This window comes from Anticarsia gemmatalis, chromosome 15 (genome assembly GCF_050436995.1).
Source record: "Anticarsia gemmatalis isolate Benzon Research Colony breed Stoneville strain chromosome 15, ilAntGemm2 primary, whole genome shotgun sequence".
In the NCBI taxonomy this organism is placed as follows: domain Eukaryota; kingdom Metazoa; phylum Arthropoda; class Insecta; order Lepidoptera; family Erebidae; genus Anticarsia; species Anticarsia gemmatalis.
In genome coordinates, this window is record NC_134759.1 from 396,754 (window position 1) to 468,842 (window position 72,089).

The following is a 72,089-nucleotide window of genomic DNA, read 5'->3' on the forward strand; positions in this document are numbered from 1 at the left end:
ATCTTATTTTTTCTTACTTGCTAATTTTCTTTGTGCGATGTGTACGAATTCGGTAATTAAATGCTATTCAAGTCTTATCGATGTTCGAAAGATTAACAGTTAGTGCTCTAGCAGTATTCGATCGAAAAAAATACATTGTACGGGTGCTTAAAAAAGGTGTATAGTATAAATAGTAAAACAATAATCCCGTGTACGGCCATTTTGATATTTTGTCAGGATCATTTCAGTCCACGCAGCTGAGCCTTTATTTATTTTATTATACAACAACAGTAACTTTTTAGTGCGACGAACAAACACAGATTGGAATTTAATATTTTGATTCCACAATAGGCAATCAGTTACGCTGGCCGTTTTTATTTTGTATAACATTTCGATAGTGAAATTTGATTATTGATACTTAGTTATTCGCTATTCGGATTTGCTTTTTGTATTGAATTTGCTATTGTTGTATGCATAATTTATCATATTTCTAGTTTTGAAATTTATTGTTATTTAGAGTACTAATGAAAAAATATACTTCTGATTGAAAACATGATTATATTTCAACAAAATACCCGTATGTGTGTTTGTTTGTTAAAGAGCATAGGTAAAGTATGAGTGGTTTTATTTATCATATTGTTTATGCAACATTTTATTCATTAGCAAGGATTATCTATACATACCTAATATCACGGCTTTTTCCCACTGGAGTAAGCAGAGACCAAAGAAAGGATAAACTATTTTGACTAATCTTCAATTATAAAAAAAATGCTCCTATAACTTTCAATTATTTAGCTAATAAACTGATTGCTAAATTGTTTCAGTTATGTGTGAAAACGCGTCTACAATAAATGCCCCCTCAACTAGTCTTTGTTCTAAAACTTGATCTACATTAAAGTGTAGGACAGAATTATTTCATTAGCGGCACATGCCACGAATGATATTCAGAAAGAGATCCGAGCGTAATGACGAAACTCGCAACTTACATGCAGATTACGCACTGAATGTGTTTGCTGTTCTACTGTATGCATATTCATGCCGCAATGTAAGGCGAACAGGTATTAATATTCTGATTAGTTTGGAATTTGATGTGTTATTATATGTAGATATGTTGTGATTTATGTAGTAATTGATGTTGTGAGTGTTACGGAAAGAACTAATTATTTCTTAAAAAAACATGGACTTTTACCCAAATGGTTATAATTATTTGCGTTATTTTTTGTCATTGGGTTATTATGGTAAAGATTTGCTGAATAATAGTGTAAAGTACAGCTTTGTGTATAATATACTAGCTGACCCGCGCAACTTCGCTTGCGTCATTTAAGATAATCATAATTTTCCCCGTTTTTGTAACATTTTTCACTGTTACTCTGCTCCTATTGGTCGTAGCGTAATGATAGATAGCCTATAGCCTTCCTCAATAAATGGGCTATCTAACACTGAAAGAATTTTTCAAATCGGACCAGTAGTTCCCGAGATTAGCGCGTTCAAACAAACAAACAAACAAACAATCAAACAAACAAACAAACAAACTCTTCAGCTTTATAATATTATATATAGTAAGTATAGATGACCAAATGCCGCAAAACCATGCCCGGTACATGGCTATAGGCATTTGAAATAATAGTAGAAAATGACTAAAGCCAAAACGTTTTCATACATCATTACAACGTGTTAAAATTGAATAACATTTGATGTTTCTATAAAAACGAAATAAAACGCCATGATTGTCGGAATATTCAAAAAAAAAATCTAGAAGTATGTACAAAAAAGTTAAATTAAATAACAGCATTTAATCGTAGGCTTCATACAGTCGGGTGATCGACCCAAAAACACATCAATTTCAAACCAGATATCTCTCGAAATTGGAACTACGGGAATTTCTCATTCGGCGACTGACAACAAATCAGTTTTTTCTGGGAATTTTATTTGAATACCACGTTGTTTATTAAATTGGTTCGCACGACTCGAACGAACAATACCAGTCTCGTTCACCGAGGTAACTGATCTGTTGGGAACATTTTTTGGCTGTGATCGGAGAATTTTTATATCAAACTCTTTGAATATTTCGCAGAAGAAGAAATAACGGGCGGGATGTCAAGCGCTGGATGGGTTTGGAATTTTATGACCATACATTTTTTATTCCGGGCACTCACTGTGTAATTTTAATAGTTAATTAACTAAGCTTTCTGTAAGATTCGGGCACGACACCGCCTAAAAGAATTAGATAAATATTGTAAAAAATATAGGTAAAAATATCGCAGCAGCATTTAGAGAAAAACAATCATGAAATAAATAATTAGTAAAGATTGTCTTATCTCGGTTTCTGAGGTAAATTTAACGGTAGTGTGTCTAATAGCGTTGATTATTATATAAAAATGACAGTTTGAATAAATAAACTACCACTAAATGTGCCTCAGAAACCGGGCAATAGATAAACTTTACTCAAAGATTAATCCGATGCTTAGCCTACTTGGGCAATACAAAAGAAAGAAACACTGACTAACTTGTTGACAAGATTTTCCATAATTTGCCAAAAAATATGATGAAAATTTTAATACAGTTTCCAAACCAAATAGTTTCAAGGCCCAAGGTTTATTGTTCGTATAATTTGTGAGAGCAGGCGGCGACAGTTCGACAACACCCTGTAGCACCTAGGCCTTCACTGTTACTCAATTTATTACTTAACTTGATATTCTAAGTAATAAGCCCTGTAATTTCAGGGATAGATTTTCTTGAAGTATTTTGATGAAGGGATTATTAATTGTTGTGATTGACGTAAACTGAATACTAAAGTATTATCAATCCTTAGATGGAATGGCTTTCTGTTGCCCATGTCGTTTAGTCATGCAGAGAAAAATTATGTCGGAAATTATGACACCTATTAGTAATAATGAAAACATGCACTTTGAATTACTTGACGTTTCTTGGCGGAAGTTACCGTGGTGGAAAGTCGAGTTTAGCAGAATTCGGCTATTTTTTTATTCGTACGAACCGAATATTTCGGACTAAACGTTCTTTATTCAAAAAACATACTATTATGGTGTACTTTTCTAAGTTTCATAAAATAGGCCTATTTAGGAGTCTAATTCCTATGAAACCAATCTTCAGATTTATTTCCAGACAATCAATTTATTCGTCATTGTAATTGGATTTTGTCATGATCTTTAATTTAATACAGAACAGCTTTAAAGGTTTATGTAAAGGTGTCAGTTCATAACACTTAGTAAGCCAGTTTCTCGTTCACCGAACCGTCCCAAAAAATCGTAGCAGCTAAACTCCTAAATACCTATCAGAAAAGGTCATACGCACTCAACACACAATAGCCTGGGACATAATTAAGTTAATGAAGACCACAGTTACTGAAGAGGCGCGGGAACAAAGGTTGGGACAAAGATGATTCCCTAACAATTTATACGGATAATAGCGAGAGCTTGTTGGCCATTTGTGAGCGGTACGAATACAACGGCTATTGTGTTCGGTCGGTTTTTTGTTAAGAGCGGATTAATTGTTGGGACGACCTTGCTATATGTTGAGGGTAAACTTCATTGTACTGTGTTGTGATTTAGGATGGGTGGCTCGCGGTCTGGATGTGTGGAAAGTGTGGTGTGAATAGTTTGTGCTAGAGGGTGTTAACACCATTGCATGTATATTTTTGATGGCTTGCAGTTGATTGTCTGGATGTGAAAGAGGTGAGGAAAGTTTGTAAAAATCGTACCAAGTTGCGTTCTTTTGTCTCTGCCTACCCTTATAGAAAAAAGGAGCGATATTATTAATGTATGTTTGTATGTGTGCAGTTGATCTTTTCATTATTTTACCTACGTGTTTAACTGAAAGTGGCATTGATGCTGACTATTATTTGTGACCATTGTCAGCAAGTCCGTGTCATTGTTGTTTTATTAATACGTCAGGTAACACACAATTTAGTTAAGGGTGAATTTTGTAGAAATCTAGCTTAGAAATCATAATATTCTTGCTTATCATGGTGTAAACTGAGGTACCTATATCTACGCTGGAAGCCTACTAAAATAAGACCGGAATCAAAAACAAAAAACCTGCGAGTAAGCCAACACTTGACATAAATTACGAGTAACTACGGCATTCAAAATCTCAATCACATAATAGCAATATCAATACATACATTAATGGTCTATTGAGTTCACAATATCGATATTGCGTGGCAGATTCATTACACTGATTAAGTGCGATACTAAATTACATAACTCGATTCAAACGTAGACATATAGAGTAAAGGGTTTATGATTTGATTGTTTTTGTTAGAAATATGACTTTTGATCGAAATGCTATTTCAAAATGCTTGGCCTAGTGAAAATAATATCGTCCATTTCTAAAATATATTTGTCACCAACTATTTAGAGAATTTTGTCTGTCAAGACTTCTGGATAAATTACCTGAAACAGAAACGGATGTTTTATGTTTACCAAAAAGCTTGGAACCTAAAATATCTAAATTTGCGGTCCTTGAGGTCAATTGTATAGGACAACTGTAGGGTACAACTTGTAGGGTCAGTAATAACATTATATAATTTATAGACCAGCAGCGGTCTGATGACGTATTTCAAGTGAGAACCAGTCTATGTTAAACTGATGGTCACTCTTCAGTACATTACTCCTTTGATGAAACGTGTTAATTATTAAAATTTAAGGGAGAAAACAATGTACAGCATACTGGCATTCAAATAGCCGTCAACGGAGATACACGATAATTCTCTAGTCAAACAGGCTTGGCTACCTATATAACATTGGTTTCCATTACAAATATTTTTCTTCTTCATAGCAAGTCCGAAAATCCGGTATGCCAGGAGTGATCACCACTTAATGTGTTCTGAACAAAATGGCGTCAGGGACGTACAATGCATCGCCATCAATCAATCACAACCTTTGTCTGCGCTAGATATGACCAAGTGCGTATAAATAATAGATGACGCGACGTGGACTGAATAGAAAAATACTGCGGGAAATGTTATTGAGATTGTTTTATAAGAAGATTATTATTATTGTTTCAGTTTAAGTAAATGTTGAGGTAGAATAAACAATTTTAAAATATCAAGAAATATAACATAGAATTTTTCGAGTTTTAATTATTTTTAATTTTACGAATGCCTAAAAGACTACTGGAATACGCAAAAAGACTATTAAGTTCATAAAATAATGATATTCTATGTGCCTAAATGACTATGGAAGCAAATCATTTAAATAGATATAATATTTAATATGCCAAGTATTTTTAGTCTAACCAACAAAAAATAATTAAATTGATTGAAACCAAGCAGTAAAAGAAAACGTCATTATAGTCTAGTATATTTCCAATATTGTAACGACTTTGTATCCTTAATTTTAATCAGGTCTTCGCCCAGAAAAAAAGAATGAAAAAATCTTGACCACTTGGTTTTTCAAGCTAAAAATAAATACTTAACTATAATATAATTTTGTTCTTAAAAATCATAAAGTTTTTATTTCTACAAATAAAATAATATGTGTCAGTACCCATCGTATACGGTCACGTGGCCGCCAGGTAAGCCGCTTTAGCCAGCAGCTGTCGTGATGCACCGCCGGCTTGAACAAACACACCTTGTTTTGAATATCAATATTTTGCTTTATGCACCGTGTAACCTGAGATAAAATGTAGGTCATATTTATTGACTGCTTTTATAAACGAAATTTTATCTAGATAGAGTTACTGATGAGTGTGGTTTAGTTCTAAAATGTTAAAGGTGAAGGCTACGCTATCAACGTAATGCTGGTCTAGGGTTTAAAATATGCAAGCGAATTCGGAGAATTTCGCTTTAATTTAAAAAGCAATTCTAGTATTTTACTTTACAATAGGATTTTTCCAAATATTCGAACGACTGAGTCTTTGTTGACCCGCTGGCAACTAGACCCGCCTTATCCATGGGTTTACTTGACCACAATTAATTGACAGCTATTATAAATGTTAATAATATACAACTTAGACTCCCATTAAATAATGAAGAACATGAGTTCAAGCACTAAATCTGGCGACACACCTGCACAATGTTTGGCATCACCAGACACCAGCTAACATTTAATTGTCTTTAGAGCAGAGCCGGACCTTTGGTTGCTTTCGTCGTTTTCGTTCGAGAGTCCGAAAATTCGGCAGGTGTGTCGCTACACGTGTACTAGTTTGTTATCCAAAAAAAAAATGTAATGAGACTATCAGCGTTTTTGATTTGTGCACTCGTTAGTTCAATAATATATTTTGCAAATATATATATCACAGCATTTCCAAACTGGCAATATTAAAATTATTCGAAGGTCATTCTCAAACTTATCTCTTAACAAAGTTCTTGAGTATTGTGCAGTTTCTGAAGATAGACTGAAGGTCATCAGTGATTGATGAGCTCTGATTTGTATGGAGTCATGCTTTCCATACAAAAGTTGAGGAGTAAGTAAAGAATTATTGAGATATGTGGAAGTCAAGGTTGTATTGTGTATTCATTATATTACATGTGAAAATGTCTGCAGTGAATGAGGTGAGAGCCAAAGTATACAATTGTATCCTGTCTCGTGAGTTAAAATCCAGAAGAATATTTTTATACTAATTAAATATGTTCAATTTTGGGTACATTTTATTTCCGTTGTATTTGGTCATTGGCCTCTGCCTACCCCTATGACAAGAGGGCGTGATGTTATGTATGTATACATACATCTTTGAGAAGTCTTTAATTATAACTATTATCTTTAAAGAAATATATAGTTGACTTACGACCCTATCTTTATATAGGCGTAGTTTGGTAAAAAAACAAAATGTCCAACATTTCTTTGCTATCTGACTAATGACTAAAAATTCAGCCGCAAATGAAGATACATTTTCAAATCCTCATAAAGTGTTTTTCGCATACAAAATCACTTAAAAATTCGTATACTCAGCTAAACTAGAGAAATCGATGAACAAAAATACCACGATCAATCACGCTAGGCAAATTCAACGGCTATTCGTCAAACAAACTTTTTCCGCTACTCCGACATAAAAGTTGGTCTAAAATTATTCACAACCAATCACAAGTTGGCATTTCTACGACATTTTATTTTAGTACCCGCATATTTTTAGACGTGGAGTGTATCGCGCAGGTGGCAGTAATGGTCAGGTAACTTTTCTTAGTACAGATTTTAGATGGTTTAACCTTATTTTCTATTGTTTTTGTGTCAAGTGATGCACAATCTACTTGTGATTTTGAGAACATGTTGGCTGTCTATCAGGTGAACAGAATACCTATTGTTTCACTCTGTTTTTTTTTTAGATTAACCTGGCTATAGAGTGAAGTATAATATCTTTCAGAATAGAGGCTGGTAGCCAATACAATTATTTAAAAATCGATCACCTCTTTACACAGTTAGACAGCATACATTCCTGGAAAAAACGGTCTTCAATTTAATCTAAAATACTTTCATCAAAAACATCATAAGTAATTTTCCGCGTATTTCCATTTTAAGAACACAATCGCCATCAAATTACTAAGTTAAAACAAAGAAGTGGGCTAAAGAGCAAGTTTTAATAAACAAAGGAGTGAACGAGTAAGTTTCGGAGGTCCGCCCTGTCATTAGTGATGTAAGAATAACTTGTTAGTTCAAAGTTTTATAATGAGGGACTTTGTGGTGATCGATTGGACGGCTAATTTTAGTTCAAGGATTTTGTGAACTTGTTTGATTTTCAATGAGTTGGTTTGTGAATTTTCTTTTCAATTTTGTTTGGCAGCATAACCGGTAATAATTGATGCAGTAGCGCAGTTCTCTACTGTCGGTACTGTGAAGTATTGTACAGTGCAATCAAAAATAATATAATGATATATAGTATGCGAATTTGATACATTTTTTCTTCTTCCATGAAGTTCGTGCTCGTGAATTAGGTAGTAGCCACGCAATAAAATGTATTGTCTGTACATTCTACAAAATACATGATGCGTATTTTGGAAGTAAACCATCGCAGATGATTCATAATAAAGTTTTATAATAAAATAATTTCATTCAGAAAAAATATGTTCAGATTTAAGTACCCTTTTTTACCAACGATGACAATTGTTTAATACATAATCTGTCACTATAGTGTCATGTTTAATAATACTACGAAATATGAAGCCTTTTATTGACTCAAAAATTAAACGAAGCGAACACCAATATTTAACTTAATTGAGTGAAAACCGAAACATAATATTTTAACTCACCCAAAAATGTAAACTAATATATTATGTGGCAAAAATATTGGGAAAATATTTTACAATAAATAATTTGGGGAGATTTTATCGATAGTCGATTAACTACCGGTTTATTGACAGTTAATTTATCGAGTGGAGAACATAAAGTATTGGAAAGAGATGGGGTAGCGTTATATTATATTCATATAGTATATTTTGTTTTTGAACAAATATGTCAATTCAGATGAATTACCATTGGTGTTATTGGTGACTTTTTTTCTATTTAGACAAGCTAATAGCTTTGTGGCCATTACAACAATTATAGCACTGACCTTATGCCATGTGATCCAGGTAATGACAGCAATATTTTATTATGATCAGTGAAACAGAGATTTTTTTTTGAGCACAATTCATTACAACACAATCTAGAATTCATAAGCTTTTTACTTTTAAGTTAGCCATCCATACTAATATTATAAATGCGAAAGTAACTCTGTCTGTCTGTCTGCTACTCAATCACGCCTAAACTACTAAACCAATTTGCATGAAATTTGGTATGGAGATATTTTGATACCCGAGAAAGGACATAGGCTACTTTTTACCCCGGGAAAATCACGCATTTCCCGGGAAAATTCAGATGGCGAACGAAGTCGCGTATTATAATGACACTGAATTAACAAAATTCCGTTGTCATGGCAACTGTTTTAATGGCGGATATGCCTTAGCGCGATTTCGTTATATACAGAGATATAAATAATTTTGAGAATATTTTTCGTGAAAAAAAAGCATATTTTATATCATCACGCTACGACCAATAGGAGCAGAGTAACAGTAAAAAGTGTTACAAAAACGTGGAAAATTCTGACCCATTCTCTCTTATGTGACGCAAGCGAAGTTGCACGGGTCAGCTAGTCATATATAAAAGCGTAATCTGCCGTAACAAAAACCAAAAAAAAAAAAATTATTCATCGACGTACTCACATCACTATGCAGGGCTATTCTGTAACAAGTTCCTCACAAATTTTGGCCAAAGAAAGGGCGAGTGAAAACATTTTTATATAATTAAGGGCCCCACAGGCCCTTATTAAAGGAAGTAACAAGCATTAATTTGTAATTAGGTTGGAAAGGGCAGAGGGTTTGAGTACGTAGTGCCCAACGACCCGTCGGATGGGAAAAGAGAAATATTGTTATGTTTTTATCCTTTTAGTTCGAATGTAGTGAATTGGACTCAAGATATATGGGATGTTTGGCGTTTGCGCGTGGGTTTGCTTTGAACGGTCATATTTTTGGACGGTTTAGAGGCTTACTGTTTTTAACTGATGGCCGTTGGAGTAAATTATTGCTTATCATTTAGTTTCTGTCCGACACTGTTTGTTATTGCTGATTGTTCTTGATGTAGTGGCATTGTTATTAAAAAAATAATTAACCTCTTGAAGTCCCACTGTTGGGAAAGGGTATCTCGTAATGATGGAGGGGTTAAGCTTCGAGTCCACCAAGCATGTGTTTATTATTCAATGTATATTTTACAAAAACTTCTTGAAGAGCACTGTTTTCGAAATACCTTAGTATTTGTTTTGAAGCACTTTGTAATATAAATATAAATTTACAAAATATTAGAAGTGGTTAATACAGGCCTACAAGTTTCATAACTAAGGTTGTTAAAGAAACTTCTCAGGAAAGCGAAATTAAAATCTAGGCCACGGACCCTTCATGAATTTTAGTTTTAATTTCATCGCTTCCATCTCAGCGCGTAAAAAATAGATAAAAATTCTCTCAGAAAAACTGTTTTAAAGAGCACTAAACAGATAAAAGAATCCAGAAGCAAATTATCACAAAATCTGTAAATCATCACCGACTTTTTACCAAATAACTCTACTCGAAGAATTACAAGTCCTCCCTTTTCCACCATTTTCCTTTAAGACCCTCTAAATACCGCAAAAATAAAATACCTAAGCGCTTAATGGAGGCATTAAAAGCATTCAGCTATACATTAAAAATAAATGTATATATTTTTACGTGAACTCAAAATTAAGAGCTATTTTCGTCAATAGATTTATCTTGTTTTAGGAGCTCATCTTTAAATTGTATATTTTGGGTTCCATCATGACTTCATCGACAAATTTTCAACTGTATAACAATCATATACATTACGTGTTCACTATAACTAAGAAGTATATTTCTTCTAGTAAAACGGGTAATGGAATTAGTGACTACGTTGTCAGTCGCGATCATTTATCGTAGAACAATCTGAGTAGCGGGCAAACCTTAAAGGCGGGAAGATAAACATCTAAGAAAAGGTCGCTCTCGTGAAATTCCTTTTCCCATTTCCAGAACCTTTTTTTTGAATAGACCAGATTCTTTCATTTCAGCGTTCTGCCGTAGATAATATTGATAAAGGCAGGATTGAAAGTTTCGGGTCAGTCTGACGCCACTTACCCAACGATTTAAAGAATGCCCCACATTAAGGAGAACGGTAGAGTATTCTCTAAATATGTCGTTCATTTGTTGCCTTATAAATGGCCTCGCAATTTATTTGTGTCGTAAACTTCTTGAAGGTGAAATTAAAGCTTTTGGCTTTGTGAATAACGAGTACGTTTTATTTGTGCGCTGTTATATTGTACTTAGTGGAACTGATTTGGAAATAAGTTTTTCATTTTTATGGTGCTTAAAATAGGTACACTGCGGTAGTGTTTGTAAAATGATAACTTAAATATATCTGACGGGCCTATTAGCCTGTAAGTCACATTTTATAGGAAAAACTCATAAAAAATGTCATCAAAAGGCTGTCAAGCTCACCATCTTCCAAGTTTAATATAATTTTTAAAACTCGGTGACCTTCATTATACACAAGATACCTTTCAGCTATTGTACAAGGCTGGCCATCATTAAAGCGTTATAAATCTCTATTGAAGAGTATACCACCCAAATATCTTATTTAATCCGATAAATCCTAAGTAAATTCTCAAAATAACTCCAACCACAAAATATTTAGCTAAATCCTCATGCAATGAACTCTAATCCCACTTAATATCTGGATTCATAATATCAACAGGTGTTGACAGTGTCAAAAAGCGCTTATCTTGAATACGAGAGAACGAGAAGAGACGAGAAGTAACGAGAAGTAACGAGAAATAACGAGAAGCAACGAGATACGAGGAAGGAACAGCGATATGAAGCGACGCGGCCGATCCACAGACTTTATTTAGTAGCGCCCGGTGTGTCTAACGACGTCTGTCAGTTAGGGCTGCCACGATACACTACACATTATAAAATAAAGGTCCTCTTGTCTTTCTGTCTGTTCGCAATTGACTTATTAAACGATTGAAACGATTCTCAACCGGTTTTCAATAAGAGATAGGAAATTCCAAGGAAGGTTTTTGATATAAAACTTTTTAAGGCGGGCAAAGCCGAAGCGGACCATTAGTCAATAAATATATTTGATTTCTCATTTATTGTTGGGCAAAGACTTTCTCCCCAAATGTAGTGTCCAAAATGACTGCTATTTGGAGACTGCTCAATTCAAAGACAGAATATTTTTTTAAGAAAAAGCCGTTGTACTGATAACTTATATTAAATGTTACTTAATCATTCTTTGATGGTGATAATTTGCTAGATTTTTTGAAGAAGTAATAAAAAGTAAAATGGACTAACAACTTAATGTGAAAGGCTAATGACCGATAAAGAATAATGATTCAAAGATGACAGTCGTATTTATAAATGCTTTTAAATTAAACTAACATTAGGATTCTAAGTTTTTCGATTTGCTAAGATTTTGCATAACTAATGGGTTTCTAAAATCACTGTAAATGTGAAATATAAATAAGAATCTTAACGTCATCTTCTGTTGTAAACAAGTGGGTAATTTTATTTATATTTTGCAAACAAATCAAAAATAATTAAATTATCGAAATAGAATAAATCTATCCCTCAGTCCGAAGACAGACCTTTGGTCAGCAGTGAGACGGTAACAGAAAAAGTTCTAATAGTGTTATGAAAAATCACAATAACTTTACATACATAACCATGGTTTAATAAATATCTTATGACATTTAACCTATTGTGTAGTAGAGTATTTAGAGAGTAGTAGAGTATTTTTATATGCTATGCTACTTGTTACTCAGCTTCACGTTTATTTTTCCAAAATTATTCATCTAAAACTCTGCCTTGCCTCGTCGTACTGCCAACCCTAGCCAGATTTTCTTCCCGCATAAGATATACATGTTATATTATTAAATTTGGTTACTTACCCGCGGTTTAAAATTTACGATCGTATCGGAACTCGTTACACAAAACAATTTATTGGTCATCTGCTCTCCTCATAAAATACAGTTTTTAGCTCAACTTACCCTATTGTTCCCCGTTTGTCTTCCAAGAACCTTATTTAAGGTATATTTTTACTAAAAGCAGTAACTCGTGAGGCATTTAAGGAGGGTTATAGTGAAATATTGTGGAAAGTTCTGATGTTTACGGGTTGTTTCTTGGAAAATCTAAGTGGGTCTAATCGTAAATAAGACTTGGGTACCGTTAATTATGTTTTGATGTAATTAGTGGTTCATTTCTAAAAAAAAATGAATTATAAACTTGTTTTTTATTCTTATTTTGTACAGTTTTGATCGTCTTTTTACCAAAATTATTCATATATTTATAGTTTAGCATGAACTTGAGAACATACAAATGAAGAATATAGTTGTGAAATTTTTGCTTACATTAGAATATCTTCGACCTTACAAAACCTACTACTTAGGATCAGTTTCACTGTTAAGAATTAGTGCCAGATAACCTATCTACCAGAAACAGTACCTACCGGCAAAATTATATAAACAACCATCAAAATTTCATCCAATAAGCTATCTGGTAGTTAACCAGAAGTAATAAAACCGGGCCTCAATATAACACAAAGTAATTAACTTCAAACATAACACTCATATTTCCGCACCCAACAAAAATAAATATGACTGACATTTCATTTTCGTAAAACACTCTCCTAAAAATACTTCATTCCGTCGCATTTCCTAAGAGACAATGAAGGGATTAAATCCTGAGATGGATAGGGGCATCCATCTGGTACAAATAATTTATGGGCAATTCAGACACCAGGCACGGTGATTATGGCATTCACTCCTTTAGGGCCCTTCCTTTAACTGATGGTCACCAATGAATGTTTACTGATGGGAATTACTCTTATTCTGTTGCGTTTCTATTGAGAAAGGGGGCAATATAAAATGATTAAAGAATTTTTTTTTAGAGAATGGGAAAACGCAGCTTTTTAAAGTGATGTTAAAATACGGGTGGAGATTGTAACCATATTCGTTTATGCTCATAATTAGGTACACTAATATAGTGTACATAATGACTTTTAAAGAACAGTCTTTGAAATTAATTCTATGTATCATTTGGTATTTTTCTTTTGTACATAAGTTTTTTAGTTAGCTTTTAGGAGCAAATATTTTTCAAACAAAATGTAAAACAAAATGAAGTAAATAATACTATATTTCAGCCTATCCTTTCTTTCAATTTTGTTGGAGTCGGTTTCCAGTTCCAGTTTCCAGTTCCAGTCTCACCGGATGCAGCTGAATATAGTATTTAACATAGAGCAACGGCCTATCGGACCTCCATAACTTAGTTATAACACGATACTCCTCGGTAAGACTGATTAAATTAATAACTAACGCTATTTCTCGATCAAAATATTATTTCTATTGTAAGTCAATTTGTAATCAATTGACAATCATAATTGTTACAATAACAAAGTAGAAGAAGCGAAGGTAGATTTTCAAAAGAAAAATACAAGAGTTACAAAATTACCTCCAAAATTGTAGACTGTTCTGATAATTTGAACGATTCGTACAAACACTGAACCCGTTTGTAATTTATTAAAACAACACTGTTTTAAAATGGTGGTTCTATTAACTTGAAACCACAGTTTAGACATCTCAACGATATCAAAGGAGCCTTACCAATAATGCTTATATCAGAAATGCGAAAGTTTGTTTATATGTTGGCCACATACTGCCTACCAAAGAAGTTTATCTGCGCTGACTAAAGCTTGTGGGATAGACTAATAACGATACTATTTTACAGATAACTGCACGTTTGGCGCACTGGTTAACAAGGTCACCTCAATAATAGCGCCGCGTGTGGTTCGAATCCCACCCGGGACAAATATTTGTGAGATGGGCACACGAGTAACTGTTCCGAGCCTGGTTGTTAATCTATATGAGTATGTATTGAAAAGTATATGTGTTATCAGTTATTTGTTTACCATAGTACAACTTCTGCTTAGTTTGGGATCAAATAACCGTATGTGAGTCCAATTATAAAACCTGGATTAATATATAAAGTGATTTTAACCTTTAGAAATCTTTCACGCTAAAGTCACGGGTAGAAGCTAGTTCAACAATAAATTAGTTTTCCTACAGCCGGATGTGGAATAATGAATGTAGCGAATTGTGGGATTTATCGGGTCCCGCATTTGTTAATAGCTATAAATTAATTAGTTGGAGTAATCCCGCGCTGGTTGGCCGGATTGATAATAATTAGTTTGTTCAAACTGTGACCTTCAAATACCTTGGAGTTGGGTTTTCAATGAATGTGTGCGGGATTTGTTTAGGACTGAAATAATTGGGAATATTTTTTTTATTAGGTAAATTGGTAAGTAATGTTGCCGGTTGGTGACAGTAAAAGTTAAGATTCAGTTTGTATTTTCGTAGTGATAGTAAAATAATTGCAATGTTTTATTTTTATTAATCGAAAATCTTAATAATATTTTTCATTCGTAAACAAACTGAACCGTAGTGATGGACAACGTAGAACTTGAAAATGAAATATCGTGCTATTTATGATTTTATGTGAATTTCAAAATTTCACAGATTTACGATTTCGATCTATCTATTTATTTACAGGCACTTTATTTAGCATATAATAGAGTTGTTGTGTATGATACCTAAATATAAACAGTGTAACTCTCTCAAGCTACAGTGCCCTTTTATACTCCAATATTTTACTAATCGATTAACATTTTTTTTCTAGCTTATACCAAAACTTCCATACAAAGATACCCCACTATGACATAACAAAAAAAAACTCTTGAAAAAACCCCAGTTAGTAAGTTGAGTGATATTTCAAAGGCAGAACCGCTGGTTCGGACGTTTAACACGACTTGAGCCCGACCAAGTTTATTTTAAACTTAGCTATTGTAATTCTGAACCGGATTCAACCGGTTCGGACTAGTTTAGACAAGTGTGGGTAGTTTGTTTGAATGAGATAATTAAGTTGTTAAAATATATTATGATAATGGTTGAAGAGTTTATGAATTATTGTTGAGGATTTCCGGGTTATATTGTTAGGGAAATGTAGGTAGGGTATTTAAAAAAAAATAGCCATATATTGACCAAACAATTAAAATCTACCAAGCCTGAAGAAACCCTTAGCCATACATCACGGCGCAAAAGGGTTTTTATGAGCAATCTACTCGCCTGTTATCTTATAGTGTAAACAGTTGATTAACCCCCTCGGGGAGCTTAAACGCCCCCTACGTTCATACGACATAATGGCAGATTTTGGTCTACCCACACTCACAAGGAAAATTCAACCCTAAGACTGGTAAATTAGAGTAAGTTTTGCAATAACATGTTAGGCCAAGGTATCATTTCTTCGAGTACTAAGATAATGCTGTTCCTTTGGCCAGTTCATTTGTCAAGTAGATTAGAACGCGTCCGAATGAGTTAGTGGAGGGGAATAGTAGGTACTTGGTTGTTGTGGACCGTTGTATTTAGTGTAACTGGTAATAGATGTGGCGACGACAGATAAACTCGCTACTGGACCACTTTGCTCCAAGATTGTTGGAAATGGTTTATGTTGGGACCACTGATGTATTGTGGAAGTAAGATCTAGCTCTGATGAACAGTTTTAAATGACTTCAAAGGTCTTACTGTAATCAACGAAAACGAGTATCTGTTGTTGTCATTTGTTTCTTATCACATTTCTATATTTTATATAATGTCGGTGAGAGTATGGTACCAGAAAAATTCTTCATCCAGCTGTACCTGGTGAGACTGGAAGCAGACTTCAACGTAGTTGGGAGAACGGCTAGGGTGATAAAACTATGGTGCAGGAATATAAGGTACTCGTATGTTTATCTGATACTGCCTCCTCTGTGTCAAAATATAATAGGGATAGGTTACAAAAGCCTTCAATTTTTTACGAAATTTTATTTTACAAACAAATTTTACGAACTAAGTCGTAATAAAAAAAAATCGTAGGTATGTGACAATGTGTAAGTGCAAGCGAGAGAGTCTGATAAAATGACATAACGTAGTTCGAACGTTTGTAATGGCACGAGCATACCTAGTATATAATGTTCTTTTAAGTTTAGTACTTGAGAAATATTCAACATTGAGTCAAATGTTCCTAATTTGTTAGAATGAGATTCATAAAATTAAATGTTCCGAAAGTAATCTCGTCTCAAATTGACTATAACTACAGTTTTAATACTCTTGATATTTTTTCGTTTTCTTATACAGTAATGATGTTTATGAAAGGTACATAAAATCGCGACTCTTTCCTATAGGGACAAGCACAGACCAAAGAACGCCTCTTGCTACGGCCCATACAAACTTCCCTTGTTTTATTCACATTCATACATCTTGTCATACGATCATACGCGCCGGTTACGAATACGACGCACCTTCCTTTTTACAATCACCGATATAATCTGTCTATGTATTCAACGTCACTACTTAAAATTAATAATGTAAGATTTTCTTAAAAAGAGTAAGCGATACCTCACTTCTTTTATAAATAGCTTGTTATTTTCTCAAAGCAACTTTCCTAGGAACGTTTCTTTACAAGCACCATTCCAAGCGAACACGTTCGATTCAAATAGATACTTCTAATGCATTGACGCGAAACTGCTTATTGGTGGCATTACGTGCTCTATTTCCGCCATCAATGGAGAGATGGCAAGCGTTATGATCGTATACTTTGTACTGATAAATAAAAAACTGGGTTTCTAGGTCACCTTTGGGTCGTTGGAATCAGTTACAAGTCTTGTCCTTATCTTTGCCTTTATGCAAGTCATGGTTGACTTTTTGTGGTGAACAATCGATTTGTTTGACAGGCTTATCTTTATGGGAAGCTTTTTATGAGGAATGCGTTTGTTTCTGTGGAAAATACAGGTTTTTGGTTTGTTTTTCTGATATGGGAGAATTTTTCTTTTGTTTTTTTTGTTTATCTGGATGATTTTATTTTCGGTGTGTGTGTTGGTGTTATTATCTTTTATAGTATAGTGTAGTGTAGATACTTTGAAAACAGGTTTATACATAAGTATAAAATAGGTTATTCTAGTTTTTCAGTTTCGAGTGCTGATTTTCAAATTCAATTGTATTTTGGTACAAACTTTGATAAAATACAGTTGAAAAAATGTAGACAAATACATTTGTGTTTTTCACAAAGTGGTGACACAAATAAAAAATCACAATTTGACAAAAACCTAAAATTCCAAAAGTTTGTAAAGCCGTACAACAAAATGTGTTTTATATAAATATTCTGTAAATATTCAACCGGTTTCTGAAAGCCGTAGTCCATATTTACATATTGATTCAGAACCGTTGTCGCGTGAATTAAAATTCGCCATTTTTTTCCTCCCGCAACATTCTGGGCCGACAATACACGTACCAATTTTAACTGCAGTAATTAATGCGCAATTTTAACCGTCTTTTATGACAACATTAATTATGATGAAGTAATTACAGATATGTTTTAAACAACAGTTATGTATGTATTAAGCATTCATTACTTTTTATTAATTTTGAAATGGCGTCTCGGTACAAGAGATAAAATTAACAAGTGACAAGATAGGTAATTGGACTCTCACTACCATACGATCAAGAGAAAATAAAAAACTATAAGTAATTGATGTACCAAAAAACTATAATGACATTAAATAAAATGTGATTTCATAAATGTGTGACTCTAAGCCCACCAAATGAATATTGACATTCTAATGTATCAATCTAACGACCGATTTGATACAATTTTAATACAAAATTATACTAGATATTCGCAAAACTGGTAGTCTTTAGAAATAATATAACAAAAGACATAGCCAGTTTGATGGTACAACAAAAGCACAAACCATCTCACTAGTATAACAGAAAAATATTTTAAAACGTATTACATTTGATACGTTTCAAGTCGTATCGCATAAATATCAACGCGTTCACAATATGTATGAAACACACAATGTGTCAGGTTCCGCCCGGAGAGGCTTCAAAATCAAATTTTTATGAGCCGTGAAATAACCCCCCCTTCTTTGTAAGGGTATTTCTACAGTAGTGGAGAGGAGCGATAGATTTTTACGAGTCTGTATATGAAGCCGTTATGAAAGGGAGGGTAGATACTGTTGTTTAATCAAATTATTGTGATAAATATAAGTAAAGAATTATAAAAATAATGTGAGTCACTGTTGTACTATTGTTCACTAGCGCATAATTCTTGATAAGCGAATAATCAGTCAAAAACTGTGGTTTAGATAGGTATTATTTAATTATGTGGTATTTTACTACTAGTGATATTTGTACAAAAAATATCGACAAAGCATGTTCAGTACTGATTAAATTCCGTTGAGAATGATGATGATAATGGCGATTCAACGATTTTTTGTTTTAACTAACAATAGCGTTATCATATTATAAACGTTTTATTTTTAGCTAACTACTTCCTTCAGCAAAAAATAGGTACGAATCAAAATGTTTTTGTTTTTGGAATAAATTCATTTGAACAGAAACATGAAAACGCATCTCTCTGCTTATGGTATACAACAAGCCTAAAGAGGGGTTTTGACGTAGAACCACCGTAATGCCTTCCAATGCAAAATATTGTATACACAGTTTATGCTTGCATGTTTTGTGAAGAAAACCATTCGCTACAGAAAAGGTAGAAATCAATTTATGGGCACCACTGATCTTTTGTGGGTAAAAGGTATCGTTATACGATATTTTATAGTGGATTAGGGGATGAATAAACAGGGATGGAGCTGTCGTGGAGAATTAGAAGGGATTATTTTGGGTTGATGTGTGTGAGTAGCGAAATAGGGTTTAATCTGCTGGTGATTTTCGTATAGAGTTACTAAAAAATATTTGCGCGAAATTAAATATTGTTCCCGTGGGTAGCTATGTGTTATGAAACAAATATGAAAGTGATATTGCTTTTTTGTAATTTGTTTTCTAATTGGGTGGTTTTTGTTATTTCGTCACAATACAACCTAGTTAGCATTCTGACCAGCTGAATGACATAGTCGTGTTTGCTTTTCATAAGTTTTTATCAATTTTCAGCCACGTTTTGTGCCACTTTTCCCAATCACAACGTTATTTCATCGCAAAACCAACAAAACCAAAACGGTTGTACTCATTCCGCAAGCTTTTATAAAAGTTAAAAGCGACCCATCAATTAATTGACTGCGCATTTTTCCCCACAATCCCGCGGAATAAACCCAAAAATCCCCATCGAATTTTTTCCTCAAAATCAAAATGCAGGCAAACATTCTTTTTCCTCAAAAAATCGTGCAAAATAACACAAAGGCGAATCTTGGTCGGGAGCATTATAAATTCTCACATAAATAGGTAATGGTCCAAAAATTCGCGTTCATTATCTTCCGCTGTTATTTTATAGCAGTTATTCTTGTTATTTTATTCGTTTTATGCGTAAATATAACTCGTAATACTGTGATTAATGGTTCGTTATAATTTATTAGCAGCCATCGAGCCGGTGGCGTGAGAAACGTTTATTTTCACAGAATCTGTTCGTTTGTTATTTGAATGTAAGATTGTGATATCAGGTGATGCTTCGGGAGCCGTCTTATTGATATTTATATAGATTAATGATGGCCGAGTGTCTTTGTTTTAATCATCTTTCGGGATTTAAGTGGAAAAAAATATTATCGAATATTTTTTTGGTTATAGTATAACTTATACATAAGCTTTTAGAAGTAGACACGAAAAGTTATATTTACTTATTTTTATCATATTTATCCAGAAATAATCAAATATATTAATACAATTATTAATAAATTATTAATATCAAAACATACGTTCAAAATTACAGGCGTAAAACCGGATGTTCATTTTGAATATAAATAATCATGTATTCTTGTATATTTTTACAGTAGAAACAAACCCTACAATGCCCGCATATTTAGCTAAATCATCACTTCACTAGTCATGTACTTTACTCTACTCTTTGTCAAATCCACGTACTTGGTAAAAAAGCACAAAAACCATTGCAAAATATTCCCTTTATGTCAACACTTTTACGCAAAGATGCGTTTATACAAATGTAACACTCTATAGAAGAAAGTCCCCTAAATTTTTCTTGCCATATTTAACGTAGGGGAGGGAGAATGTATGGGAGTCTTTACCATACGTGTTCTCAACAGATTCGCGGAGAATTTAATCGGGCGAGGAAGCCTCAGACGTATTTGCGTTTCTTCTTAAAGGTGAGTAAACATTAGACTAGAATATTTATTTTAATTTTTTTTAAAAATGTCGTGCTCTAATGATTTGAGAATGGAATGTTGGGACAATTCTTTCAGAAGTTGACTAAAATATCGTCTTCGTTTACCATCTCATAGCTACTCACCAGTTGGTAAAATCTATAAAATAAGCAATTTGCGCTGTTATTTCATAGATACGTTGCCACTTAATAGTATTTAAACTGGAAGCTTAGGTGCGTCAAAGGATAAGAATATAATCAGTTCCGGTAGTTTTAAATTAAGATAACAGTCCGTAAGTCATATAAGAAATCTATCAAACTTCACACCAGGTGACCGCTAATCGTATGGATGCTTTAAACACTTCTATCCAGCCTAATATCTGATCCCATTTCTGGAAAAATGCAACACACCACTTGGTGCTATGCCAATAACGACCATCAGAAAATACAGTTTTAATAGAACCTCAAATTGGATCTAGTGACGTACGTACTTTATAATCTCATATGAAGTTATATACTTGTAATTTGTGACAAGATAGTTCCGTAACATTTCATCCAACAAAGTCCCGAAGGAATGCCTGCGTTGTAAAGCAAATTTTGCGAAGCAATTTACCAAATATAGAACGGAGTAGCTCATCTCAATGCAATTATGAAGAAGATCTTTCGCGAGAAAAATATAATTATGATCGCGTTACATAACTAACGGAAAATCTACATGTTTGTAAATCTTAGATTATTAAATTGTTTATAAGAAATCTCCCGCACTAAGAATTGCTCTTGTGTTACGAGGACTTTTACAAACATAAATAACGGACACAAAGTGTTGCTAGACCTGAAACAACTATTTGTGGATCGCACAAATATTTCATCAGTGGATTATTAATGGAATGAACTCAAAACCTTTAGACACACAGGCAGTGGCATTGCAACTATCTAAACAATTGTACCACGGAAGAATTCCTAAGCATTATATGAAAATTCACTAACACGTTACATTGCAAGTAAAAGCTCTAATGTGTATTCACCTTCAACAGAACAGTATTTAAAGGCGTAAAGGAGCAAACATTTCAATTTTTCGCGTCTACCCTCAGTTTGTATTCGTGAGAATCGGAGAGACAATATGTGCGGATAAAATGAATTATTTAGAGGTGAATGACTGCCAGTTCTTAAAGTTTTTGGAATAATATCATAAGAATACTAATAGATTTCGATTTGGCTTATGTCTTGATTTAAAACAAACTTTTGTCTGCTAGATAACTAACTGAAATATATGTCTTTGTTTCATTAGGTATATTAGTATCAGAAATATTTAATTATAGTCCGTTAATTTAGTAGAGAGTTTGGCGTGCACGATTTATCTAGTGGTAATATAATTAATAAATAATTCCCTGTGTACTGTGTAAAAAGTTGCCTGCCACCCACAACTGCCTAAGGTTCACTGATGTTCAAAATTCTGAATATAAGGCTCTCTATTAAGTTGTTGGTTTATAATGGCTAACATTACAATATTCCACACATTTTAATCCGAATTACAATGAAATTAGGGCAGAAAAATCTACATAAAATTATATCCCGAGACAATTTTTTTCACAGAACCCAAAATTTTTACAGTCTTTACTAAGAACCAAAAACCGATAACAAAACACAATTTGTGAATAAAATCCGTAGATAGTCTAAACAACAAGCATTAAGCTGTAACAAACGATCCTTGTAAACACTCCCGTTTCTGCATAAGTTTAGATTTGCAAACAATGTTGGATATACTTGCCAACAGAACCATGCCAACTTAACCAACCGTATCACAGCCACATAAAGTCGAAATTCCTCTGTAGGGAGTGTTGTAGTTATGTTAGTTGTACAACTCGGTGCATTTACGAAGCTAGCTGCTGGCACTCGCTTACACTATTTGCATTGTTAATAGAGTCAACTGATTCAATATTATCGATGTGCTGGTCCGTGAAACGGTCGGTTTTATAACCTCTGCTGGACACTGTTTATTGCCTTATTTGTTTAGATGAAAGGACTTTATTTACAGAAGAACAAGTCTGAATATGAATAGAAAAATCGGCCTAGCCTTTCTTGCAACTATATTATTACCAGTATTTTATTGCATATAAACAGAAATTATGTTTCAAAAAATTACTGTCCGGATGTAAATTGAAACGCCAGGCAGGAACGCTCAAGAAGGAGACAGATCATATCGGTGATGTCTTGAAAAAATGCCAGGTGCGTAGTACTCGTAACTGACGGTCCTGTATGATGTGAATAAAGTGACAAAAAATTGTTGCAAGTTGCGTTCTTTGGTCTCTGCAGCAACGATAGGAAGAAGGCGTTATTTTTTGGTATTTTTGTTACAGATTTAAAAAAAAGTGACATTCTTTCATGGAAAACAGGGCACATTTTTTTCTATTGCCAAAACCCGTTGTACAAATGATTTACCTTCAAAATCCTCTACACAGCAAAGCAGAGAAGCATTTTATTCGTCAGTAAACAGCGTGTAAAGCGCACCAAACTATTCAGGAAGCTCCAATGAAATCCAATTTGGTAGTGAACCAGATTTATAAGAGTAACCACGTGGATGTTTACGATGTACAACAATTTGCATCGCCAGCGGAGTAAGGGCGCGGTCTGAACAGACTAAGTAAAGCATTTTCATTTCATTGGCATTATTATAAGTTTGTTACCGTCACAACTTTTTTTGTATTGACTTCATATGTTTTTATTTTTTGTTTGAAAGCTGGTATTTATATTTTTACGATTTACGGTGCCGTGTTATGTGTGTGTTGCTTTACACTATTTTTTAAGAAGTATTATATGAAAAATGGGTCCATGCCATTAGAGTGTACAGCAAGAACATTTGCTTGGGAGATGTCGCAGGATGCTATTGGGGTATTTTGCGATCTCTCCAAAGCGTTTGATTGTGTTGACCACAATACTCTTTTATATAAACTTAAGTACTATGGAATTGGGGATGTGGCACTTGACTTACTTGCATCCTACTTGTCTGAGAGAGTGCATTATACAGACATAAATGGCTATCCTTGGTCCGTTCCTTTTTCTGGTTTATATTAATGATTTGCCACATCAGGTACAGGATCTGTGTGATATCGTACTATTTGCTGATGATACGTCGCTTATATTTAAAGTAGATCGTAAGAAAACTGATTTTGACGATGTAAATGGTGCTCTTACACAGGTTCTCAATTGGTTTACAGCCAACAATTTGTTGTTAAATTCAAAGAAAACTAAATGCATTAGATTTACCATGCCCAACGCTAGGAATCTAGGTACGAACGTAGTTCTAAATGGTGAGGTATTAGAAATGGTCAATTCCGCAACCTTCCTAGGTATAGATTTAGATAATAAGCTTCAATGAGGCACCCAAATAACAAAGCTCGCGGGCAGGCTCAGCTCCGCAGCCTATGCGATAAGAAAAGTAAAACAGTTTGCTGGTGTAGATGCGGCAAGACTGGTTTACTTTGGTTATTTTCACAGCGTTTTGTCCTACGGTATTCTACTTTGGGGCAGAGCTGCTGATATAGACACAATTTTCGTAATTCAAAAAAGAGCAATTCGCGCTATTTACGGCTTAGGAGCGCGGGACTCTCTGCGGGATGTATTTGGGAAAATAGGCATACTGACGGTGGCATCACAGTATATTTTTGCGAATTTGATGTTCATCAAACAAAACATAAATTCGTTTGCTAAGAATAGTGACATTCATAACATTAATACCAGAAATAAGCACAAATTAGTAGGTCCCTGCAATAGATTGCAAAAAGTACACAACTCATTTGCAGGACTTGGTGTTCGGTTGTATAACAAACTCCCTAGCAGTGTTATGGATCTTCCCCAACAAAAATTCAAAGTAGTTGTTAAAGATCATCTTATTAAAAGGGGTTATTATAAGGTTGACGATTACTTAATGGATAAGAAAACATGGGATTAGTTAGTTACGCGTTCTACAGAAATCGAGATTAAATATCTATATATTTATATATACATCTTTGCATTGTATAAACATTAATCAGTCATTTCAACTCTGTAACAGAGAGGTATTGCACGAGTCTCAGTGGTATTCATTTTTCTTTTTTTTCATTGAAATGGTGGGCTCCCATGCCAAGGTTCGTCATGCTCACTAAAATGTCATTGCTTGCGGCGGCGTCGTGTGCCGGGTCACCCCCTTCCCTCTAATATGTGCGAAGGGGGTGATGGCTGGTCCACGCGTCATACTCGTGAACGGGTGCTGCTTGGGGTGACTGGTCGTCCTGGGTGTGGTGACTGCCATAATTTTTTTTTTTTTAAGCAACCACGTTTCACTAACTGAACTTCCTTTACCACAGTATGCTCTTGAAATGCCTCTTATGATTTCATTTATATTATTATGTGGGTAGATGCTCCCATCATGCTTCCAATACTATTTATATCTTGTTTATTAGCACCTTAATATATTGATTTAATTTATGTTATGACCAATGTGTGTTCGGTAGTGTTGGTAGGTAGCAGCTACTTACATCATCAATGTTTTATACCAGCATAAATATTGTAAAAATCATTTGGCGATTAAAAAGAGTGGCCAGGAGTTTCTTGCCAGCTCTTCTCATTGGCCCTACCTTCCGAACTGGCGGTAAATTCACTCTCTGTATCATTGACTATCATAAGCGTCAGCACTTGACCTAAATGAATAAATGATTTGATTTTGATTTTTTTTTCTACTAACTGTTGCGTTACATATTACGTATATGATTGGGAATTCGACATAAAATGCAAAATGCGTGTTCGCGTTATAACATGGATCTCGTCAAAAAAATGTTAAGCCTTACCAATGAAACCGCGCCCTAAAGGCTCGGCTATCAGTACAGCCGTGTCAAATTATTTGCGGATTATACGCAAAATAGAGTAGAGAAATAAATGGGAAACCGAGATAGTGAAAGAGAACAATTAGTGGAATTAAATTCTGCTTGCTAATACGATAGCTGTTTGAAGGATATTTCATGTTTTGTATAGAACTAGCGGCCCGCCCGGCTTTGTCCGGCTTAAAAAGTTGTTTAACAAAAATCTAGTTATTATATTTTTTTTTAAAAGACCCCTCCCGCCCTAAGAATTGCTCTTATGTCGCGGGGACTTTTACAAACATACAAACCACGGACACAAAGCACAACCAGACCCGAAACAATTATTTGTGGATCGCACATATAATTGTCCCGTGTCGGAATCGAACCCACGACCTCCCGTTGCAGTGGTGTCGGCGTGGCGACCTAAACCACTGCGCCACGGAGGCAGACATCTGTATAATAAACAGCATCAAAATTGGTTCCGCAGCTTTAAATATCCCCATGACAGTGGACAGAAAGCATTGTTTTTGTTTATTCTATGTATTTGTGATGAGAGCATTGTGTTTTGTAGTTCATTCAACGTATGTTTCGTATTGTTTAGTGGTCGGCCTAGTGTCGAAGTTGTTCAAGCTACCCGAAAACATTTGACATGGCTTAACGACTGTTTGACTGACTGTTGTTATCTTCATTGACAACAACCGGGATCGAATTTTTACGTGGCCTACGAAGCACCGAGACGTTTTGCTCAGATACTGTTATACGACATCCATATATGGAAGCTCTACCCACTGATCGCTTAACGAAAGATGAGCGCAACTAGCTATGAATACTGCAAATCGGTTAAATATCAGTTAGTAAAACAACCTTTAAACTTTTAATTTTCCGCATTGCAAAGTCATAAAACATTCTACTTCAAGTATTTCAAGCATTATACATAAGTATTTTACTATAAGCCCCAAGTTATCCGATGACCGAGTTTCCAGAGCCTCTGTCGTTGACATTGTCACGTATTCGTAGACTGCGGCGAATCCTTCTCGTGCATACAATTTAAAGGCGAACTTTCTAGAATTGAGTCTGTGTCTGCAATGCCGAGTTGAAGTGTATTGAAAAGCATTTATCTGCACCTAGAGGAGTTCCTTGAGGTACACCTAAAATGCTTGCTTAAAAACACGATGTATTATTACTTAGAGTAAGACAATCTACTAATATGTATTATTTAGTATGTCTATTGCGCTGTTACGACTAAACCACTAACCCGATTTTCATTTTTTTTTCCAAAATGTTATTTATAGAAGGATTTATTTACTTCCTACTGGAGTTTGTCACGAATATAAAGTCCCCAACCCGCAATTGGCCAGAGTGGTGGCCTCAAGGCCTAACCCCTTCCTCATTAAGGAAGGAACCCCTTGCCCAGCAGTGGGACATTAATTATGGGTTTATTTATAAAGTCAATTTATATTAAGTATTTTTTTTTTTCTTGTCTGGTACTCTGAAGCTGCATAAAGTCTCATTATAATTACCAACCCTTTAATTAATGTTACAATCAAAATGTTTATTAGCAACACATAACTTAATTCGCTAACACCGCTAATAAAGTATTCTTTAACCGAACTAAAGAAGATTACTTAACAAACTAACTTAATAACACAGCAAAAGTTCTTAAATCACTAAGTTTACGAATATTAAGACAAAAAGTCAACTAATTAGTTTTTGTGTTAAGACATCGTTCTTTTCAAAGTTACTTGTAATTCAAGTGTAATTGTGTAAGAATTTGCTTCATAGGCTTTTATGGTGGACTATAAGGTTTTTGATAAAGCTTTTTGTTTATTTATAAAGGAAAAATGGTTTAAGAACTGACTCTTGGTGTAATGTAAAAAAAGCGGGCGCAGAGATTAAACTGCGTTGTTTTATTGGAAATACAATTTATTTGTATGCTTTTCGCAACTTCAAAACTTTTGCGTTGTATATTTATTCTGTTACTAGCTGACCCGCGCGACTTCGCTTGCGGTCACATAAGAGAGAATGGGTCAGAGTTTTCCACGTTTTAGTAACACTTTTTACTGTTACTCTGCTCCTATTGGTCATAGCGTGATGATATAAAATAAGCTTTTTTTCACGAAAAATATTCTCAAAATCCATACTAATATTATAAATGCGAAAGTAACTCTGTCTGTCTGTCTGTCTGTCTGTCTGTCTGCTACTCAATCACGCCCAAACTACCGAACCAATTTACATGAAATTTGGTATGGAGATAGTTTGATACCCGAGAAAGGACATAGGCTACTTTTTACCCCGGGAAAATGACGCATTTCCCGGGAAAATTCAGGTTTCGCCACCGAAGTCGCGAATAATCAATATTATAATGACATTGAATTAACAAAATTCCGTTGTCATGGCAACAGTTTTAATGGCGGATATGCTTTAGCGCGAGTTATATGAGATATAATGATATAAATAATTTTGAGAATATTTTTCGTGAAAAAAAGCATATTTTATTGTTAAGGAATAATTAAGCTTTGTATTAGTAAAAAAAAATCATTCACGCGAGCGGAGCCGCACGGGTCAGCTAGTTATTTATATCTCTTAATATATGTAACGAAATTGCGCTAAGGCATATCCGTCATTAAAGCAGTTGCCATGACAACGGAATTTTGTTAATTCAATGTCATTACAACATTGATTATTCGGGACTTCGTTCGCCACCTGAATTTTCCCGGGAAATGCGTCATTTTCCCGGGATAAAAAGTAGCCTATGTCCTTTCTCGAGTATCAAAATATCTCCATACCAAATTTCATGCAAATTGGTTCAGTAGTTAAGGCGTGATTAAGTAGCAGACAGACAGACAGAAAGACAGACAGACAGACAGACAGAGTTACTTTCGCATTTATAATATTAGTATGGATTAGTGTCATGTCATTATATCAAGTATTTTACCGCGACTTGGGTGAAAAATGACGGTTTATAGGTGTTGGGCATGTATGACTAGAAACTTAGCTCTACATGAAATTTCATTACTTTTTGACAGTGCGAGCTATATGCTGTCTTGGCAATAATTTAACCGATTTTATTGTGGGATATATTTGCCTATCTCAATACAGCACAGTAACAAACTTAAAGATTAAATGAATACATAACGAAATATAGTTTATCCTTTAACTATTTTTACTCAAAAAGAATACATATAACCATATCAGTCTGGTTATTCAATAAACAAATAGCTTTCATCCATATAAAACATTTCAATTGAAAATTCACAAACATTTGTTTGACTGTGATGTGTTTCGCATGCTTCCAGTTTTAGATATTTTTTGCCAAAGCGGTGTTGATAGCCAATACGAGAGATAAAACTCCACAGTTATCCTCTAAAACAGGGGCTCTCAAACTTTTCGTAACGAGGTACTATTTAACATTTTTTAAAAACTTAGAACCATAAATTATTTTTTATTACAAACTGTCTGACATCGGCAGACACTAGAGTCAATGTCAATTTTAGAGGGTGGCTATTATTGATGGATTGTAGTTTGGCCTACTTAATAGGAGACTGTTTTTAAAGCTGATTAGTTATCTTCATGGACTATATAATTATAATATGTGAAGAATCGTCGCGTTTTGTTATCGGCTGCTACGTGAAAGACAAAAAGTAAGTCGATGTTTTAATAGCAGTCATGGCATTTACAGCACCTCGATGCGTCTCATTCGTCACTCTCGTAGAATAATGGAGTGACTATTTCTAAATACTAATAACAAACAACAATCGAAAAGATATCGAAAAAATGCGTATGATTATTCGACAGTGACTAATGTACGAATCTATTGACTGCTCGCGTCAGTAAATTATGTTTATCTGGGAGACGAAGTGATAGTTCTGTCAAGTCCAGCAGCTATTTTAAACTTAGCCCTTGGTCCAAAGTTTGAGAGCCACATCGCTCTAAATACACACTCAACTAGATATAGAGGGTAGTAGAATATTTTCAAATATTTGCATGTATACCTCTGTTTAGACTGGAGTGTATTAAAAGCCGATATGAACTCGCTCTGTTTGAGTTCTGGTAAAATCTATTTGTTTCAATGTATATAGAACTGTTATTGTGATTGGTACTTTTGTTTTGAATTTTTTTTATTGTTTTATTGAGCCCTTTTTCGGTTTAGCTGTTGTATAGACTACTGAAGCGGCCTGTCGTTTTTATTTTGTATTGTACTTTGTATTGCTATGTAGAGAGCATTTGCAACATTGCTAAAAATATTTCATTATTTTTTTTTTAAATTTTGTATGAATATACTTAGTTTAATTTTTATCCTTTAAATCTCACGGAATCAGGAGCTATGGGGATTAGGCTTATTAAGTTTAGCATTTCCTTATTATAATACAACAATATTAGTGTCGGAAAATGGATGTATTTTGATAGACCATGCCCCTGTCATAGTAAGCATGAAGTAAGAAATTGAAGATTCTGAAACCAGACCCAAAACAATTATTGAAGATCGCACAAATACTGTAATTGTTCCGTGTGGGAATCGACCTCCCGAGGCAATGGTAGCGGCATGGCGACCTAAACCACTGCGCCACGGAGGCAGTCATTACATTATATACCTATTTAAAACCAATATTAGAAAATAATAATATTCATAGCCAATATTATTAGAAAATCTCCGTTACTTTATAAAGAGTCACTCACACCAAACCATCGGAGGTTGAGAGTGCATTCTTTTGTCGAAACAACTTCTTAACTCCGAGGAAATTACTCGGTGAACGCAGCAGAGCGGGAAATTTGAAAATACACAATATCGCCGCTCTTTATGTAAAACGTATTAGTGAAGGGTGCTGTTCAAGATTATATTAAACTAACCGGATTTTCAAGCTAATTTTAGTTAAATTTGTATGAAAAAAATCTTATAGATAGATAATGAATTACTTGTTTAGCTGTTATGAAATAAATAAAAAAACTATTCATTGAAAAAAAAAAATCTTAAAAAATGTGATAGCGTTTTTTTGGGGATTATATTTTTGTGCCATGTAAACATATTGTAATATTTACTAGACTTTAGACCATACAAATATCCAGTTCTTGTTCGAAATTTCGACCTTGTGGCAAGAATTCCAGCAGTAAAAAGTGTAAATCCAGGTTATAAACTTTTACTGTAGTGTACCTACATGAAATCCGTGTAGTTTTTTTGTGAAAGAGAAAACGTTCACTAACAAAATTTCACCTTTATAATACTATAATAGGATATAATTATGTTGTGCTGCTAAAAGATTACTTAACAAAAACTTCTACTTTAACTAGATTAATAATCATGGGATTGCCACCCTTAAATAAATACTTCAACAAACATCATAACACAAGAAATTCTTCAAACACAAACACCTCTTCCCTCTATTTACCCAACGATTGACATCGATGTAGCTGTTTCAATAATGTATAAAATATAAGCGTTTCATTGCGCCGGCAAGTTTAATTAAATGCTCGTTAGTAGTAGGATAACTAGGATATATATTTAATAGACTACTTAACAGAAACTTTTATGACAAATTATTATATTTGTCCTACAAGTTTGTAATCATGGGATTACACCCCTTAAACTTCGACAAACACCATAACCCAAGAAATTCTTCAAACACAAACACCTCTTCCCTCTATTTACCCAACGATTGACATCGTCAACTTGTACCTGTTTCAATAATGTATAAAATATAAGCGTTTCATTGCGCCGGCAAGTTTAATTAAATGCTCTCGGACAGCTGTAAAACACTTGTCTATGTCTGTTCCCAATCAGAAATAAGTAGGCGAATGGAAATAAGGTTTGTTAAATTATTTATTTTTTTTAGTTTTTGCTCTAAAATTCACCGACCGTTTGACGAGATGTGCAGAAATTTCATGACATTACTTTCGTATTTATAACACGTGATTAGTAGGATAACTAGGATATATATTTAATAGACTTTTTTGATTGACTTTAACAGAAACTTTTAAGACAAATAATTATATTTGTCTTCCAAGTTTGTTATCATGGGATTACACCCCTTTAACAAATAAATACTTCAACAAACACGATAACACAAGAATTTCTTCAAATACAAACACCTCTTCTATTTACCCAACGATTGACATCGTCAACTTGTACCTGTTTCAATAATGTATAAAATATAAGCGTCTCGTTGCGACGACAAGTTTAATTAAATGCTCTCGGACAGCTGTAAAACACTTGTCTGTGTCTGTTCTTAATGAGAAATAGGTAAGTGAATGGTAATAAGGTTTGTTAAATTATTTATTTTTTTTAGTTTTTGCTCTAGACTTCACCGACCGTTTGACGAGATTTCTAGGAGCAAAAAGTTATGTTATAAACTATTACTGTACCACAAGACAACCTAGTCAGTAGTTTTTTCGTGAAAAAGTCACAAACACATTCATCTATACTTATAAACTTTCGCTTTAATGATATTATTAGGATAATTAAGATACAATATCGTGTCGTCCTGCTCATCGATTCAAAAAATGATAAAATGATAAGTTAATAGAAACTTGTGACACCAGTCTAACAATCGAGGGACTACAACCCTTAACTAAATACATTGATCACAAGAATTTCTTCAAACACCAACACCTCCTTCCTCTATTTACCCAACGATTGACATCGTCAACTTGTACCAGTTTCAATAATGTATAAAATATAAGCGTTTCATTGCGACGGCAAGTTTAATTAAATGCTCTCGGACAGCTGTAAAACACTTGTCTGTGTCTGTTCTTAATGAGAAATAGGTAAGTGGATGGTAATTAGATTTGTTTAATTATTAAATTTGAAAATATTTTTGTATGGAGCATAAAAAGTATGGATATGAATGTGACGTTCTTAGGATTAAGCAAGATGTGATAATAAAATGTGTGAATGTGAGTCAAATAACGATTGACATTAAGAGTTTGATTGCGTCTGTGGCGGAGTCGGTAGTGTATCCGATTGCTGATCATGAGGTCTTTAGTTCGGTTCCTGAGTCGAGCAAAATGCTTTTCTAATTTATATTAAATTACTTTCTGTAGTAGCCCGGAGGTTGGTTACGTGCCCAGTTTATGACAATAGGCTCTATTACATGGGACAAAAGTTATAAAATTTAAGATAAATAGATTAAAATATCTCGTTTCTGAAATAAAAGATCCAAGAAGAGATAAATCTTGAAAAAATATCCACACGAATTTCAAACGATTTAAAACGGTGACGAATTTATAACTTCAGTCATCAGATAACAAAAATCTCATATAAATCACATCTGTCAACTAAAATCAAACCCAGTCCATTACACATGACTTAAAACAAAAGGACTCTCACATCTGAACCGAATAAATTGTCTAAAATATATAAAGATAACGTAGATTGACATTAGTTGGAATTTTTGCATCTCCAAATGGCACAAAAGACTTGGAAAATTCGAGCTAAAATGCCAGATACTAGTTTCCACTCGAGAACACAGTATAAGGAGAGTAATGTTGGTAACGTCTCTATGAAAGAGAATTGTGCATTTTTATTGTTACTATACGTAGAGAATGCCAAGACTCTATGTAGAGACGATTTAGGGCAAGTTTTCTGTTAATAGCTGTTTTGCGTATTGTAGAGATGTGGTGAAGTTTTGAATGTAAATCTTTCTTTGTAGTGCATGTGTGATTTATTATACACGGTCCGTGTTCGTAGTTTACTTGTTGTTATATTGTATGTTTTACTTTGTAAAATAATTTATGTGTTACTTAACTTTACGTGACTGACACATACAAATAAATAATAAAATATATTTTCCGGTTTGTTATACGACTTCGTAAACAAAGCGCTGATTTTAATATATGGCATTGCGACTACAATTTCAAAAAGGGTCGTCGTATTATACTATGAATTTCCTAATTACTACAGGCCCCATTTCCGACGACCAGCACCACAAAATTCCAGAATTTAGCAACGGAATTGTAAAGAAAAGTTTGAAACTTCAACAAACTCGTACCTTCCGTAAGATCCTAATCAATAACTCAAAAACTTCAAATTTCAAACTAAACCAGTAGCACCCTTTTTGAGTCGAAACTTATATCAGATCTTAAACACCTTTCTTCCGACGTCGGCTGTAATTAGCCGCCCCTAAAACTTCCTTTAGGGGCCGGAAGGGGGGTTGAAAGAGGGGAGGGTGCGATAAATTAAACAAAAATAGGACATTGAAACAATCTGTGTCATAAACAAGTAACAAATTTGTCGTGCGCGGCGCTCGTACTGCAATTTATTTTGGAATTAGCATTCAGTGAGCTATTTTGTATGTTATCTGATGGAAGTTTGTTTTGCGATCATTTTGAAATTTATTAACAGAATAATTCAAAGGGATTCTCCGTCGCCATTTTTGTTCTGGATTTTTGTGCTGACTTAGAAATTATTTTATGTAGAGTTAAGTAACCAGTAAGTGACCTAGATATATAGGCCTTTTCATTTTCTGTGTATAGGTAATCTTTGAGTTTGTTTTTTGTACTGGTACAAGAAGAAACACGAAAAAAACTAAATCTAACGACTTTTTAGATTTTAACCAGATTTTAACGTAGAGGGAAACAATCTTATACCTACACTCTTATACTCTTACAATCTTATACTCTTATACCTACCTACTCTAGCTTATGTACTGCCGAAATATTTATACAGCAACAAAATTTAAATTATTTACTCTAGCTTCTTGTGTAGTCATAAAACACCACAAAATTCTTAATAACTTATAAATATTCAGTTCATATTACTACAAGTTTGAACAACAGCGTCTAATCCTGAACAGTGATGTCAAAACTTTACTATTCAATACCCGAAATTACAGCGAACAATACAAGCCCTATAGAAACTCAAAAACTTGATTATAAACCAAATTTCCCTACAGACTAAATAAAATACAGGCAAATACAGCCTACCTTAGAGACGAGAAATACTAAAGACTCATTAACACGGAAACTTTTGATCTACAATAAGAACAATTTTTAGGGTCACGACACGATAACGATCGTAAAAGAGTAGTAATTTTGTATGGCTATCGAATATCGACAACCGGTAAGCTATCGACAAATATTCTATGAGAAACTAATCAGCGTTCCTGGTGGGTGCCATAGGATATAATTTATAAGCATATTCAATTTGTATATGTTAAATTCGTGATACTCGATAGCATCGTACGCTACAGATGTAAAAGTAACTAACCTGAATAAGTTGACATCGTCACAAAAGCATAAAATTGTTTTTCATTCTTTTTAATACGTATTTAAAGCAGTTGAAAGTTCTCACTCAAAACACAATGCATTGTGACCTATGGTGCTATTCATTAACTGAACAAAGAAACCGTGTCCTTGGATAGAAAACTTTATAGTTACTCATAAAACGTCGTATTTGTTACAGATTACAAAACAAAATAATCCGGCACGATTCCGTTACGATATCGAGTTGCAGTCGTGTCGTGCTCGTGTCGTACAGTAAAACGAAGCTCAAAGGTAAAGATGTTGAAACTTCAGCGAACTATTTTGAAGTCGGTAATTAAAAGTATCTTGGTATTCAGTTGTGGATGAGCCGGCATGAGTCGGGATGGGTAGGGATGCCTCGGGATGCCCTGGGGAGGGCGAGGGTAAAGGGTGGAATTTGACTTGTTGAGGATTTTGATAGTCTTTGTTGGGTGTAGTTTCTTTGAGATGAATTTTATTTTAAGAATGTTGTGTAGGATTGAAATACGTAGCAAAGCTAGGCAATTTGAAAGTCTGTTGATCTACTGAAATCAATGAAAGCTAATGTTCGTTGAATTCTGTTTGTTTCTTATTACAATTCTACCCGTAATTAAATGCCGGTCGAAGTGTGGTAAAAGAACAGCAATATTAATGGCTTGCTTATCCAGTAATAATTACTCCGTGTCAAAATACAATGGATAAGAGTCTTAAACAAACAATATTTTATGATATTTTGTTTTTAAGAACTATAGTCCTATAGGCATTTAAGATACATAAAAGTGACTCGAATTGTGCACTGTGAAGCATTTAGGGTTTTTTTACAACAAAAAATCCTTTGAAAACCTTAATTTTGGTTTTTACAGTTACTCTACTGCCTAAATTGAATGAATGATGCAGTATGAAGAAATCATCAAAATGACTTAGTAATTTAGAACACAACAACTTGTCATCATGATATTATAAGCCTACTAGCTGACCCAGCAAACGTTGCTTTGCCAAATAAATAAAAAAAAAAAATAGTGTCACTTATGGGTATGAAAAATAGATGTTCACAAAATACTCAATATGCTCACAAAATTTCATGAGAATCGGTCAAGCCGTTTCGGAGGAGTATGGCAACGAAAACTGTGACGCGAGAATTTTATATATTAGATTTCCACAAACCCATAACTAACCAACCGAAATCCAAATCCGACATAACTCAACATACTTCTTTCTATTTTGTTATACAAGAAACAGCGTACGGTTGGCAAATAAGCGCTTTAAACAATCTCCCTTGTGCAATCCCCTTATGGGTAAATAAAATATAAATGGTTGCGAAAGAACAACGCAAAAGATTCATACCTAAATATTCAAAGTTAGGAAATGTTATGTGCGCTCTTGGTTTTAAGGGAAACGTTCCGTAGGAATTTATTTAAACTTCATGTGCAGTAGCAGGATTCTCTACATTTATAACCACCGAGTATCGAGAATTTGACATTTAAAATATACTGCCAAATTAGTTTCTACGACGCCCGCTAGAGGCGTTAAACCGATTGTCATTCAAAATTTTTCGATAGTTAGCCGGTTGCCTGTAGTCGATATTGGTAGAGAGTAAATGATAAGTAACTTAAAATTTACAGTACATTTTAAAAATCCTACCCTTATATTTAAATCTCCATGAAATGAACAACTCATATCAATTGGTTCGTATATTATAACTTTTAGAATAATATTTATTATTTTGAAACACCAAAATCCCACATTGAGTAAATTAACTATTAGATCTAAAAGACTTCATTGCTCGCATTTCAAAATCATTTTTTTGCCTGATATGGAGAAATATTTATTTAAAAATTCTTGCAATCCTATAACACAGCAAGAGTTAGTTACAATCTTCATCTTCCCCCAAAAGATCTTCCACGACTTCCACACAATTACCCAAAATACACATAAACCAGTATATTTACAAACATACAGACGTAACAAGGCACTTAATCGCGATAACCCTTCCTCTCGCAACCCCAAACCGCTGAGCGTTCCCACGCATGAGAATAAAAGTAGGATTTATACGTCACTCGGCGAGTTTATTGTTTCCCACTAGTCTACTGTACTTGTTGTTTACGTTCCATGGAAATACAGTACTGCTTGTTATTGTACTTTAAACTGTATATATTTTATGATAAATATTATGATGAAAATTTTCCCGAAGAATTAAAGTAGTAGTCGTACTTTACCTTTAATTTTTTAATTGAGATATATCTGATTTATTTGTACTAATATTATAAAGCTGAAGAGTTTGTTTGTTCGAACGCGCTAATCACAGGAACTACTGATTCGAATTGAAAATTGGCACCTCTTTTCAGGTAATTCTCACTGTACAATTTAAACCCAAAATATTTGTACACTGTCACATATTCTACACCATTTTTGACAATGACAATAGTAAAATGACTACTGTTTATAAATTTTATTTTTATGCAAAAAAATACGGTTGAAAACGTGATGGTGTACATATTTTTGCTCGTAGCTGCACAATATGTATGTATGATAGTATATTGATCGTCATCACGTATTTAAATCGTGAACGCATCACGTTGACACGCTGACGTGATCAATTAGCGATTATCATTCGCGAACGAATGAATGATGAGATTAACAATGTTCCTATTTGAATCGATAGCCAAAATTGTAAGGGAAAGTTGACCAATTTTCTACTTGCTAAATTGACCTATTATGTTTAAAAAAAACTTATAGTTCCGATTAATGTCCCACTGCTGAGCGAGGAGGTTAGGCCTTGAGTTCACCACGCTGGCCAATTGCGGGTAGGGGACTTTACATATCTTCAAGAACTGTTCTAAACAGCTCTCAGGCATGCAAGGTTTCATCACGATGTTTTCGCCGTTAGAGCAAGTGATCTTTATTTGCAACACATACATAACTTTGAAAAGTCATTGGTATTGCCATGGGTTCGAACCATCGTCAAACTAATATCTCTATATATCTATTGTATAGATATAACAGTAGCTTCAAAATAGGTTATAATGATGCCATCAATATTAAAACACTAAGTAAAGCGTTCGCCTGTTAATTTTACGATAACTCCACGCAGCGAGATCAGGAAGTTGTTCGTATTAAAGTTAGCAGTTTGGAGAGCTTATTACCAGTAGAGACTGTAAGCTTCGGTCTTGTTATTATAGAAGGGTTTTAAAAGCTTTTGTTATCATTATCAGTAGTTGGCTTTTGCACATCATACAAAAAACATACATGCATAATATCACGCCTGTTTATACCTTAACACATTATATTATTAATATGTTAATTCATATGTGTGCTATAGATATGCACTGTGGATGCATGCTACGGATGATTTGTGCTACAGATTCGTGCTACGGATACGTGCTACGGATACGAGCTACGGATACGTGCTACGGATACGTGCTACGGATGCATGCTACGGATTTGTGCTACAGATTCGTGCTACGGATACGAGCTACGGATCCAAGCTACGGATACGTGCTACGGGTGCGTGCTACGGATACGTGCTGCGGATTCGTGCTACGGGTGCGTGCCACGGATACGTGCTACGGATTCGTGCTACGGGTGCGAGCTACGGATTCGTGCTACGGGTGCGAGCTAGGGATACGTGCTACGGATGCGTGCTACGGATTCGTGTTACGGATCCGTGCTATGGATGCGTGCTACGGATGCGTGCTACGGATGCATGCTATGCATGACGCGTGAGCGCCTCCCGCGTCACCACGCTGCTCTCACCGTTTCCCTTCTATCAAAACATCGCAGAGGTGCACATATTTCTCACGGAGCTACGCCTACGTTACGACGGCGCGTCTTCATAGCACATCTCATTCGCACTGATACAAAACTTAGTATCAGTAGAAACGGTCACATAGTTTCACAGCTTAACTAGCACATCACTGCTGCACTGGTGGAAAAGTAGCCTAAGTTCTATTATTTATACTCATATCTTTAAACAAAATGAAAATACAATTACCATTTCTCAGAATAAAAATGAAATATTATGAAATGGAAGCAGCAAATGGATTTATATTCACTGTTTTAAATAAGTAGATTAAATCCTACAAAACAAGCAACCGTTTAGAGCTCGTACAAAAATACTGGACGTTATACAATTGAGTACAATACTTAGTGTACTTTACGTTTTATTATGTTGGAATATAATAGGTGTATGTGAGAGTATTTGCTTGTATTAAAGTTATTATGAACTTTAGAGCGATCATGAGTTTTTGAAGTACTCACCCTAAAATCACTGTTAAATTTTCTATATCTGAAAGTTATGTCGGTTATTAAACAGGTGTATGGTAATGGTACATTTTCAGCAGCACTTTTAACCATGAAAATAGTAAAGTTACTTATTACTACCTTCAAAGTGATGTTATAATCACTGTTCTTGTTATTACCCAAAAATCATATTTTCATATTTGCCAGAATAGTTACAGGTTATACATAATATACATATTTAGCTAGTGACTGTAAGTACCTATGTACGTATTTCAAACAATCCTGCAAAACATCACCACTATAAAAAAAGCTTTGAAACCCGCACTAAGCAATTTCTATTCAAACACCCATAAAGCAATTGCTCTATCACCTCAAACACTCAAATCACGAGCTTAGCATACCAACTGCTCAAAGATAATTAAATTCCACAAAGAAATAGATTGTCATAGGGTGGTTTAAACCGTCATTTCTTATGCAAGAAGCAATGCTTTCACCGCAAACGTGCGCCGCAACTTGTGAGACCAGAGCTTGGCTTGAAGCCAACTCACTGGAGACGTCAAAATGTTTTGAATACTTTATGGGCTTTAGAAAAGGACCTTTTCTTCATAATAGGGGTTAATTTTGTGGAAGTAATGTGGTGCGAATCGTGAGGTGTTCGCCTCTTGAATTTGAATTGAATGGATTTTTGAATTTGATTTGTTATAGAGTTATTTTAATTTAATTAAGTATGATTGTACTATTATAAGTAACACGAGTTAATGAAGGCAAATGCGAGAATCTTGCCTGTAATTTTTAGAGAAAACTAAGCATTATAATTGGTATAAAAGTTAATAAAAGAGTGCAAAAAGTATTTCCCGTACCGGGAATCGAACCCGAGCCTCCTGGGTGAAAGCCAGGTATCCTAGCCACTAGACCATACGGGACATGCTCTATACTGTCAGTTTGAACGTTAGCTATTAAATATGATTGTATCTATTCTATTCAATGGTAATACGACACAGCTTGAAAAAGTAGGGGAAAAAATCATCAAATGCTGTCATTTGCAATGACTTTGTAAAGACATTATAATTGTACTATAAATACGAAACGTCGAGGAACAAATAAGGTTTTATGTCCTTTGAAATTCTCATTGCGTTCAAGAAATCAAGACCCGTTTAGCAATTTTTTTGCGTTAAGTTTACGATAGTTAATATGGACGAGAACATTTTATTATTAAACTTTCTAAGAAAATCAGACTATAAAAGGCATACTTACTGGCTATAGAAAATCAAATACTAGCATAAAAGTAGCCTTAAGAACTCTTAGAGAAAATCTCTCTCTTTCTGTTCAACGTTACCGTCATTTTATCTACAGCGGCGAGTCTAATATCATGTTACTCTACAAAGGATATAAAGTTAGCCTTCCACGTAATACTAGACTTGATTTATTTGTCCAAGACTTTGTTATTCTGTTCGTAAATTGAGGAGTTGATTATTGGAGGGAAGAGCCAATTAGTGTAGAAAAATTCAAAATAATAGTTCGTTGTAATAAACTTAAACAATAGATTATTAAGGTAACTAAAGGAAAATACCGTTCTTGATAAATGCGATAGCTCGATTTTCTACTGCTATCGACTACCGACAATATTAGTTAACAAAAAAAAATATGAAAATCGGATCAGCGCCTCTGACGGGCGTGGCAGGAATAACTTTGGCAGCACATTCTAAATGTCAAACTTCCGATACTCGACAGTACCGAGTGTACAGAATCGCGCTACAGATAAGGTTTGTTTATCAAGGCACTTAGACCGGCCATTTGATTGGCAAATGATAGAAAGAAAAATTCAGAAATACATTTTTGAATAGCAAAAAGTTTATTCCCGTACCGGGAATCGAACCCGAGCCTCCTGGGTGAAAGCCAGGTATCCTAGCCACTAGACCATACGGGAGATGGTAAGAAACTATATTTTAACACTCATATTTCATTGCCTCGTTTTGTTCGACGAATTATTTTATTATACTTATAGTTTGTTTTTAATATTGCACAGTTATTATGTTTGTATATTTGCGTACAATTTATATCTTTTAATATAGTCGTATTATTTGTAAATAGGTAATTTATTACAGTAGGTATTTACTTAGGTCACTACTTATATTTTGAGCCTTGACGAATCTGATTGGTTTAGACCCCATTTGGCGTTTTCATCGTAAAGTTTGATCTTTTTGACTACTACATTCCTAAGAAAGTTTTGAAATCTGCGCTGAAAATATTTTTAATATCGTCGATCGAAAATTGTAAGTGTGCGGGAAAATGGCATTAGGATGTTAACATTTTCGTGCAAATATTTTTTACGACTTTCGACGTGACTTATAGAAACAATCGTGTCTATATCGACTTATTTATTATTTTGGTGATAAAGTCTAATCCTTTGAAAATTTAAAACGCCAATAAATAGAGTTCTATCATTATTTTTTTTCCATCACCAATGAAATTCCTGAAGGTCGTCCAAGGTCACCAGTTGTCTCTGGAAAAATTGATGCTGTGCGAAAATTAATTATGCATTTTAGTTTCCTGATACAAGAAAAGAATGACACAATCCTAAACATTATTTCCACTCTTAGATATAAAATATTAGGGAACAACATTTCCGATTAGAAGATTTTTTCTAAATTAACCAATTTTTTTTTACTACAGTTCGATAAGGTCCTCGCGCCGATTAGTGCAAACAAATGCTTGAAAAGTCCATCGTTTGGCTTCAAAATACGTGTATCAAATTGTAATAAAACAGGGATCTAGAATATAATGCGCATGAGCCCAAAAATAAACACCAGTCGACTTTATGGAAACTTTAAGATGAACCAAATCCAGAAAAAAATATTCGCGTTTGAAGCACTTCGGAACAAGTAGTCCCTTGATTTCTTATAAAAACTGTGTTACGGTGAAAAGTGCCTTAAGAAAAATGCAGAATGGTTAATTCTTATTGATTTATAACCAAAAATTTACCTAAAGACTGGTTTAAAATATGGAAAAATCACAAAATCCTACAGGCCTAGCTAAATAAAAACAGTGCCGGCCATAACGCATCTCGCTAAACAACCGGCTGTTATGTGCACGAAAATAATCGAATAAATTAGTTTCTCGCCATACACTACAGTTTGATATCAAATGACTTTATTTAGTTCCAAAAAGTCAAGAATAAATAGCATTAACCTTGATATTTCATCGGCACAAGAAACAGGTTATGCTTTTAAACACCCTGTTTTTGAGGGGTCTTCGCGAAAGAAAAAAAAATATTAAAAAAATATTTCTATCAGATAAAAATCTATCTAGATCACGCATAGGAATACCCGAGAACACGATAAACTAGTTTTCACTTACATATTTACCGTTTTTCATAGTTAGGCTCAAAATATAAGTAGTGGCCCACGTAATTTTGAATGCTTTAGTAACTCATTGTCCTTTTCACATACTTTCTTTTTAGGGTTCCGTACCCAAAGGGTAAAACGGGACCCTATTACTGTCTGTCTGTCTGTCTCCAGGCTGTATCTCATAAACCGTCATAGCCTGAAAGCTGAAATTTTCAGTTTGTTAATTTATCTATAGGTATGTATTACATTTAAAATTTTGCTTAATTTGGAATCAAATGACTGTGTGTGAATTTTCCAGTTATATCTATTTATTTAGGTAAGTAAGTCTATACTAATATTATAAAGCTGAAGAGTTTGTTTGTTTGTTTGTTTGAACGCGCTAATCTCAGGAAATATTTTTTCAAATCGGGTACGATTTGAAAAAAAAAAAATCTGTGTTAGATAGCCCATTTATCGAGAAAGGTTATAGGCAATATATCATCACGCTACGACCAATAGGAGCAGAGTGCCAGTAACAATGTTACAAAAACATATAAAGTATATAACAATAATTCAACTACTTACTTGAAACTACACAACCCATGCATTATTTAATAAACAATAAGTACATAAGTAACGACATATAATAACTCAACGCAAACAGCTGACATGCGTGACCGAAGCACTTTGTTACTCAACGTTAATTGAATATTGTAAAATAACTGCTATTTGTGAGCAAATACATGCTTTTGAATAGTTTTATATGTTGTTTATTTTGTAGAGTTAGTTTTATATGGGGCAAAAGGGTACTTTTCGTAATCTAGATTTTGTTTTTTATGTACGGCGCTTTAAAAATATATATTTTTGTCAGCAATTTTGATATTTAATAGCTGACCCGTGCAACTTCGCTTGCGTCACCTAAGAGAATGGGTCAAAATTTTTTCCCCGTTTTTGTAACATTTTTCGTTGCTACTCCGCTCCTAATGACCGTAGCGTGATGTTATATAGCCTATAGCCTTTCTCTTTAAATAAGCTATTTAACACTGCATGAATTTTTCAAATCGGACCCGTAGTTCCCGAGATTAGCGCGTTCAAACAAACAAACAAACTCTTCAGCTTTATAATATTAAGTATAGATTATTTATTGAAACGTTTAATTATTAACGTTTTTAAACTCTCGCGACTAGTAAACATAATATTATAATGCAACGGGTCTTATACGCTTAATTATGTTATTACCGTTTTTCATAGTTAGGCTCAAAATATAAGTAGTGGCCCACGTAATTTTGAATGCTTTAGTAACTCATTGTCCTTTTCACATACTTTCTTTTTAGGGTTCCGTACCCAAAGGGTAAAACGGGACCCTATTACTGTCTGTCTGTCTGTCTCCAGGCTGTATCTCATAAACCGTCATAGCCTGAAAGCTGAAATTTTCAGTTTGTTAATTTATCTATAGGTATGTATTACATTTAAAATTTTGCTTAATTTGGAATCAAATGACTGTGTGTGAATTTTCCAGTTATATCTATTTATTTAGGTAAGTAAGTCTATACTAATATTATAAAGCTGAAGAGTTTGTTTGTTTGTTTGTTTGAACGCGCTAATCTCAGGAAATATTTTTTCAAATCGGGTACGATTTGAAAAAAAAAAAATCTGTGTTAGATAGCCCATTTATCGAGAAAGGTTATAGGCAATATATCATCACGCTACGACCAATAGGAGCAGAGTGCCAGTAACAATGTTACAAAAACATATAAAGTATATAACAATAATTCAACTACTTACTTGAAACTACACAACCCATGCATTATTTAATAAACAATAAGTACATAAGTAACGACATATAATAACTCAACGCAAACAGCTGACATGCGTGACCGAAGCACTTTGTTACTCAACGTTAATTGAATATTGTAAAATAACTGCTATTTGTGAGCAAATACATGCTTTTGAATAGTTTTATATGTTGTTTATTTTGTAGAGTTAGTTTTATATGGGGCAAAAGGGTACTTTTCGTAATCTAGATTTTGTTTTTTATGTACGGCGCTTTAAAAATATATATTTTTGTCAGCAATTTTGATATTTAATAGCTGACCCGTGCAACTTCGCTTGCGTCACCTAAGAGAATGGGTCAAAATTTTTTCCCCGTTTTTGTAACATTTTTCGTTGCTACTCCGCTCCTAATGACCGTAGCGTGATGTTATATAGCCTATAGCCTTTCTCTTTAAATAAGTTATTTAACACTGCATGAATTTTTCAAATCGGACCCGTAGTTCCCGAGATTAGCGCGTTCAAACAAACAAACAAACTCTTCAGCTTTATAATATTAAGTATAGATTATTTATTGAAACGTTTAATTATTAACGTTTTTAAACTCTCGCGACTAGTAAACATAATATTATAATGCAACGGGTCTTATACGCTTAATTATGTTAGGTTTACCTTGTTCCAAAGTAGGTTAACTTACAAATACATATTTCTCAAATTTTGTTTCTAACCCTCTTTAGTTCTCCAATATTACAATCAGCATAGTTTGTTATCCATGTGGTCATTGAACCATTTTTCTTGAACTTCATTCTATAACGTCTATCTTAAAATAGCCTCTCAGTTATTACCTCACACAAGATTGTCTTCTGATGATTACGAGAAGACTCTGAGGATACAAACACTTCCAGTTGACCGTCTCCCAGCATCCAATTATGAACAAAACAAGCTCTCCACACTAGGTGTATTTAGTAAGCGTGTCTAACCTAATCTTACTTAATATCTTAACTAAGTGCCTAAGTAACTCATACCTAAAATAAACACTAGTCTTGAAACTTATATTTAAGCCTTAGGCCGCGTTCCTAATATTATATATCGTCATGGTAAAATCGTTGGAAGATTACGGTCTCTAGCTATCAAAAGGTAATAAATTTTCAATCAATATTAAATCACTACAATTATTCTAAAATAAAGTCCCCTCACCACGTCGGTCTGTCTGTTTGCGGTAAACTCATTTCTCGATTTGCACGCGATTTTTTAAAACAGGTTTTAGGGGTAATTATGTAAAGGTTTAATGTACATCGCGGTAAACCCAGGTGGAGTCGGAGCACTCAGCTAGTATAAAGTCAGTTTACTTAAAGTAAAAAGCGCCTCTAGTGGGACTTAAAGCTACTTTTGATATTTAAAGTTTCTCCATCCTATTTCTCCTTCAGGCACCCAGATTTTTTTCTGAAAGGTGACTTTTTTCTATTGAATATCTCGCCAAAATAAATATTTTATCTCTTTATCTTCATTCGATAGATTATTGTTCACAATTTCGTATTATCACATCTACTCCCAATTTTGGTAGTGGGAACACGTCCTTACCCCGTTCCAAATTAGCTGCAACCCTCATTTAGTCTGATGAAAAAGCGTAACAGACAAACATTCAGTGGTGCGTCAGTCACTGACCCGTGTGCTCAAAGGCTTCGCTTTCATAGAGGCACATTTCCAAAATTAGGTCCACTCCTCATATGAAAACCTTTCATAAACACTGAAAAGGATCCGGCTGAATGAATTTTTTCATTTGCAACTGTGATTATAAGTTCGTCTTTTTAATTTGCCAACTAATATTTGGGAGCATATTTTTTTAAACAAACTAGAAAATATTTTTTTGTTGGCTACCCATTAAGTGCCTAGCGTATTATAAATTGTTTAGCACATTTTAAAACTCTTAACTAATTTATAACTCGTTTGAAAATACTGAATCAAATTTTGCCAGAACCAGCAATAGATTGCAGCTCCAGCGGTCTAATTAACCACCTTTTATCGGCGCAACACTTTATAGATTTTACAAAAATAAAACCTAAAACTTAAGCAATTTGCATGTCCAATAGATTTAGCCACAGTTCCAAGTAATTGTCTAAACCGAAAAATGAACTGTGCAACAAACTGGCGAGCACAAAGGCTGTAGGAGAGTGTAAAATGCCTCCTTTTTTTACTCGAACAAAAAGTGCTACCGCAAAAATTCACTCTGTAAGAATTAACGAATGCCGCGCCACGCGACGCGACCGCCGAAAAAACGCCCAAAAGCTTGGAGAGTACCGCCAAAAAAGCCGACGTCAGCCACTTGTTAACTCTTCCATAATATAGTGGGAAACACGAACAAAAATGCTGATACAACTAGCTAGGCTTAACAACTATCTAGAAACATTTTACTACAAGTTTTTTGCTGGTATACTTGTTATTACACGGGCTTAGAGTGGATCAACCTTAAGTTAATGTTTATGTTTCAAAGTTAGATACATTGTGTGAAAAATTACATAAGCACTGTGAATATGTCGAACAGAAAGAACTTAACTACTTACAGCTATTTTCCACGTTTCAAATGTCATTTAGCATAATTTATAGAATACTTTAGGTCGAAACTCTGACTAAAACTATAATGATGGAAAAAGACATGAAGTTGTCTCGGCTATCACCTAAATGACTAATGCCCGGTTTCTGAGGTACATTTAACGGTAGTTTATCATTGCGTTTTTTTATATGAGTTTTAACGCTCTAAATAGATAAACTACCGTTAAATGTACCTCAGAAACCGGGGGTAAGAGTAATAAATATTTCCATAGGAATATAATCATGCGTAATCAAAAATATTCTTCAAATCTTTTCATAACTCCCAAAACTCTGCACCACAAAAACCAAATGACGCCTTCAAAATACAGAGAAACTCATTAAACATTTGACCATACATAGCTTTGATCAAAACATAAGAGAAAACAAGGGAGAGACAGAAGTAATTACCAAAATGTAAAACGTTGAAACTCTGAATGAAAAAGTATTCATATTACAGTGACTCGGACAGATGGAAATTACATCTGAATTCAGTTATAACTACAGTTTATTCGTATTATTTTTTTGTTTCTCTCATAAAAGTTGTGTCAGGCTGCCTGCGAAATGGAAATTTTTCTATAAGTTTCAAAAGTGTACCGCTGGAAAATGTTAGGTGAAATTTTATCCGATCAACGTGCTTTTAGTGGAGAGCGTTTTGTAATTATATTTTACTTTTTGATGTATGTGTTGTTGGTTTATTGTATGATGATAATATGCAGATACTTGGACGGTACGATACTGGCAATAGCTGTTTGACTAATGTCCTAAAACTTAGTTTTAGTATGAATCGCTAAATAAAAATATATATTATAGGATTTGTGATTTGGCGTTGTTAAATATTGGACATAGGATATATAAAGGTCCTCCTTGCTTAATTTAGATAAAGATGATTGAAAAGATACCTTAACCTATATTTGCTATATTAAAAGGTAAGCTTGAAGAGTCACTAAATGAATATAGGAACAGAGTTTAATAACACGGAAGCCCCGGAAAAACGCTGTAAATATGAATTTTCATAATACAACAGCTTGAATTCCAACAAATATTTATTTATATTCTTTACTAGCTGACCCGCGCAACTTCGCTTGCGTCACATAAGATAATGATAATTTTCCCCGTTTTTGTAACATTTTACACTGGTACTCTGCTCCTATTGGTCGTAGCGTGATAATATATAGCCTATAGCCTTCCTCGATAAATGGGCTATCTAACACTGAAAGAATTTTTCAAATCGGACCAGTAGTTCCCGAGATTAGCGCGTTCAAACAAACAAACAAACAAACAAACTCTTCAGTTTTATAATATTAGTATAGATATTAAAAAGATTTTGAAAATGCATTTCTGTATCAAGCAACTCTAATCTTATCTTTCAATAAACTGAGATAGTTTAACTAAGTCGATCGTTTAACCACGCTTAGCTATCATTGGATGCAATTGGCTATGAGCGTAGAGTTTATATTTTAAAAGATTTTCTGTAAAGATCTTCTTCGGAACTTTATTTCTTGGCGTAAAATTTTTCATTTTAAATATTTTTTTACAACTTTATCTGAAGGAAACTGTTTTATATTGGTGTGTAAACTAGCTTTAGTAACTTTATAACCTATAACCGATATGGCATGGTACAATTGAACCTATTTACTGATTTAATGACATTATTGAACAAACATAAAATAAGTACTAAGGACCTTTAGTCAAAATACATAATTTTTAAGTGTCGTCAATTAATTGTCTCTGTGGCGTGGTCGGTAGTATCCGACTGTTGATCATGAAGTCTCGTGTTGAATTCCCGAGTCGGTCAAGGCACTAATGGTATTTTGTATTCTATATTAGAATATCTCTCAATAGCTTGAAGTTTGATATCGTGCACCGTAGAATGACAATAGGCTCTCCCCTACTACAGGGTACTCCCCTGATAACCCAACTTTATTATATACAGCTATGTATTCTGTATAGTATGTACGTAAGTCAACGACGATTAAATATATTTTTAACAACACAACAGACCTCTGGCAACTAATCTCAACTCTTTGAAAGACAATCGCAAACATTCTACTCCAAGTATTTTTTAATTTAACCACACAAATGTTTGTGTGAGAAACTTTTATAAAGCCTTACATTTGAAAGTATTTCTTTATGAAGACGTTTCGTGAAATAAAACTTTGGTATTCTCTTGTTCTTGGTAATAACGAGTGTCTTTTACATGCCTTTATGAGTTTGTGTCATACGTGCTCATAGCACGGAGACGTTGTAGAGTTAAATATTTTTTGAAGTAAATTTTATTTATTTTTCATCTTTTGCTTTTATATGATGTATTTATTTGTATTGCTGTCATACAGTGTATTTATTGTATTAATGATTTGTTAATCTATAAAAAATTACATTGAAATTATAGTTTTTTATAACGAGTCCGGTTATTTTTTTCCATGAATTATTGTTACATTATTATTTCAGGACAATTGTATTAAAAAACTGTTAGATTATTTTTTTTGAAATTTATATAGAAAAAAATAATTACTGAATTATTCACCCTGCCTTTAGTCTCAATTCGTTGCATAGTTTAAACGTAATAGAGTGACAAACCGACACAGTTACTTTTACATCAGTATATTATACAATCTAAGCTATATACGTGGTTTAATATAAACATTATCAATAGTCCAGTCATTTAAGCTTAAATTAGGTAAGAATCTCGGAATTCGAGATACCCAGCTGTAAGTCTGTAAATACTTGTATATTGACATCCTAAAAGTTGTCTCAAAACCTACATATGGTAGGGTGTACGCAACTATAAAATTTCAAGGTCAAAGGTAACAAAAACCGGTTTTTTGCGCTTTTTTTGTAAATATCTCATTTCCTACGGAATGTTTGCTATTTGTATTCATTAGTAATATTGTACAGTATAAAATTATCTACAAATTTTGTTTGAAAACATTTTTTTTTACGGTGAACCGTTTTCGAAATAGAGGGCGGAGAGCGCGCGGTCACAGGATCATTTCAGGTCAACCGGTGCCTACGGTTGAAAATGCGCCATATATAGTTGATGAACTATCGATAAATCAATGACTAAATTATTCCGCCCTCTATTTCGAAAACGGTTCACCGTAAAAAAAATGTTTTCAAACAACATTTGTAGATAATTTTATACTGTATAATATTAATAATGAATACACATAGCAAAAATTCCATAGGAAATGAGATATTTACAAAAAAAGCGCAAAAAACCGGTTTTTGTTACCTTTGACCTTGAAATTTTATAGTTGCGTACACCCTACCATATGTAGGTTTTGAGACAACTTTTAGGGTGTCAATATACAAGTATTTACAAATTTACAGCTGGGTATCTCGAATTCCGAGGTGAACTTACTATAATGACTGGACTACAAGGTTTATAAACTGGCCGCAAGTAATACAAAGTGGGAATGGATACTGCACTGCGGTACAGTGTGTGTGTATCTATGTGTATGAATATTAGCTCGGTACTAACAGATTTTGGCTATAGAGATTACTAATTAGTCTGTTTCAATGTTGTGTTTAATTTTTGTAAAATGATTCTGATTTATTTTTGTGTTATGACGATTTGCTACAAAAATCTCTGGTTCCATAATATCACGCTTGTCAATCCCGAAGGTGTTATAATCTATGAAATAATATACATCCCTTTTTCGCTATTTACAGCGTTAATCCCAAATAATAGAATGTGAGCCTATTGCCATATACCGGAGTCTTTAGCAAACTCCGTGCTACTATTGAGAAATACTCTGATTTAAATTAGAAAATATCAAAAGATCGCTTCGGAACCCGGTAATCGAACCCGGGACCTTTTGATCAGCAGTCGCATACACCAAAAATACACAGACAGTCATTTAAATAAGTGTAGGTGTTGTCAAAAATTCATTCCAACGGAAGAACTGATCAGTTTTTCATAAAAACATTGTCCCTAGCTAGTCGATAGCAGATAGTGGTAGAAAGCCGCGCCAGACAAGCCACATGTGAGTAGAAAGCTTTAAAAACCTCCGCACCGCAAAGCCGCTTCCATATTGTTTACACACCGGCTTCTCCTTTAATGGAATCGCTCTGATTTGTTGGCAAATCGCGTTAATCTTCAATCGCTGAGTGTTCCGTATTGAATTTTTATTTTATTTTTTACGTTGTTTATTTCCCTTGGGGGTGTTTGTGTGTGACGTAATGGTGTTTTGATTTGATAGCATGTTGTTATATGGAGTATAATGTTTGTGAAAAAACAGATACGTGTTGCCTATCTGGAGAAAAAATTTGAGAGAGATTAAATACTATTTGAACTGGTACTTAAAGTTAAGTATAATAATATGGGCTTAACAAATGGAAAGCCTTCACACTACTTTAAATAATGTTGATGAACAGTTTTCTGTACTTTCTGTTATTTTTTTTTTTTTTATTTTTTTTTTTTTTTAACCTATACTGTCCTCAGTCAACTCAACTCAAACTCCTCCACCGGTCTCTATCCTCAGCCATCTCTTGCCACCCTTCCAGATAGGTGTCCAAATCGTCACGCCAACGTTTCCTCGGCCTGCCTCGCCGTCGTCGTCGACCTTCAGGCATCCATTTTGTGACGATACTTGCCCACCTATCTGGATGCATCCGAACAACATGACCCGCCCAATCCCACTTAAGTTTGGCAGCTTTCTTGCCAACATCCGCGACTCCTGTTTTTGAGCGTATAACTTTTTGTTTTAATAAATATATTTAATACCTGATCAACATCAATATTAAATTTAATACCTGACACTTCGGTGTTGGTTACACTAGCTGAAATCACAGGCTACAAAGCAGGCTAAAATTTAAAAGTAACGAACATACAACGTGCATAGGGAATCCATTTAAAATAAAAAAAAATAGTTTTTTTTTCATTTTACATTAAATGGACTATTAACTCTTATTTTCATAAATACAAATAAAAAACCTAGCCAGATGTAAAAATTCTTCAAAACGTCCCACATAAAACAATTCCAAAGACAAATTAATGAACAAACCATAGAGCCGCTCTACTTCCGTGACGGTAGCCATAATACCGGCGGTGACGTCACAACTTCCGGCCTCCGGCCATACGTGACTCTTTCCATTAATCTAGTTAAGGAACAACTCTACATAACGACTCTACATTAATTTTGGTAGAGTTAACGTAATTGTAATTATCATAACTAGGTCGGATTTATGGGGAAGGTTAGGCTTTTAAATATTTTTTATAGAAAATTTTAACAGCCCCCTAGCCGAATATTCAGCCACGGCGGCTAGTTTTAATTAAACCAGATAGCTAAGTTTATTTACAGTGTGAAAGTGTATGCGCAATACATAGTCTTTATTCCAATACTCTTATAGCCCGGTGGGACGGATAACCGGCAAGACCAGTGCGAGTACAGGCCCAGGGCCAACTGCTTTTCGTACCAAGACTTATTATTATTAGGTTGGTGAAGATGAAACAAACACCAAATGCATAGTGAGTAAAAAACTCAATAGACGGGTAGATATATAGGTATGTGAAAAATATCAAAGTGTATTTAAAGTAAAAATAGAATCCATCAATTCAACTAAGGTTAAGGAAGCCAACAAAATCATTGAATAATTGAAAACCGAATTCACCAAAATTCAACTCAATTTCTATTTTAACTTCCAAAAATGTGTTTCCAAAAGATCACGTCAATCTTTTGACCTTTTAACGTTCGCAGCTAACGACCAATCTAGCGGAGTGGCTCATTTTATAAATTATTTCCTCTTGCAAAGAGGGAATCTGAAAATTTTCCCTCCGTAAGTACGGAGCTCGTCAAAATCGATGTGTACGAATATACAGTAATAAAATAATGCTTGTAGCTGAATATTTGATGGTTCTTGAATATTTTGTATAATATTAGGACTTCTTAGAAACATAACTGTGTTATTTATAATATGCTTCTTGCCTGTTGTCTAGATGATTCAAACGTTATGACAATAAAATATTTGTTACGTACAAAACTCTCGTAACCATTATTAATATTGTCATTCATAATACATACTATTGTGGTGCAACAGTATTGAGTGACTTTAGTGCAAGGTCGTGTGTTCGATTTCAGACCGAGCTAAAAAACTTTATTTTAGCAAGTAGTATTTCTGGCAAGGTCTTAGTGAAATAATCTCATTCCTAATAGTTACTTTAATTTAAACTAATCATCGTAGCCAAGTCACCATCAGGAGTTCATAATTCGACCTAAATTCAAGGCCACCGTAGATACCAATACTATAATAACAAGCAAGAAATAATACAAAAATAAAGGTATTATCTGTATCTTAAACACCCACGGTGGAAAAACAATATTTTAAACCTCACAATCGTCCCTTTAGGCGACAAAGCTATCAATTATTACGGATTATCGCGGTCGACAACGAGCCGCGACTACAGCGGGGAAAGTTTTTTATTTCAATACCGTTTATAAACGGTATATTGCTAATGTAGTATGAGTATAAGCAGTAATGTATACGTCTAATCAAAAAGTCTCGAGTTTCTTATTTGGAAGGTCAAAGCTCATTTGGTATTTTATATTTTTTTTGGGTTATTCTCAAAGTAGCTCATATCGGCAACGTCTTGCTAAAAGAATCAGGTGCGTTGTAATCTTAACCGGTAGTCCTGTATGATAAGATGTATGGATGTGAACGAGGCAAGACAAGATTATAGGGATCTTACTTAGTGGCCTTCTTTGGTCTCTGCTTACCCTTATGAAAAGAAGGCCAGAGTTTGGCATAGTGCCCGCCATATGGCAATAGGCTCACCCCCTATGTCATGAGACTTAACATTGGAAGTGAGGTGAAACATGGATGTATTTCATACACTTTATGTTTAAAGTAAATACATCCATGTTCACCTTCAGGTGTGTTCACCTTCGGGTAAAACAGGCGTGGTTTTATGTATTAAACATTCTTGAACATTAATATGAAATATTATTTATATAGTGAATTGTATGAAATGCAGGTATTTTGAAATGTAAAACACATTTAGTACGTTTGGGACGGATGTTTTAGGAACTTTAACTGGAAAGTGGAACTGTATGTTGTATTATTTTAGTAAGAGAACTATAGTTAGTATTAGAATATTGTACTCAAGAGTAGAGGCTTGCGCTAGCGTTTTCTGAATTATGATTGGATTGCTTGAAAGCTAAAATAAATGAAATATTTTTTTTATAATATGATAAAGGATTACCTCCAGATTCAAAAATTTTAAATGCTTCTCCAATTTTACGCAACTGCGCTAGTTTTGGTAACTTTATATTCACGATGCTTTAATTTAGTTAAACATTCAAATTGCATCTTTCCAAATTCTTGCAATTTAGCTTCCGTTTGTTCCACACAAGAAAACAATCAACCTTTTTAACCTGCATCGAAAACTAGAACAAATTTCAATCGACATTTCCAACACGAAACAGAATAGATTTTTTATTTCGAAGCGGACTAATTAGAGTAGGACAGAGAATGTATGTGTTAGTAATTAGAGGGAGAGAAACAATATGTGCTAGTGAACAAGTGAAAGAAAAGAAGAAATATAAAGTATAGAGGGAACTGGAGATAAATTGATGGCTGTTGCAGTGGCTGCGTTTTTGCGAAGTCGGTAAATTAAGAAATGTAGGTACTGACTTTAGAAAATGAGATCACTAAGAAGAAAAGCTCTAGACATACCTATATCACATCGGTGGAGTCCTTCAAAAAGTCAAATAGTATCTCATGATAAGATCTAATGTGAATGAAGCAAAGGAACTTTATAGGGATTGCAGTAAGCGACTTTATCTCCACTTAACAAACCATTACTTTTAAAAAAATATATTTAGTCACTGTCTAGACACACACATATTTTGTATCCAAACAAATATACATATTTTATAAATGTACGACTATTGTGCTCTCTGTCACACACGCACTAACAACATAAAACAAACAGAGAAAGTAAAACACAATCAGTGGACGTTTTTAAAGGCAATCGGATTCGAACGCGGACCTAAACTCCGTGTTTATTTATTCGAATCAAACGTTACGTCATAATTGAAACATAAAGGTTAGGATGCACGATTGAATGCGAATATTGTTACATTGAAACATGTGGGAGTTCTTTAGTTAAGTCTTGGTATATAGCAGTGCCAGAAAACTCTAGCCACAGAAACAGCATTTTTTTTGACATTACACAAAATTAAATCAATACTTTCGAAATCATGCTGTTATCTTATATTTCGCAATTCATCTTTCACACTCAAGTGTACATACAGCTTTACGTCATTGATATTGTATATTTACGTTAGCAATGTGTTTATTTCTATGCTTTTTGGAGTTTAGTGATAGGAGGGGGAGAGGGGGGGTGACAATTGGTATGTTCCATCAGCTTTTGTACAACAGATTGGCACTCACCATACCTTTGGAAACGAGTGTAAAATATCTGGGAAATATTTTTGAAGTTTCGTTCCGAGAAACGATTGAGAATAACTACCGAACTGGTTTTTGAGAATTTTTCAGATTGTATGTTGACTTTTCCACTTGGTGATGGTCAGGTTTTTTTTTGAGTAGACGCGAGTAATAGTCTTTGTAAAGAAAGAATGATACACAAAATTGCAATTTGTCTTAATGGGAGTGTAAAGAAAGTATTAAAAAAAACATATTCCGATCCCTGCAAACTTGGTTCTCTTAATATTTTTTTTTAAAAGAAGTCGTGCACTTATTTTTTTTTTACTTCTACAACACTAAACAACACACAAAAATGCCAGTATCACCAGACCTACGGGCAATCCAGAAATAGTTGTTACGACAACTATTTCTGGATTACTTAAATATTTGTTCGGCGCTGTGGCGTGCCAACCACATTAACCATTGCGCCATGAAAGCCATCAAAAACCATACAAAAATTCTTAACAAAACACATAGCAAAGACCCATCCAAGAAGTCCATACCATCAATACGGTATACAGTAAGTTAATGACACAATACGAAGTGAATTCGGATTTATTAGCGCTCCTATAAAGACGATACTGGGCAATATTTACTTGAAATTTTGTGAGGGATCACTCAAAGGAATTTAATCAGTGTAAGTGGTATCGTGGCTGTTAGTCGTGAATAAAAAGAGCTTTGTACAATATTGTGGTACAGTTTTTTTATAGATTCTTGAACCATTTTCACTTGACTGATGGTAGGTATTTTAAATTTGTAGGACTGCAAGGGACAAACGCAGGATCTTAAAAATAGCGTACTGTGAGGCTGCAATAGATATTTCAAACGAATAGAGAGACAAAGTACTTAAAACGGGGTCAACAAGGTATTGCTGAATAATAAATAAAGAATTGAAGTACTACATTCTACTAATCACATAGCATGTTTCGGTTCAGAAACTAGCGCCGTGGAAATTAAGCAAAAGAGCATTTCCATACATTTTGAAGTATCGTAATTGTAGCGTCTGTTACCTGAAGTTCAACTTAACAAGCCAGAGCAGAAACTAGGGAACAAAACTAAAAATTCAGGTATCAAATAAAAAAAAAGTACATGCAGCATCTTGGCCCTAGTAGAATCTGTTTTCACATGATATAATCATGTTGTCGAATAGTCTTCATACTAATAAAGTCTAAAATAACATCCGCAACAATAATGAGCACAATAATAATCTTTTTTACAACGCAATAAGGAGCAAATAATCTAAACCTTTATAACAAACAAATAAACAAACAAACAGGCGGACTTTACGATGCCCATATGAAGAAATCTCACAATAACAGTAGCGTGACGCGAGGCATTACGTCCCTTTGTTACAGTTTATGAGACGACGAGAAATATAAAACTAATAAATTTTATGATTCTACCTCCATTCTAAGATTAGTGCGCGAAAATATTTTACTAAGGCTATCAAATGTGTACTGTTGATGTTGTTGTTTAAGAATGTTTTTAATGCTTGGGTTTGTTTTGGAAATATTGTGAGAGATCAAAGACCTGATTTTTTTTTTCTAGGCTGTACTGTCAACACTGGCGATTTACTAGGCGCGTTAAGTAAGATTATGTTTTGAACGTTTTTTTTTGTAGTAATATGTTTTTTTTATCAAGCTTAGTCGCAGGGTAATGTTCTAGAAACTTTTAATATTATAAATCATATACCATTTCAATCTAGTATCTAAATTAGGTTGCTTCTGAGACACTGTATTATGGATATATTTAAAACTTTTTGATTAAGCATATTTCTCATATAATATTCTCATTATCCAAACTATTTAAACAGTAATATGGATATTGCAATAGCACCCTGCCTAGTAACGAAACAAAGACTTTGTGATCTGCTGTCACAAACAACACCGCTCAAAAGAGAGACAGTCTTAGATCATGAACGCTACAAGTGCTTGCCACAACTAAGTACATTTCCTTTACTAACATGTTCTTCTACCAAAACAAAAAAACAACCTACATACTACAAAATACAATCACAAAAAAATAATGAGAATAGAACTAACAATTCCCAGTGCCATCGATCATAACACCTTCGTCACTGGCCGCCATGGCCCCTGGGACGGAGGCATTAATTCAACTTATAATAGACAGTGGCGCTCGACCGCCGTCAACTGTGTCGTTTGAATTTTATAATATCGAGTTTGATGTTGTGTGATTGGATTGTATTTATATGAGTTAAAATTGTATTTGTTGTAGTGTTTGTTTAAACTTACTGAAAAGAAGGCTACAATTTTTATTTCTGAAATACATTTGTAAGTCCCCAACCTGTACTCGGCCAGCATGGTAGACTCAAGGCGTAAAACCCGTCCCATTTCCGGGAGTGGGAATTATTGGCTGAAATTTATTATTATATAAATACATATTATTATGTACAAATCATGCCTATAACTTTACCCGAAAGTGTAGGCTTAAATAAACCGAAATTTTGTCATTAGCAAGGTAAAACAATGTGTAGAAATGCAAGGGCACGTTACCATACTGGGCTACTATAATAATTCATAAAATATTTTTATATAGACCCGGTAATCGATCCGTACACCTCGTGCAGTGCTATCGACGGTGATAGAGGCAGTTATTCAAAACAGACTCACTAATTTGAGATAACTGATATACCTAAATTCAAAAAGTTTCTAATATATTCATTATTTTGCGCACACAGGATGTGATTCGTATCAGCACGACATAAATCCAATATGATACTGTTATGTTAGTAAACACGCTCGCTGCACTCATACGCTTACCTCTGCGTCCGCGCAAATAAACATGTTTATATTACGTCAACAACGCTCATTCAACAACATGCTTAGAAACTCGTAGCACACATATCAAATTAATACCGTAACTGACAAACAGACATACAGACATATAGACGGACAGACCGACACGCCGACAGCGAAGTTTTAGTAATAGTTTTTATGCTTTAAAACGGAACCATAAAAATAATATTATTTTTTAATAATTGCTACAAATACTTATCAATCTGCATTTCAGATTATTTGAAAACGTAAATTTTTAGGTACATTTAAAATGCTAAATTTCGATACGAGATAGTACTAAGTGTATAAAATCGCTTAACCGTATCTTAAGGGTATTGTGTGCTGTGTATTTAGAACGGTTTACTGATCGTCAATTACTGGTTAATACCTAAGGCTTGCAAACACATATTCGGTTCCGTTCTTAAGTTTTTTTTAGTTAATGCACCAAACCTACTAATACATTATAGTGATATGCTTCAGTTAACGTGACGTTATGTCAAAGTCGATGCACGAGTGCACTATAATAACGATTTGTTTCCGTACAAATACGTGTGCTACGACTCTCAATGTGTTGCAAATCACTTCCTGCATCAAAATCGCTTGTTTAGTGTACTTTGTTACAGTAATGTTCAATTTGTAGCTTTGATTGTTGTAGCAGAATGCCTATTTTGCAATTCCATTGAACGCTTTATCTAGTCTCGGATTTAGATTTGAGTTTCAATGAAAACACTAATATTTGAGTCTGTATCGCCTTTGGGATCTTCTTCGGTTAGGAAAAGAGATCGCGTTAAACAGCTGTAAGCTTTTTTATTGTAAGCAGTAGTTGGCGTTGGCGCGGTCATTCCATAGATGGGTGACCGAATAGTGGTATTTGAACTGGGCGTCTCCGTGCTTCGGAGGGCACGTAAAAAGTCGGTCCCGGCTGCTATCTACTAAGATAACAGTCGTCAAGTCATGTCAAAGGCCTTCGGGCGGTTTGAGCAACTTTGACACTAGGTTGACCACTAACCGTACGATAAGAAGTAGAAGACTGGTTAGAATTGAAAAAGTATCTTTGTGTTAAATAGTCAATTATCGATCAAGTTTATAAGGGATATTTGTCTATAGGCTGTGTAACATTACACTAGAATAGAGCAGTAATAAACAATTGTGTAAAAACGTGAAACTAAAAGTCCCCACAGCGAAATCGCGAGCGGCCACTAGTTCAACAATAAGCCTCTTGATAATGATTAATGCACTCATCATCAATATTACGAGGCAACATTAACAACGACAGCTCAAAGGCCAATGAGGTCAAATACCATTAAAGATCATGACCCAGATAATTGGGTGGCGTTATTGAGACAGATTTTATAATTATGATGACACTTCACATCCATTTTTGGGAAATATTCGCCAATAATTCGGCTCGGTTTTATTTTCGGTGAAAATTGTAGTGTGAAATATTTAAAGTATGTTTTTTAAATATTGGAATTTTATTTTTAACGTAATGAAGATTTAATGTTATTTTACCTTATTTGAGTTTAATATTTTATGTTTTTACTCTCTTTTGTTACAGAGCAATCAATGTTGATATTGAAATGATAAATTAAAGATAGAATGAATGGAAAAGAGATAAAGTATGGTAGAGTTTCCTAAAAACACAAAAGCGTTTTTTAAATGCATTAATGTTTATTTTCTAAGAAATTTCGTTTTCAGACATTTTCACTTTCACTATTAGGTATCTTGGCACTATTTACCAAGTCTATTTTAAAGGACAGAGAGGGAAAGTAAGAGAGGTTGAAATATTAAGAAAGTAACAAATAAAAAAACGTAATTTAAGCAAAAAATAAGAATGCTTATCCTAAACAAAAGAATTAAAATCTTTCTTAGTCAACATTGTCTTCAAGTCAACATAAAAATCTGACCGCAATAAAATTCTCCCAAACATAAGCAAAATAACTGAAACATTTTGCTATTTCCAGATCGTAAAATTTGTCTAAACCTCGGACTAATTTTAGTCCTTTGTGGTCTCCAGCAGACTCAGCCTTTGTAAGATCTAAGCTAGATTTACGGGCACTGAATATCGCCTTGAAACCTTGCTACAATGCGGGCGGTGACACATTTTCATAATTAACATATTTTAATAGTAGTGACGAAAGGGAAATTTTAAAGAGGTTGGTGAACTTTGAAACGTTTAGGCAGCGTTTAGTTTAGGAAATTTTGATATTCATGACCTATATTTTGAGGAAATATTCTGTTTGTAACTATATACATTTATAGGCTGCATAATGTAAGAGCTTATGAGCAGTTTACCACATTCTGAATTCAATAGAATGAAAAAGACATAAGGTTTGAGTACCACCTTTCTTGGAAGTCGGTTGAAAGTTTACAAAAAATAGTTTCTTTTCTTTTTAGGACAAAATCGCAGAGATGTATGAAATACATTCACATGTAGCCATTAACATTATTAATCCTATGTAAAAGCCTATTGCCATATACCGGGCACGCCATCAAACTCCGGGCTACTATAAAAAAATATTGCGATACACACTAGAAAATACCTTTGAATAGTACTTTAAACTACAATTCTAATCTACAATTCTAGTATACTAATAAAATAATAATAAAAATAACATTGTCAAATGCCACGGCATTTAATCTTAAATTTAAAATATCAGAAGATTCTTACAAATTCTTGGAATTCTAAACATTATTCTCTTTCAATTCAGTTCAGATAAATCAAGTCTTGTATTACTTGGAAAGCTAACTTTATATCTAAAGAGTAATATGATATTGGACTCACCGATCTAGATAATTTATAGGACGGAAATATTCTAGACTGAATGAAGGTAGTAGCAGAAAGGTGATCATATTTAGACTTTTGTTTTTATTATATTTATCTCTTGTTTATTTTGGTAGACTATTTTTATTGATGGCTTAGAAATATTTATTGATAGTATTTGAAATATGCAATTATTTATGTTTTGCAAATAGACAATTAATTTTTTCAGCTGACCTATCCGTCAATGTTTATCCATTAACAGAAAGCAAAAAGGTGAGGTTTGATTTTGTATTACAGGGCAAGTTATTATTTTGGAAATACCTTATCGTGTTGAATCTAATAAATTATGTAGCATGGTTTTATGACACATAATGATACAATACAGTTATGAGACCGATAGGTTTTAAGACGTGAAAATAGATTTTATTTGAAGTCTACTCTGAGGTATTGAATACTACAATATTTTTTTATTACAGCGACACCTACTATTTGTTTGTTAAGTCAATAGGCAAATTGCTAGGCTGAAACAAAATAATGTTACTTTATTTAAAGACATAAGTACTACACATAAGAAATCTACATAAATGCTGTAGCTAGTAAAAGTTTAGTTATTTTTAAGATTGAACACTTGCTAGAAAATTCAAATTTTAATCTAACACAAGAGATAATCTTAGGTTATTAAGATTAGTAGACTTTAAGAAAATTGAGTCTCGCAAGTAACACATAACATTAAAAATTCAATCAACAATAACAAGAGCCATTTTGAACTAAACAGGGGATCTCATTTCGTGAAATTTCCAAAAAAATCTAAAGTACTTCGATTTCATTATGGGCGGCGCGAGGCAATTGTCGAAGTTTCACAATAAAAGCCAGAATAGTGACCCATGAACACAAGATTATTGTGTTATTGTAAACAAAACCGAGACTTTCGCTTTCACTCGTTACTGCCTGAATAACGGGGTAAGTTTTATTAAAAAAGCCTCTACATTGCTCTCTGGAGGTTTTTACCTGCTTGTGATTAAGGGTGGGTAATTTTAAATAGATAAATGAGAGAATATTAAACTAACTTCAGGTCATTAGTAGCTTAGGTTTGTTTGACGAGTCGGAGCTGTATATATAGCTGCTATTGTGGTGATACAGACTCCGAAATTCCGAAACAACCAAAACCGCCTTTAAATCACTACTAAGTACAAAATCACTCAAAAAAATCCTAAAATGTTAGAAATCTGCATCGAAGCGGACACATAATGAGGGCCGCCACAGCTCGAGCTTACACAAGACGAACACGTCCCAAGAGCAAGTCTTTGACGACAAATACAAATTACCTTTACGATAAGTTTGAGGCACAAAATCTTGGGAAAGTCAGGGTATATTATGTATATAGTGTGACAATAAAAATCGTATTTTTTGTATGTAAATATCAATTTTATTATAGCTAGAGTATTTTCTAGGACAGGAAAATTTTGATACACAACGGGTCATACGCGACGCGAAATAAAAGGAACGATACCGAATTCATAATACGATGTTTCGATCGAGTTACATTAATCGTGGTCACGAGCAGACTCCTATTATATATGTATTCAGATCTTTTAAATACCTCAAACATACAAAAAAAATCCAAAAATGGTTGAAACCTGCATCGAAACGGACACATAATGAGGGCCGCCACAGCTCGAGCTTACACAAGACGAACACGTCCCAAGAGCAAGTCTTTGACGACAAAGGCATAATTACTTTGCGAAGAAATGTCTCGTCTCAAATGACAGGACACCCGCGATAAGTTTGCGGCACAGAATCTTAGAAGTCAGCTGTAGAATATGTATAATATAGTGGCACATTTTAAATCCTACTTTTTTTTATAAAAATATCAATTTTAGTTTTGCTAATGGTCAACAAACAATATGCAGACTTGAAAATCACTTTCACGTAATTACTTGATAAATTTCATTGATAGAATGATTATAAAAATGTGGCAATGTATAGGTACATATTTTGCTTTAAATCTAAAATAAGCGTTATTTTATAATAAATCATCATAAACCAAAAAAGAAAAATCTAGACACGGTCTTTAGGCTATCAAATTCTAAATTAAAATAGTCGTAATGGCGAGGCAAGCTCATACAATCAACTACTTTTACTATGTCTCGTGTACCATTCGAGTATTATGAAAGCAAGAGTCTTCCTGTTTGTTACGCTTTAACAGCTAAGCTACTGAAGCGCTTTTTTGTGTTTTTAGCATATACACAATTTAAGACATAAAGCGCTTTTTTTTTAAATTACAGTACGTATAATTACAGTATCGTAGAATCGCGCGATTCAGCAATATATTGCTTCAAACCGTAGTCGAATTCGAAATAGACAAACTTCCTTTTAGACCCGAAATAATCAAACGGTGCAATGTGGGTGTATCATATCAATACGCCTCTGCCTCTCAATAAGGCAGAAGACACAATTTGTAATAAAAATAGCAAATTGCCTCAGGCTACTCCCACGTGCCTTTGGTAAGAAAAACTCATTATTATTATAACCCCGAAATGTAAACTAAAACAGATTTGGATACGTTAAAGAGAACAAATTAGAAAATATATGTGTTCAAGGACCGATGTGTAAAAAATTTCAACAGATCATATTATTATTTCAACGCAGTGGTTAAGGTAGTCGCCACGCGACTACTAGCGCGTCGGGAAGTCGTGGGCTCAGTTTCCACACGGAACAAATATTTGTGCGATCCACAAATAGTTGTTTTAGGTGTGGTTCTCTTTATGTCCGTTATTTGTATGACTGTAAGAGAGCTCGCAACACAAGAACAATTTATAAGTGCGGCTTTTCATAGAGAAATTTCAGTGATATTTTTCCAAAAGGTTAGGTGCCTAGTACTCTTGACCGGCGATCCCTTGTGACAAGATACACAAAAGAAGCAATAGAAAAAAGCACAGTGCACAATCCATGATCGGTCACCAATCATTGAGCGCAACTAGCTATGCTAAAATTTTATTGATACATGAAAACTAAGCGCTCAAAGCGGATTGTAAATTACGAGTCCATCAAGTTCCTCGAAGGTCGTTAGGGGTTGGGGGTGAAACTCAAAGGGGTTAGTTGAATTTTAGGATTCCACGAACGCAAGCTGTTTATGAATTCATATACCGGCAGACAAATAATTTTGTGGACTTACTGCTAGTTTCATGGTGAGACGATCTTTCTTGGGGTTAAATTGGGGGTAAGGGTTGAATTTTGCAAGAGTTTAAATAGGATTGGGTCAGTTAAAATTTATGTGTTTTTTTGGAAGACTTTAAAATGTGAAAGTTTATGGTTCTCTTAGATAGGCTCCTAATTATCAAACCCCCAGCTATGTAAGTAAATGCACACAGAAATTATAAGAATCAAATAACACTATAAGCAATTCTGGAATCTATAATCTATCTCTCATTACTAAAATCGTTCTGTAATTAAATAATAAAATATATTTATTTCTCTTTTAAGTGCAATTTTTCACCGTGAAAATGAATATTAAAAATAGAAAATAAACCTTTGAGAGACTTGGAGCCTTTACTAGGGTAGCACTGTGTGACAGTTCTCGAAGCTCTCTCACTCTAGACCAATACAATTCTAATTCCTACGTGAAATAGCAAAAACGCTTTACAAATTAACCCAAAATCCTTCAAAACATGAAACATAAGACACACACATCTACAAACCGTATTACCATTTCCCAAAATTGTTTCATCCCAACTACTTCCCCAGATTCGCAGTTCGCGCAAGTGCAGCTGAATGCCTTCCACTAGATACAGACAAACTTTCACGAGGCTAACTTACCCAGAGACTTTGCTTAAAAAATATATCTACATTCGAAAATGGATTGGATTTTCTTACATTTTCTTCTAAGTTTGGTAAGGAAATGAATTATGAAAATGGAGTTGTTTCTTAGAAGAAAGATTTTGATGTTATTTTGTTCTGTTGTATTACAAATATATATTATCTTAACTCGTAATGGAGATTATTATCTGTTGTAATTTAAGCAACGACTTTACTTTTTAGAAAAACTAATCAATCAAAATCAAATATTTTTCCTATGTATACTTACATCCAGTTTTCGAGGTACATTTAGCGGGAGTTAAAACTCATACAAAAAACAGTTTGAGTAGATAAACTGCCGCTAAATGTACCTCAGAAATCGGGGTTAAGATATATAAATTCAAATTTACTGATTATAGCAAGTAAATTTATTGGGACCTACTCGTCGTCTGTTATATGCTATTTAAATTGTAAATGATGGAAGGTGTGTATTTCATACACCTATGCTAATACGCCGTTGTTTTATTAAAGTCGAAATATACAACATGCCTTTTAACTGCCTTATTTATTTTCACATAGCAAATGCTAACATTTCACCTAAGCCAGATACATAACAAGTTATCAACAAAGCAACATAAACGGTTGACAGTGCTATCGTTCGGTACGGGATTCGATTCCCGCGGCGCACCTGCGCGCGGACGTGACTATTTGAAATTAGCTCGCGTTAGGGCGAGTTCACAATAACTTCGTTATGAAGTTTGTTGATCGTATTGACGAGAGTTTGTGCCGTACAGTGTGTACTCGGCCGTTCGTTATTCTAACGGTTTGCTTGTAAATTGATGCTGTGTATTTACTTCGATTGATTAGTGCTAAAAACGGAAACAACAAAAAACCGACCAAGTGCGAGTTGCGACAACAGATATATGTACATCATCCGAGAAAATGACAAGTGAGTAATTTTCACGGCACAAGTTTTAGTAGTAGGATTCCAACTTTACCCTTTGTGTACGGTTGTGTGTTTTTAGAAATATCGGAGTTAATTTATCTCTACTTATTTATACCTACCCTTGGCTTCACTCGTACCTTAATCATTTTAGTAAATTAAAAGTTTAATATTTTCTTAGGATGAATTTCATCTCAATTGGTCGAGCCGTTTTGTCCTGAAAGAAGTACATAACACATCACATTTATCATGCTACCGATTTCACGATTTCAGAAACAAAAACCCATTTCAAAAAGGAAGTAGGAACTTGGAATCCGTACAAAATATGGCTCCCGGGTACAATTAAAGAATACAATGGCATGCACGAATACGAAATACATATATTTTTGGTATTGTTCCGTTATGAAACTGTGATCTCCCTGAAGCAAAAGTTTTGACAACGGGGTTTGATTGGTTTTTCCCATTTTAGAATACCTGAATCGACGTATCGACCCAATTTGAGAATATTCCTGAGGAGTTAACTTTACTGTATTGTACAACGAACTGAAGGAAATACGCCATTGTAGCTGCACGTTGTATATTATAAAGGATAGAAATACAAACAAAAAGCACATAATTTGTTGCAAAAAAATGAATAATATTTTAACAAACATTAGACACAAGCGATTGACAACAATAAGAAAATTCCAAACTAAGAATGAAAAATATTATGTTTTACATTGTTAAATCTAAAAAAAACGATTCAAGACTAGATGTTTTGCTACAAATTGTATGTACCTCTAGGTATTAATGTTTTAGCAGCATTTGATGCACAGAGCTGATTTTGATGAAGTGAATACAAATAGTTAATAACCTGACGATACTTTTTACCCCGGGAAATCGTTTCACAAGTACTGAAGTCGATGAAGCTGGTATTATAAAAATCAATAGCTTTTCGAAATATAACACTTTTAATATAAAAATCCAATGTGCATTAATCCTAACACTTAAACCAGCAATGGAATAGATATTTCACATTTTTCACATTCAATTATTAATTAAAGTCCGCAAAGTGTCTGCTGCCATAGATCGAGCAATTCTTTGCTTTTTGCTTCACTTCTCGAATTAAAATAGATTAAAATTCAATATTGAATCTGCCTTCTGCGTATGGTTTATTGATAATTTAATGCGATATTTCCCGGTTATTGGTTTTAATGAAAAGTTTTAAATCACGGATGTTATTTTAATTTTATGGATAAGACTGCCTTCGTGTAGCTCGATTCTCTACCACTATCAACTACCGACAACCGGCCTGCTATCGAGAAATTTTGCACGACCATTTGATCAGCGCCTGTGGCGGGCTCCGTAAGAACTATTTTGGGCCTACATTTTAAATGTCATACTCTAGATACTCGACAGTACCGACTGTAGAGAATTCCGCTAGTGGTCAGCATGCATATTGCAAATCATATGATAAAATCGTACTTTAGCTTTTTTGTGCTTTAGCGTGTAAAAGTGACACATGTGCATACTTAATAATATTTCTATGTTCATAGCATTTCGGATTTGTTTGAAGGATTACGTAAGAGCAACAAAAATATTTGCTTTAAAAGGTACATTACAAAAAGTACATTAACATTTAATTTATCTTTGAATAATGATTACCTACTTGCTTCGTGGAAATAAATGGAATAAAAGCAAAAAGTATTTCCCGTACCGGGAATCGAACCCGAGCCTCCTGGGTGAAAGCCAGGTATCCTAGCCACTAGACCATACGGGAGATGGTAATACTGGTAGTTTTACCCGTACACTTAAGTTAGTTTTGTTAGGTAATCAACTTTTATTGCTAGATTAATCGTGACTTCAAACAATATTAATTATCACTTATTGCAGTTTATTAACTTGCATACCTATTTTAAGTGTGATTGGAATAGTTTTTACGATAAAACATCAGTCATAATTGCCTTTTAAAAATGTTTTTTGTTTTTTTTAATACGAGGACTACACTATATAAATTTTATCAGCAAAAAATAATATTAACAAGCAATTAACATTTTTATTTCCACTTTTAAAATATTTTTTGCACTTATAAAAAGGTACAATTGGGACCATTTTTAACTCAAACACGCATTTTACCTTAAAATGCCTAACGTTTCGGCGCAGGTTGCACTCGCCGTGACTCAGTCAGCCTGGGACCACGGCGAGTGCAACCTGCGCCGAAACGTTAGGCATTTTAAGGTAAAATGCGTGTTCGCGTTAATTCCCGTATTCTATTATACATTAAACATGCAACGCGAGAGTTTAAAAGTTATCATTTTTAACTCTACTTTGTTTACTTTTAAATAATTTTTTTTACTACTGATTTGCCTCAAAAAAATCAATACTATAATATTATATAATTATAATAAATTATTCTCACCTACCAATATTACACACAAAAAAATTCAAAAAGAATTCATCAACTTGAAACACTTTTACTCAGATTTATCTTTAGTCTACCAAAATGGCGGAAAAAATTCTTTCAAAAAGCACTTCATTGGAGTGCCTTTGTTAAATTTTGTTCCTTGACCTTGTTGAAAGTCGCTTACATAGAGAGAGCTATCGTGTACAGTGAGGCGGAAACTCAACAGCTGCTGACAGTTTCAATATTAAGACTTTCAGTGTATTGTTTAGTGGAAATTTTCAGGAAATTTTGTGTCTCAAAATCTTAGGCTTATTCAATAATGTACTGTAATTTTTAAGCCTATTCCCGAAAAGAGATTGAATTATATAGTATGAAATCAGTTTATGGCCCAAGGTTTTTATAATGTGTGTCATATTAATATTAATATTGTTGGTTGTGCCGACAAAAAACCTTTGTTTAGAAGAAAAAAATGAATGAAGGCAGCCAAATTATGACTCAGATGACAAGAAAGACAGTAATTAACTTTTAATTTAACAATTACAAAAATGTTGGTCGGTCTATAAAGTGTTGACGTCATAACTGCTGGACAGATTCTTATAAAATGTAGCAAGATATTTAAATATGGGAGGTCAAACATAACACACAATACTATTACCGCATCCTTATAAAATAAAACATATAACCTCAAAAACTAACCAAAATCACAGCTCTTCGCAGAACGTCTCTCAGCTAATCTGAGATATTGACACTTGGGTGAAACAATGACGACACACCATCTCACTGGTGACGAGGGTCCTGACTCCCATCCATTAAAACTTATATTACAGACAAATTTCAAATGGATTTTGAATAATATTCCAGTTCAGTCCCGATCCTAGTTTTCGGTCGTTTGATGTACTTTGACTCCTTAGGGAGCGAATTCTAGGATGAGTAAAAGAGAATTTAACTGAAACGGATCGAAGGATAATATTGTCTTATTCTTAGTTCTTGGTAATCTAGGTATAGACTGTCATCAAAGGTATCTAAACAACTTTGATTTTCTAAGTAACTCATATAATTCTTATGATTTTCAAGAAGAAAACGCTGGGTTCAATTAAAAAAACAAAGATTTTGTAACTTTGCTATTATGCTAATTTTAGTATATAGGTTAAATGCTAATTTAATCACAGATCATCTTATGTTACCTGAAACAGTTGTGAAAGAATTAAGCCGAAAGCAAATACTTTATTAGCACATAACAACCAAAATGATGTAATCAAATTGAAGAAGAATCCTCCCCATTATCGAACGTTCATGTAAAACGCCTTTCCACACTCAAGCATCCATTTCCGATAACGAAACACATTCAAACGAACATTGATTAATATTTTGTCACAAAAATGTTCGCACATCGTCAAATCAAAAACACGTGGCACTTTAAGCGTCTGTCTGGAACACGACACTGCACAATTATTTTGACAGCCAGTGTACGGTGTAAACATTCAGCAACGCCGTTTGTGAAGTTTCCTTCCGAACGAACAGTCGTACACTGCAGTGCAAAAAAACTTGCCATTTGCATGTTTATTGAGATTTTTATAAGTTCTCCTTTGAAAAATATGGTTGTGCAAAATTTGTGAGAATATATTTTCGTCGTTGTCTCTTTGCTGAAACAGGTCTTGAGGCAAATGGGATTCTTTAGAGTTTGTCTTGTGTATTTTTGAAATAGTGTGAAGATAAATTCTTTATTTTATCCCTGGTTTTGATATTCTCGTCTTCGAAAGCCTTATGGACTTACCTTCTAGCTCCCTATTGCAGGTTCAGTTTGATATTGATTTATATCAGCCATATTATGACATTCTGTTTGTCAAGATATTATATAACTGGTATGTAATTAGCTTGAAGTTAGCAACAAAACATACTTATGTTAAGCTTTTATGTAGTAAAAAATATCCTCAATCCGAATAAAACCATAATTTATTCCCAATTCCAGCAATTACCATTCCTTTTAAAAACCGAGCCAAGCAATTACCACACAAGTCGCAACAAAAAATCCAAGCAAAGCTAAGAACTTTAACTGTTCATAAAACCAAATTTAATATTCCAACTAGAATAAAACAAACGAATTCAGTATAAAATTGACTTTCGCCTCTCAACCGCACCAGACGTCACTTGTCATAATTATTGTGACATTCAAAAGAAAACGCAGCAAATTCCTTTACAATCATACATACAAAACTAAGACACTCAAAAATCAACCTTATTCTTACTAACATAAAGTTTAAATAAACCGCAGCAGAAAAACTTGTAAAACAATTTCCCTAAGAAGTTCTTTCAAGAGAAAATGAACTTTGTTTCGTTACACATAAGGTTGAAGACGTTAGAAAAGTTTCCGCTCGTTCAATTTTAAGTACGGTCCGCTTTTAATTTGTCATATAAAGCGTGATTCATATTTAAAAGTTGAACAGCTACAGTGAATGTGTGAATCATTTTGGTTGGAGACATGTTTTAAATAATTTTATTACACAGGGCTTTTGTAAGTGTTTTACGACTTTCAGAGATGCTTGCTGGGAATATGATTACGTACTGTTTCTATGTTGCTGAAATTGCTGTAGAGATGAAAAATGGTAATATTTTTTTTACATATTCAACTGCCGCTCAGAAAACAACATTTTCAGGTGCTATGGAATTTTTTGATTTGGCTAGTGACTAATCGAAGTATTTTTACTTAAGATTCTTTGGATTAGAAGGCACTCTTAGTGAATCTGTAATTTTAGCTACAAAGCACATCCACCTACACCTTTAGGTATAATTGCGTGTTGTTTATATGCGTATTTATTTACTGAGAACTGCGATTATGAGACCTCAATGCAATTATTGGTCCATTCATCTATGTGCTATCTTTACCAATGATAGTCTTCTATTCGCTTTCGATTTTTGATTGCAACTTTTATATTCAAAGTGCAGATTACTATTTATGTTCTCAAAATTAACTTCTTTAATACACAGTGAAAAATCTAATTACCTTAAGCAAGCATTTTAATAAAAATATAGGTATCTACTTTCTCTATTAAGAGCCGTTTTAAAGCAAACATCGGAAGCAATTTTCGAGGCAAATAGCGACCGTTGCAGATCGCATTAGCGACTGCAAATATAAGCGGAGTACACCCTGTATAGTATGAGCGGAACACTCTGTATACAGGCGGTAAAAACGTTTATATGAGCTTAGATAAAGGTGGGATTGTAGAAGTATTTTGTACAAATACTTCTCAAGTTAAAGAAATAACGGTGAATCAATGTCAAAGTAATATCGAGCTTTTCTTATTTTCTTCTATATTAATATAAACAATCATTAAAATATATGTATTAATTTTGTACAACTAAATAGAATTGGATTTTTTTTACATGTGTGTAACTGTCGGGGCAATACTGTTATGGGATCAAAACTCCCATGGGATCGACTCCCGTGAGTATTTTATTCCCATAATAATCTGGTTCAATAAAAATCAAAGAGATAAAATTTTACTTTAACCGGACGAAGACGGGCCAGTCCAGAGTTAGGTAAAGTACCAGGATTTGGCAATAGACTCGCTCCCTATTACATAGGACGAACATTTTTAACGACGGACATTGGTGTATTAGGTATACCCAAGCCTTCAAAATCAAAATCAAATCATTTATTCATTTAGGTCAAATAATGACACTTATGATAGCCGTTACAATTACTGAATCTACCACTAGCTCGGAAAGGGGGTAGGGCCTTATGAGAAGAGCTATCAAGAAAGTTACGGCCACTCTTTTCAATCGCCAAAGGATTTACAATGTGATAACTTTTGAACTCTCGCGTTGCATGTTTAATGTATAATAGATTACGGGAATTAACGCGAACACGCATTTTACCTTTTACGCATTTTTCGCGACTTACAATGTGGTTGATACAATAATTGATCATGCGAGGAGCTGCCAACCTTCACCTTAGGTTGATGCTTGCGTCTTCACCATATTGAATACAAAATCCTTGAATCTTAGAGCCAGAACATACGGTACCTTTGTTTAATTCCCTCTGCAACCGAACTGTAATACCGCATAAGCAAATATCCGTCCAGAATGTAAGCTATTTGCACTACAACCGATACGTAAATAAATCATGTGTGTTATTGGACTATCCGATGATATCTAAGATTAAATAATGGTGTGGACGGTTCGATTGATTTGTGGTATTTGTTCTATGGCTTCATGTTGAGTTCTGATTGAGTGAATATGTTGAAGTATGGATTATGTTCTTCCTATATGGGAACTAAATGCATTGAAATTAGTTAATGGTGAAGGATTTGGTTTAGTGTCTAAGTGTGTGAACAATACACAAGTATTCTTATTCTCTCTCTTGTGTATT

At 34.1% G+C, this 72,089-nt stretch overlaps 3 non-coding genes across 3 annotated transcripts; all 3 read right to left on the reverse strand.

Annotated features, from left to right (window-relative positions):
* Positions 1 to 39,779: 39,779 nt before the first annotated feature.
* TRNAE-UUC (transfer RNA glutamic acid (anticodon UUC)) lies at positions 39,780 to 39,851 on the reverse strand. The gene has a single exon. It is a non-coding gene; the product is annotated as a tRNA-Glu (tRNA).
* Positions 39,852 to 40,783: 932 nt separating this feature from the next.
* TRNAE-UUC (transfer RNA glutamic acid (anticodon UUC)) lies at positions 40,784 to 40,855 on the reverse strand. Its single transcript has one exon. It is a non-coding gene; the product is annotated as a tRNA-Glu (tRNA).
* A 26,169-nt stretch (positions 40,856 to 67,024) lies between these two features.
* TRNAE-UUC (transfer RNA glutamic acid (anticodon UUC)) lies at positions 67,025 to 67,096 on the reverse strand. Its single transcript has one exon. It is a non-coding gene; the product is annotated as a tRNA-Glu (tRNA).
* Between the last annotated feature and the right edge of the window lie 4,993 nt (positions 67,097 to 72,089).